Source organism: Euleptes europaea, chromosome 9, assembly GCF_029931775.1.
Source record: "Euleptes europaea isolate rEulEur1 chromosome 9, rEulEur1.hap1, whole genome shotgun sequence".
Classification (NCBI taxonomy): Eukaryota; Metazoa; Chordata; class Lepidosauria; order Squamata; family Sphaerodactylidae; genus Euleptes; species Euleptes europaea.
Window position 1 is genome coordinate 21786388 of NC_079320.1, and position 71639 is coordinate 21858026.

Consider the following 71639-nt stretch of genomic DNA (forward strand, 5'->3'; position numbering starts at 1 on the left):
CCGGCGTCTGTGCCAGTTTGCACTGTGCAAGTGGCATGGACTCTGGCGTTGGGGTTTCGGCCCCCAGGCTCAGGAATGGACTGTAAGATTCTTATGAAATACATTTGACGAGGACATCATAGATGTGTGTGCGTGGGGACTTTTCATATGTTTTAGGATCGTATCAATTATTTCTTCCCATTTATATTTTTATGTTCAAAGCTGCATGGAAAAAGAAACATATTAATAATGTCAGGCCAGTGAGATTTTAAAAGAGAAAGCTTTATTACAAACTGCAAACTATAATGTAAAAAGGTACTAAATTATTTCCCCAGAACCAGGTCAACATTATACCGATTATCCCCCTTTTTTTTTTCCATGCTGGAATTCATGGGGATTTTTTTTTTTTATGCTTCTTCACTGGACCGTATTTTTGTTTCAACACAGAAACTTTTAATCATAAGATACAACTTGAATTTACAGTTGTCTTCTGTTATACACCAAGTAAATGTAAATGTCTCAGACTAGACTTATGAGATAAGGCAATATTGCTGTGAAATCTGATGATGCAGCAGAATCCAGTCATTTCCATAGATTTCCGGTTACACGGAATATAATCTATTGATCAAGGCAGTTCACCTGCCAAAGGTCTCTCTCTTGTATTTTTCCTGACTCCGCATGGACTTCAAAATAGTAGGACAGTGCGAATACTGAAATGGCAGAAAAAGTTTAAAGTTAGGGAGATGAACTCAGTTCTGTTTGTCCAAACATGAACAGCTAATGTTTCTGAAGATTAAGATCGAATGGCAAATTTAAACATTAACAAACAAACAAAAGGACAGACTGGCTAAAGGTTAAGCATGTCCAATTGATTTCAAAGATGTTAGAAGCATACTTCTGCCACTGAAATAAATGGCATCTCAAATTTCTTTAAAAAAAATTATTAGCACTTTCAGTTAATACAACAAAGGTTTCCAGTAAAAAAAAGAAAGACATTTCCAATAAATATTATACAAAACTATATCAAACACATTACAAATTTCTTATGTGCGGTTGGATCATGGCCAAGGTTACGCAAATGTCTTCATTTCATATGCATCACCTTTCAATCTATTTGTGCTCTCGGGATACTTAGGTCTTTTATGCATGGCTGTTTCCTTCAAGGTCACCCCTCCGACTACTTTGGGTCTTTGTTTTGATTATGCATGCCGTTTCCAACCGTCAGAGGTCGCCTCGCTCTCCCTCTGCGTTTCCACACATTTTGCATGCGTTTTTAGGGACCTATTTTATCTTGAATTTGAAAATGTGGCAGGTCTTGAAGCACCTCCTGAAGAGCCCCATGGAGAGCGTCCCCCTCCCCTCTTCAGGGAACCCATTCCACAGAGCCAGAGCCGCGACAGAAAAGGCCCGGGCTCTGGTTGATGATAGAAGGGCCACCCTACGTGGTGGGATAGCCAGCGGAAGGCTGCCTGATGACTGTGGTTGGTGCCGAGGGACATATGGAAGGAGACGGTCCTACTTCTGTTGCTGTTGTTTTTATAGTTTAAAGGATCACCCCAATATTGTTAAAGGCAAAGTAGCTACTACCTCTGGATACAAAGTGGTAAGAAAAGCCACATTTCGATAGTTTTTTTTCCTAATCGTATCTAGAGCAAGAGGGAGGTCATTGGTGTATTTACACAGCCTGCGAAGTTGCCAACATTTTTGCATGTTGCCAGATTGATCAGTGACCCTGGGGACATGTTCTAATCTGTGATGAAAGCATGGATTGAGCAATTCGAAACAGTTCTAACATCTGGAACTGGAAATGCATCCCCCAAAGGCAAAAATACTTTGGGATAAAACTAGAGCAGTGACTTATCAGGGCAGAAAACAGGGGCTGTACCTGGTAAATGGGCTGTTGGAATACATCTTTCTTTGCCCTTTCTACATGATACACTGATGTATATCCAAGAGAAGTATAACTGATATAGCTTCTCCTACCGAATTCTGGGAATTGAGTCTGATGAAGGTGCTGAGAATTCTCCATTAGTATTGTTTAGAGCCCCTGAACTTCAGTTCTTACTATTCCTTGATGAGTGGGAATGACCATTGCACCAGATTTCAGTTTGCAATGTAATTGCAAAACGTCTAGTTCTTTTACCAATCTATTGAGTACATTTTTATCCTGCCCTCTCTCCCAAAAAGCACAAGCTGGATGTCTCATTTTAGCTTCACAACAACAACCCTGTGAGGTAGGTTAGGTTAAGAGTGAGTGATTGGCTCAAGGTCAAAAGGGGAGTCTTACCTCTTTCCTGTTCTGAGCAGTTCAAACCCTTCATTGATTTTATCAAAAGGTAAAGTGTGGGTAATTAACGGATCGAGAGTGAACTTTTTTGCCATGAAATCTGAAACCAGTTTAGGGACAGCCTCTTTGGCCTTCCATCCTGAAGTTAAGGAAGTACATGGTTAGTACATAGTACTGAAATAACAATGCCATAAAATAGTAATCAGTCAAAGCTCTTTTGCATTGCCAGAGATGTATAGCCTGAAGTTGTTTCACAATAAGGTGCAGGGTTACTGGCTGCTATAAAGGATTACAGGTAGCCCTTTTCATACGTCCAGTTTTGATATTCTGGCTGCACATAACAGGATTGCACATATTTTCCATGCATGTACATGTTGGTACATGAGAACAGACCCTAGATTTTTGAGGGAACATATTTCCCCATATCATAGTTGCGTGGCATAGACAATGCATGTTTTCCCATTCAACCAATAACTGTGTGTATCACGAAGAGAGCTTGTTACACAAAACGAACGTTTGGAAAATTCTAGAGTTTAAGGTATCATGCTCTGACTTTTCCTCCCAGACCGAGAATATGCACACATGAAGAGGTAGGCCCAAGATCACCTTCTAAGTTTAGTGGCTATTTGCCCCCAGATCTCCCCGGTCCTAATGCAACACCCCAACCACTGCACCTAGTGCAACACCCCAACCACTAGTTCTCACGTGCTTCACTTTGATATGGAAATTCTGTGTTCTCTCTTCTATGATTTCATGAAATCATCACTGATTTCCCTAAAGCTGTCTAAGCTAGTGGTGTTCATGTAGAGTTTCCAGTTCCCTCTTTGCCACCGGTGGGAGGTTTTTGGGGCAGAGCCTGAGGAGGATGGGGTTTGGGGAGGGACTTCAATGCCATAGAGTCCAAATGCCAAAGTGGCCATTTTCTCCAGGTGAACCGATCTCTATTGGCTGGAGATCAGTTGTAATAGCAGGAGATCTCCAGCTAGTACCTGGAGGTTGGCAACCCTATGGCATTAAATTTTCACACGACTCGTGTTGCATGAAGTATTTTCTTTTTTTCTGTTATGAATGTCCTTTTAATTATTTTCGTTTAGTGACATCAAGTTCTAGCATTAATGAAGTGTTAAAGTACTCAACGCTGCACATCATTTAATAAACTTTTTTATCTCATTCCCTCTTAGTCATCTTTTCTTCATACACTCAAAAACAGCCATGAAAATATGAGCATGAAAAAAGTAAGCGGGGGAAACCCTGCTGTAATATTTCTCCCCTGGAAATGCAGGCACAATGTAATGCTTACCTCCAAACACAGATCCTTTCCAAGTGCGGCCAGTGAAGAGAAGCATTGGGTCGAAGGAGACCTTGGATGATGTCGGAGCCACTCCCACTATCACGCTGGTTCCATAATTCATCTGGCAGGCAGCCAAGGCAGCCGCCTAGGGCAAAAGTCAAAGCCATGCACTTTAATCATTCCAGGAAGGGGGGGGGACCTGCCATTAGCACCATAAAATGATTTGCTCTTAAGTGTCAGATGTTTTTTTCTTACAAGGCATTTTGATAACAAGCAAACAAATATCCATAAGAACGTAAGAAAAGCCATGCTGGATCAGACCAAGGCCCATCAAGTCCAGCAGTCTGTTCACACAGTGGCCAACCAGGTGCCTCTACGAAGCCCACAAGCAAGATGACTGCAGCAGCATTATCCTGCCTGTGTTCCACAGCACCTAATATAATAGGCATGATCCTCTGATATTGTATGCCTCATGACTAGTATTCCTTTTTACTAGTAGCCATGGATAGCCCTATCCTCCATGAACATGTCCTCTCCCCTCTTAAAGCCTTCCAAGTTGGCAGCCATCACCACATCCTGGGGCAGGGAGTTCCACAATTTAACAATTTAATCCTCCAGAAATTAAGCATGAGTCAGCATGGAAGGAGGAATGGACATCAAGAGGGGAAACTGGTTTACATATTGGGATGGATCTGTCCTGCTAATAGGGGAAGGTGCCTTGTGTCGGGGGTTATTTATAGACCAAGTGCCGCTGAAAAAGGCAGCTCCAATCACAACCTGCTTTTCAAAACGAAAAGAAACGTTCAAGAATACCTCCAGGCTCTTTGCTTTATCAGCCAGGGACAATCTGACCCCCATCTACAGAGGCAAATCAATCTTCTCCAGAAATAATCTTTTCTGACCGGCATCACTTCCATATTGTTTTGATTCTGTTTCCAGTAGGATTCTGTTGCAGTTCACACTTCAAACGCCTGGAAGACTGCAGCAGATTATTGGCGCAGAACCTGAGGAATGGGGACTGTCTATAATCCCAAAAAAGTTTGGAGTGGGACCAGAAAGGGCCCCCACTAGAACAAGGTCTGGTGGGTTGATGCCAAGGCTGAAATTGGTTTACTGGTGTAGGATGATGATGTCATCAGCTAGCCTGATTACTCTTTTCATTCTTTTACATCTACCACTACAAGTAGAGCAATTACCGTATATACCCATGTATAAGCCGACCCGCGTATAAGCCGAGGTGCCTAATTTCTCCCCAAAAATGGGGAAAAATTAGGCACCCGCGTATAAGCCGAGGGTCGGCTTATAACCCCTCCGCCCCCGCAGGCTTACCTGACAGGGCTCTCCAGCGGCGAGGGTCCGGCGGCGGCGGGGCCCGGGGGGGCCTGGGCAGCCTTCCTGCGGCTGCAGGAGGCTGCCCAAGGCCCCTCCCGCCCAGGAAAAATGGCGGCGGGGGCGGGGGGGCTTGGGCAGCCATCCTGCGGCTGCAGGAGGCTGCCCAAGGCCCCTCCCGCCCAAAAAAATGGCGGCGGGGGCCGGGGGGCCGGGACAGCCTTCCTGCGGCTGCAGGAGGCTGCCCCAGGCCGCTCCCAGCGGCAGGAAGCGGCACGGGCCCGGCGGCGGTGGCGACGGCGGTAAGTTTCCCCCCTCCCTCCTCCCTCCCTCCCCCCGTATTGACCCGCGTATAAGCCGAGGCTGGCTTTTTCAGCCCATTTTTGGGGCTGAAAAACTCGGCTTATACGCGAGTATATACGGTAATATTGTTTTATGGTGATCGTATGTTGTTTTGATTTGGTCAAACGACTGTAAATTAAAGATTGATTGGTTGATCTACCACTACAATGATACCTTCATGCACGTACCATGGTTTCAGTGTGCCCAATCACTTCAAAGGTATAGTCAGCACCGCCTTTGGTCATTTCAACGAGTACATCCTGAATGGGCTTATCGAAATCCTTTGGGTTGACACAGTCGGTGACGCCCAGCTCTTTGGCTTTGGCAAACTTATCCTTGTTGATGTCGACCCCAATGATTCGGGAAGCTCCTGCAGCCTTGCAGCCCATGACTACAGAGAGACCGACTCCTCCCAAACCAAAAACGGCACAGGTAGAACCAGGCTCCACCTACATCACCATAAAGATAATAAAACATAATTTGAGAATTTCAGTGATGGACTGTTTCTCCAATGCAAAACTGATCTTTCTCTTCCATGGAACTGGTAGATTCCTGTATCACCTTACAGACCAACAAGATTTTTGAGATATAAGCTTTTGAGAGTCAAAGCTCCCTTTGTCAGATACAAGTATCTTATGAAGGAAGCTTGGACTTTCAAAAGCTTATACCCCCAAAATTTTGTCAGTCACTAAGGTGCTACTGGACTCGAATCTGGCTCTTCTGCTACAGACCAGCACGGCCTCCCTCCCGAAACTATCCCATGGAACTATTTGTATGAAGTTCAGTTTTCTTGTTTATTGCAGGAAAGGTGTTTCATTTATTTATTTATTTATTTATTTATTTATTTATTTATTTATTTATTTATTTATTTATTGCCATACACTTTAAAAGTTCCCGTTGTGAAATTAAAATTTAATCAAACAATTATGAGCAAACTGTTGGGAACACATTGTCAGTTTTGATAGGACTCAGAGTTGCTAACACCAGCTTGGGAAATTCCTGCATATTTCAGGGTGCTGCCTGGGGAGAGTGGAGTCTGAGGAGCAGAGGAAGCTCGGTGGGGATACGATGCCATAAAATCTGCCCCCCAGAGCTGCCATTTCCTGCAGGATAACTGATCACCATAGTCTGGAGATCAGTTGTAATTCTAGGAGAACTCCAGGCCCTATCTGGTGGTTGGCACCCATTACACAAACCAATGTTAAAAGTGAGGTGAGATGGAATAATAGATGACGCGGGTATTTAAAAGTAAGAAAATAGTTCTTGCTCACACCTGTCTGGGCAAGGCTAGCTGAAAACAGACTCTAGTGAAGATGGAGCTTCAGGTATTGGCCAAAGATGAAGTTATCTCTGGGCAAGAATAGATGCAAATACTTGAGTTCCTGTTCCATTTCAATCTGTCCAGGGCAGACCTGTTTATGGAGCTAGGCCTGGGGGAGACGGGCCCTGAAGAGACAGTCACATGGAGAGCCAGCTTTCTCCGACAACTGAAGCTCTCCAAAGCTGCCTGTAGGTACCTGTTTGCCTCTCCCAGCTCTACAAACCACTCTGACCCGGACAAGGCTAGAAAATGAAAGTAGGCTCTGCAGGACTTGCTCTGCCCGTGAGTGAGGAAATGCACACAGCTACACAAAAAGAATACGTGGTAACTTTGTTGAAAGTTTTTCAAACTTAATATTAGGCCACATTCATTGCTATTTTTGATTTCATTTACAGTAACTGTATTAATGGTAATGATCAATAACTAAGTGTAATGATTTCAAAGTGTGAATAACTAACAGCCCATCCCTGAGCTTAAAGGACGAAAGTCCTTAGCAGGCCAAGAAGGGGCTGTCCCAACGTTCTAGTCCCCTGTGCTGGCGCCTGTGCTACTTACGCTGCCCAGGGTGGCATGGATGCCAGCAGGGTGGGGTGGGTGGACGCCATCCTTCTGATGCTTCCACAGCAGCGCTGCCCAGGGACAGCCTTGCGCCAGCGTCGGGATGGAGCACTTCCATGCACCATCCTCCCAGGGGTGTTCCCGGGGCTTTCCTGTGCTGGGCCAGGGGAGAAGCTGCCTTTGGGCGGCCTCCTAAGCCCTTTTGGCCCAGGAATGCCCCCTTTCCCTTACCTGGAGTATTCCTGTGCAACCCAATGGAGAGGTTGCAGGGGTTTTCCAGGTCAGGGCAAGGTTTTGGCCTCAGTGGGGAGGGAAAACCTCTTATGGAGGCAACATGGCTGCGCTGCTTCCAGTCATCAGTGCAGCCCTCCCCCTTAGGAATGGGCTGTAAGTCAACTAATTGTTAGTAAATATCTTATTATTTAATTCATTTATACCCTGCCTTTCTCCTTAATGGGGACCCAAAGCAGCTTACACCATTCTCCCACCCATTTTATCCTCACAACAACCCTGAGAGGTAGGTTAGGCTGAGAGAGTGTGACTGGCCCAAGGTCACAAAGCAAGCTTCCATAGCACAAGTGGGGATTTGAACCTGGGTCCCCTGGATACTAGTCTGACACTATTAACCTCTATACCACACTGGGTGCAGCAGCTATAGACCTAAAAATGGCAAGTTGGCCACAGGCTAAATGGAGTTAGACCGAAATCATAGTCAGGGAATGTAGCCTTTCTCTGCCGCACAGCCCCCACGCCCTCCTGACTCCAGGTGTGCCACAGATCACCCACCTACATTCTCAACTCTACCTGTGCAGTTTTGATGGCAGATCCGTAGCCAGTCGAAAATCCACAGCCAATCAGACACACTTTTTCTGGAGGAGCTGCAGCATCGATTTTGGCGACGGCACTCTCATGCACCACAGTGTATTCTGTGAAGGTGCTGGTACTGGCAAAGCGATGCAGCGGCTTCCCTTTGTACGTGAACCTACTGGTGCCTTCAGGCATCATTCCACTAACGTCTGCGAAGCTTAAAGGTACAAAAGAGGGAGGGGGGAATCAGCTTTTTTGCTCTTTTGATCAAGGAAAATAACCAGTTCCTTGGTTACCGATGCAGCAGAAACTCACCTATGACGGGAGCACAGGTTGGCTTTGGGATGTAAGCAGGAGCTGCATTCGCCACACTGGGGGACAAACAGCGGGATGACCTTGTCTCCTGGGAATGGCAAGAAGAATATAATCCACCTCATTCCTAGGATTGCCAACCTCCAGGTAGTAGCTGGAGATCTCCTGCTATTACAACTGATCTCCAGCCAATAGAGACCAGTTCACCTGGAGAAAATGGCCACTTTGGCAATTGGACTCCATGGCATTGAAGTCCCTCCCTTCCCCAAACCCTGCCCTCCTCAGGCTCTGCCCCAAACCCCCCCACCCCGGTTACGAAGAGGGACCTGGCAGCCCTACTCATTCCTGTATAATGCTTCTGCTCAGCAGGAGCAATGGGAAGGAAAGTGAATCAAACCCGGTTGTCCAGATTAGAGTCTGTCGCTCTAGGGAAGCTCATTTCCTGACTCTGATGCTTCTCACACAACAGATGCTGAAATTGTGTTCTGAGTTTAGCAACCTGGATACTTGTTGCTTGTGTGTGTACTAGGGTTGCCAGCTCCAGTTTGGGAAATACCTGATGATTTTTCAGCCAGAGCCTGAGGAGGGTGAAGTTTGGGGAGGGGAGGACTTCAATGCTATAGAGTTCAATCGCCAAAGCGGCCCTTTTCTCCAGGTGAACTGATCTCTATCGGCTGGAGATCAGCTGTAATAGCAGGAGATCTCCAGTACTTGGAGGCTGGCAACCCTAGTGTGTGCACACAGCGCAAACTATGATGCTGACTTTTTGCTCAACAATGTCTTGTTTTACTTAAAACATTTCTAGCAACTAACCGCAAATTCAACGTTTACATAAAAAATTCTGACTGTTGTCCTGAGGTCAAAACCAAACTTATAGAACCTGTTTCCCCCCCGCTGAGTTAGCAGCTCTGTCCTTATGATCATTGTTGCATATTCAAGGATGAAACTATTTGTTTAATATTTTATTTAAAACATCCCTAATAAAATTAGCCATAAAAGAGATTAGATCTCACCCTCCAATGAAATTTCTCTAATGAAAACCAGCCCCCTACACTATTTTTCTATTAAGGAGATTTAAGAAGAAGGAGAAGGAGGAGAAGTTGGTTTTTATATGCCGATTTTCTCTTACCACGTAAGGAAGAATCAAAACGGATTACAATCACCTTCCCTTCCCCTCCCCACAACAGACACCCTGTGAGGTAGGTGAGGCTGAGAGAGAATGACTTGCCCAAGGTCACTCAGCTGGCTTCGTGTGTAGGAGTGGGGAAGCAAATCCAGTTCACCAGATTAGCCTCCGCCACGCATGGGGAGGAGTGGGGCATCAAACCCAGTTCTCCAGATCAGAGTCCACCGCTCCAAACCACCATTCTTAACCACAACACCATGCTGGCTCTCAATTGCAGGGGAGGAGTTAGTTACAGTTGGCAAAACCGTGGGGGTTGAACCACTTCTGCCTGGCCCTGATAGAGCTTAAAGAGTTGCTGGGAATAGCCAGTCATGTTGTTGTTTCGAACCTACATTTCCTTGTCGTACCCATATGTTTTGCTATACCTGGTTTCACGCTGGTAACTCCTTCCCCAACACTCTCCACAACCCCAGCTGCTTCATGACCAAGAATAGTGGGAAAAGGTGTGTAGAGTGAGCCGCTGACAGCGTGATCATCTGTGCGACAGATTCCTGTAGCCAAAATCTGGAGTGAAGATAAAGGAAGTCAATCACATGAAGCTTAGCTGTTTGTTAAGAGTACAGAAGTCTGCTCGAGTAAGGTTAAATCTTCACTGCAGACTTGTGTTGGTTTGGGGCAGCTAAGAGGAAGAGCAAAACCTTTCCACTGCCTACACTCCTTGCCCCTGTCTTGTGATTCCATGTCTAGAACTGGTCAGGATAGCACAGCTTTAAAAAGCAGTTTGGGGGGAAGAAAGTAAGTGTAGGTAAGAGACATTGGCTTGGGTCCAATTAGCTTTTCTATTGGTGAAAAAGGGAGGATGAGGTCTTCTTTACCACTAAAAAAGATATGTTGGAGAGCATCAGACCTGCATGGACAAAAGCCACTCAGGATGGGATTTGTAATAAGGAATAGAACAAATTGAGATTGATGATGAAGAAGTTGGTTTTTATATTCCGATTTTCTCTACCTTTTAAGGACAATCAAACCGGTTTACAATCTCCTTCCCTTCCTCTCCCCACAACAGACACCTTGTGAGGTAGGTGAGGATGAGAGAGTTCTGAAAGAACGGTGACTAGCCCAAGATCGCCCAGTTGGCTTCATGCGTAGGAGTGGGGAAACCAAGCCGCTCTTAACCATTACACCACACTGGATCTTAAAACGCTTGCTGGATCCAACCCAGCATCTTCCTTCTGTCCATCAATACTGTGTTTTAAATTGTTCCTCACCCCTGGGGATTTGGCACGATATGAATTCAGTCATGCCACATCACTTCTAGTTCAGCCTAAGCCCACCAAAATCTAGGGGCCCTAAGCATGCCCAGCTGAACTTGGTGTTAGCTGATTTTCATGCTCTTGAGCTAATAGTTGGACTTAAACAAATATCATATTTGTGTGTTTAAACAGAACAGTCATCTACTGATACTGTTTTTCATTCGAGTATGTTATTTTAGGGGACACGATGTTAGAACACATTATTTGAATGTGGAAGGTCCCAAAGTCAGCCCTTAGTGTATCTGGTTGATAGGATCTTAAGTACCAACAATGAGAAAATGTTTGGCCTGAGATCCTAGAGAGTCGCTGTCAATCAGAAATGAAAATACTGATCTAGATGGACTAGTCGTCTGACTTAGTATAAGGCAGTTTCATATGGTCAGAGTTTATCTTTTGAATTTGGGTCTGAAATTCTTGTAACCCTGCCTTGAGCCTTGAGCTTTCAGAATGTGATGGGATGAAAAAAACACATCAAATATGTAAAATCAAAATGCTTCTTAGCATTTATTTAGTAGCAACAAATTTATCTCTGAATCAGGAGAGCTATGAAAACTATGACTGGTGAGTTTTATGAAAGCCTCAGTGTTCCCAGGAACTATGCTTCCTATAAATGGGTGCATAACATTAAAGACATATATAATATCCTTTAATATTTCATAGATGAAAATAGGAATGGGCTTATAACACCCCTATTTTCATGTCAACGATGATTGCCCAAGCTCCTATTCCAGGAACAGATGAGTAGTTTGGTTAGCAGAGATTTGGTGAGTCTTTGGTTTGTCTTTCTTACCTTAATGCGAACTTCATGTGCCTTTGGTGGTGCCACTTCTATTTCAACAATGCTAAATGGTTTCTTAACCTCCAGGCAAACGGCTGCTTTGCATTTGATGACCTGTGAAGATAACAGAAAGCCTAATAGCATTTCTGCATATAACTAGACCAGCTGTTGACACAGGGCAGGATTCTCTATTTGTTGTATATGCAATCAGTGTTAGATTTGGACTCCAGTCCATAGCTCTGTCAGCCAGTGTTGCAGCCTTATAATAAACCCTGGTTCATCACTCTTTCCATCCAACCTATCCCAAGTCTTACCTTGAGCCCGGCATCTCTACTTTTATTTGTTTTATGAGAGGCAGATCTTAACTGGCAGGCTGGATAGAATCATAGAGTTGAAAGGGACCACCAGGGTCATCTAGTCCAACCCCCTGCACAATGCAGGAAACTCACAACTACCTCCCACACACACCCCAGTGCCCAGAAGATGGCCAAGATGCCCCCCTCCCATGAACTGCCCAAGTTCATAGAATCAGCATTGCTGACAGATGGCCATCTAGCTTCTGCTAAAAAACCTCTTGCTGGGTGACCCAACATCATGAAGTTACCTCCAGTTTTTGCAAGAAGTGACATCACATGCTGCCATGATGCCTGTGAGCCTGCCCCTGCCCCCAAATGCTCCTGGGGGTTCCTGGCTGCAGTCTGGCAAATCTCTTACCTAGGGCAACATCTCTCTAGTATCAGAGGAGCATGCCTAATATCTTAGGTGTTGTGGAACACGGGCAGAACAATGCTGCTGTAGTGGTCATGTTTGTGGGCTTCCAAGAGGCACCTGGTTGGCCACTGTGTGAACAGACTGCTGGACTTGATGGGCTTTGGTCTGATCCAGCATAGCTTTTCTTATGTTCTTATGTTATGTTCTATCAGTGAACAGCCCATTGCTCTACACTAGCATCGGGGGCATTGGCTGGTTGTCCTGGATGTTAAAAAGATGCTTAGTGCCATTCCAGCTGGAAACGGGAAGCCAGGTCTGCAGTCAAACAAGCATTTGTTGTTCTTTGTAGCCCAGACAGTGGATGTTTAGGTCAGGGCACTGCAGTGCCAACTAAGCCTGCAGATAAGGTAATTGTGTGAATAGTTCTGATTATTCATAGCAAATCTCAAATACCGGATAATTTGTAAAGCAGTTTTAATATCACTGTGCCTAGTAAATGTCATGCCTAGTAAATGTCATGATGTGAAGTCACCCCATGGGTCAGGAATGACCCGGTGCCTGCACAGGGGACTACCATTACCTTTTACATCCAGCCTGATGAAGAGAATTTAAAAGCTTGCACACAGTTCTGTGTTATTTTGGTTGGTCCTCATAAAACATATTACTTGGCTTTTCTTTTTGGGTTGTTCTTTGGCTATCTGCAGCCTATGCTTTTAAAGCAGATACTACTTCTGGTGACAAAGGAGCTACATTGCCTTACCACAGTGCTGCTCTAACTACCTATATATGGGACAAAAATGAAAGAGGAAAGTACTTGGCGCTTTGAAGGTAAAGCTGTTGGGGTGGTTCAAGATCAGAGGTCCCCAGCCTTTTTAAGTCGGCAGGCACCTTTGAAATTCTGACACAGTCTGGTGGGTGCAACCACAAAATGGATGCCGCAGGAGGTGGGGCCAACAGCAAAATATTAGGGCGTGAGGTCATGTACAACTTTAATAGTAGCTTTTCACCATATCCAGCAGAAATTCTGTTTAATAGGATGCCTTTTAAAATTGTGCTGTGGTGGCAACTACTGCTGAAGCAGCTTTTTAAAAATCTGCATGGCTATCAGAAGCCCTGCTGGGCAAAAGCCTCACATAGCCCCACCCATTTTCTAAATACCCTTGGAAGGTGCCGGGAAAGGTATCTCTTCGGGTTTGTCACCTTAAAACCCACTGTATCACTGCTTATTTCCCTCTTTACTAGTAGCTTTCCTGTTAAATCTAGTGATTATTTCTACATCCCAGACTTGGTGATTATCAATAAAATGTTTCAACTAGGGTTGCCAATGGGTTGGGAAATTCATGGAGATTTGGGGGGGTAGAGATTGAGGAGGACAGAGTTTGGGGAGCAGAGGGAGCTCAGAAGGGTATAATGCAATAGTGTCGGTTCTCTGAAGATGCCATTTACTCCAGGGGAGATAGGGTTGCCAGGTCCCTCTTCACCACCAGCGGGAGGTTTTTGGGGTAGAGCCTGAGGAGGGTGGGGGTTGGGGAGGGGAGGGACTTCAATGCCATAGAGTCCAATTGCCAAAGTGGCCATTTTCTCCGGGGGAACTGATCTCTTATCAGCTGGAGATCAGTTGTAATAGCAGGAGATCTCCAGCTAGTACCTGGAGGTTGGCAAACCTAAGGGGAGATCAGTTGTAATTCGGGGAGATTTCTAGTCCCCAACTGGAGGTTGTCAACCGTAGTTTCAACTAAACAGGCATCTGTTCTCTTAGGGTAAACAATTTGCTTTCTGAGATCCCTCGGTGTATTCCCTCACGTATTGTTGCTTTAAGAATATATAATCCTTGATTGGAACTGGGTTTAGTGAAGATCTGTAATTCAGACTATCTACAGAGTCCATAAAATATTTCATTTTACAAGCAAGTCCACAATAAGAACATTTATCCACAAAATAAATGATCCTGCAGAATCCCTTTAACCCAGCAAAACTTCCATACTTCTTACTATGGTCAAGTGATTTTACTCTGTACTCACTGCCTTTAAAAAATATTTGTTCTCTTAAATGCTGTACTGTAAAAGCTTTCAAACTAGTTGCAGTCTCTCTCCCCCCCACCACCCTTTATTCTTGCATGAACAGGTACTTGTACAAGCAAGGAATTTCTCAAAAGATGAGTGCTGGAATGCTACCAAGAATGGCAACTGTAAAATGTTGTGTAAAAAGTTGTGAAAGCAGAAAAAGGAAAATCTTTGCCAAAGGTGTGTAAAGCATAAATCAGCAATTATATGATATGTTCACTGTGGCAAGAACATTATTACACCAGAGTAGAATATTTTGTGACAAAATTATAATGGATAGATACCAGCATACTACCATAAATGTTTTTGGAAGGGATAATTGACTGCTTTTCATTGTTAGAGGCCTGTTATCCTTGGCTTTATAACTGGTGTTCTGAAATCTGGGTGGCCATTTTATTTATGTTTTAGTACATTTTTATCCTGACTTTCCTTCAAGGAGCTCAGGCCAGCGTGGTGTAGTGGTTAAGAGCGGTGGTTTGGAGCGGTGGATTCTGATCTGGAGAACCCGGTTTCATTCCCCACTCCTCCACATGAGCGGCGGAGGCTAATCTGGTGAACTGGATTTGTTTCCATGCTCCTACACATGAAGCCAGCTGGGTGACCTTGGGCTAGTCACACTCTCTCAGCCCCACCTATCTCACAGGGTGTCTGTTGGGAGGGGAGGGGAGGGGAAGGGAAGGTGATTGTGAGCTGGTTCGATTCTTTCTTAAGAGGTAGAGAAAGCTGGCATATAATAACGAACTCTTCTTCTTCTACAGGGTGTCTCATGCCCATTTAATCCTCACAACAATCCTGTGCAGCGTTACTGACCTCTAGATGGGGCCTGGAGTTCTCCTGGAATTAGACCTGATCTCCACACTACAGAGATCAGTTCCCTAGGATGAAATGGCACAGACTCTGTGGTATACTATAGAGTATTCAAGAAAAGTGCTAGAGTGAAATCACCACTGAGCTCCCTCCTCTCCCCAAACTCTGACCTTCTCAGGCACCATCCCCAATCTTCAGGGACACCCAAGCCAGAGTTGGCAACCCAATCCTGTGAAAGAGTGACTGTTCCCACTTTGTGAGCTTCAAAAAATGTCCCTCATCCAATGTCCCTCAGTGAGCTTCAAAAAAATGTCCCACTCTAAACCAGATATCACCAACATGGTACCCATGGGCACCATGGCAGCTGCCAACACCTTTCTTGGTGCCAACCAAGCACTTTAAAGAAGTAGATGGGGCTAAGTAGGGCCTTTTGCATTTCTAATGTTTATGGTGTGATGCTAGCAATGAAAACAACAGGGATGGCCAGACAATACTCTCAAACTATTGCGTGTACTATAAATCAACAGTAATGATATGCACTCAAACCTTCAAAATTCTACAAAGAGACGAACAGTTACAGATAAGTAACAAAAATAAATGTTTACAACAAATGGTATGATGACATTTCCAATGATCCTAAATTATTATAAGCAAAAGTCCATTCGTTATGCACTCCAAATAGGCCTTTGTTGTAAACATTTATTTTTGTTACTTACCTGTAATTGTTTGTCTCTTTGTAGAATTTTGAAGGATTGAGTGCATATCATTACTGATCATTTATAGTACACGCAATAGTTTGAGAGTATTGACTGGCCATATATGTTGATTTCCTTGCTAGCATTACGGTTAATATAGTAGTGCAACTTTGTTTGTGTTATAACATATGGTGTAATGCTGGCAGTGGCTGTATGTAAAGTACCTTACCTGTGCTTATAAAGGTAAAAGGTGCAAGCACCGGGTCATTCCTGACCCATGGGGTGACGTCACATCCCGACGTTTACTAGGCAGACTTTGTTTACGGGGTGGTTTGCCAGTGCCTTCCCCAGTCATCTTCCCTTTACCTCCAAGCAAGCTGGGTACTCATTTGACCGACCTCGGAAGGACGGAAGGCTGAGTCAACCTTGAGCCGGCTACCTGAAACCGACTCCCGTCGGGATCGAACTCAGGTCGTGAGCAGAGCTTGGACTGCAGTACTGCAGCTTACCACTCTGCTCCACGGAGATCTTACCTGTACTTATAGCAGAGTGATATTCTAAAAACACAGTGGGTCTTCCTTTTTACTAAACATGATAGGTCAGCATGGCTTAAATTCTTAACATGCCTAATTAGCACTTCTACTAAAGTCATTAGATCTTTCCAATTTGAATAGATTTTTTTCATTCAGGTGGAAGTTGATAAATATATCACTAGATCAAATATTGGTCTCTTTGCACAAATCATTTATGTTTTTATCAAAAGCTCAAATTCTTGCCAGAATCTCTCCGTTAACACCTTCAGGCACTAATTGTTCTTGGCACAAGAAACAGCACAGACTGAAACTGCCTGGGCTCATCTAAATCAGATAAGAAGCCAAGAGAACCTTTTTTTTTTCTTTCCCTTTTGCCAAAAGTGTGGGAGATGCCTGCGAAATGAAGACAGATATTGCCCAATGAGGATTCCTCAGCTAACTTAATAGGTATACTTTTTTTGTATGTACGCAACAAAATATTTTTAACAATATGCTAATTTTAAAGGCATTCCATTAAACAGTGCTTAGCTTGAAATGCTGAGGAGCTACTGTCAAGAGTTATGCACAACCTCTCTCCCTGACACTTTGTGGTTGGCTGCCGCAGTACACATTTCAAATGTGCTCGCAGGCTGAAAAAGGTTGGAGATCCTTGCTCCAAAGAACTGGTTCCCAACCGGGGGTCCGCGGACCCCCAGGGGTCCACGAGAACTAAATTAAGGTCCGCGAAACAAAGTTATAAACCCATAATAAATTAATATTTTCAATTAAAAGTTCTCTATTATAAAAATATATTCAAATATTATTCTAAGTTTATTTTATTTTGAACCATGGGGGCCCTGCACCGAACAAAAAAGTTCTAGTGGTCCCTGGTCAAAAAAAGGTTGGGAACCACTGCAAGTCTAAAGAATACACTAATACACAGGTTCTTTTTTTTGCTTTTTGTTGTTGCCACATTTATATCCTGCCTTTCTGTCAAGCTACCCAAGGTGTTTTACATTTTAAAATAGTAGGCTACAAAGCAAATCCCATAAAAAGTAGGAGTTAGTTCAAGCCCTGGTTGGTTCCGTCAAGGGCAGATGTCATAAGGGCCATTGGCTTCTTGCCCTTTTACCTGTGCACTAAAGCAGTTGCAGCCAACTGCAACCAGATAAAATCCCTGAAAAAGAGAGAACTAAAATTCTCAGAGGGCCAGCACAGACTCGGCTAAACTTATTGCACCTGGTCAAAGCACAGTTCCTTCCTCCCTTCCTTCCAATGTCATGCACCTCTAGGTTCAATAAGCCATGCTGAAAGTGATAATTTACTTACTTTCCCTGCTGTGCTCATAGTGACAGATCTACCACCTCTGTGTTGTTTTCAGCAGGCTTTCAGTATGTCTTCCTTCACTGCTTGATGTCTAAAGGTTCTCCTTGAAAGCTCCTGGTGCAACAATACGCTTTGACCTACCTTTGCATGCCCTTCCCTTAGTTCCACCCTTAGATGTTAACCCATTCCTCTACTATCTTTCAGTACCTGCCATATTTTTATAACTCTGCAGGATTTGTGTTGGTTGAGCAGGTAGTTTCTGTGGGTAGTGCAGTGTGGTTCAGATACCACAGAGGAAATTAAGTAGGTTTTTGACATTCAAAAAACCATTCCTTTTCTGGATTAGCTGCAAATTTTGGAGAGGCAATTAAATCCAAGTATTTGTTATGTCAAATCAAGGGAAGGAGAATTAAATGTGAATGCCTTATGTGAATTAAATGTGAATAACTTTCTCCCTCTCCCATAATACTAGAACGTGAGGTCACCTGTTGAAGCTGGAGGGTGACAGATTCGAAACAGATAAAAGGAAGTATTTTTTCACACAACGCAGTTAAATTGTGGAACTCCCTGCCCCAGGATGTGGTGATGGCTGCCAACTTGGAAGGTTTTAAGAGGGGAGTGGACATATTCATGGAGGAAAGGGGTATTCATGGCTATTACGGTAGTTAAAATGGATACTAGTCATGCTGCATACCTATTCTCTCTAGTATCAGAGGAGCATGCCTTTTATCTTAGGTGCTGTGGAACACAGGCAGGATGGTGCTGCTGCAGTCATCTTGTTTGTGGCTTCCTAGAGGCACCTGGTTGGCCACTGTGTGAACAGACTTCTGGACTTGATGGGCCTTGGTCTGATCCAGCAGGGCCTTTCTTATGTTCTTAAAACCTTTCCCTCCAGTAAGGCAAAAAAACAACTACATGTTGAACGTCTCTCTGATGTTTAGTCAGCTTTAAAAGGATCAGGCAGAGGACTTTCCTTAAAAGATAAATGCTTCTGGTGGACGTTCTCCTGCCAGCACCCATTTTGTCTCCATACCGTCAGGAGAACTGTAGGAACAGAGGTAAAGTTGCAAGATACATTGATGTCACATCTGGCCAAAAATCTGGATGTAATGTCAGCTTGTCAGTGAATGATCTGGAACCTCTATGGTTGTGTCCGTCCTTGCCCCTGCCCCTAATGTTCCCAGGGATTCCAGGTGGCGGCTTGGAATCTCCAGTGGTCAGGTGTTAAGTGACCAGATATGGGTGTTCCTCTCTATAACTCAACAGCAAATAACAGTAGAGAGCAACAAATAATCTGTACAAATCAAACAGCCTTAAAGTCAACCTTTGTGCTACACAGGATCTTTTTACAGTTCTGAGGATGTTACAAAGTTTCTAGGTTTCACACATGTTGACATAATTTTGGAAATGTGAGTGACAAACCTAGACAATTAGCTCTCATCCTGATATGCTCATTTATTAATGTAGCTTGGAAGAAGAAGAGTTGGTTTTTATACCCCGCTTTTCTCTACCATAAGGAGTCTCAAAATGGCTTACAATCACCTTCCCTTCCCCTCCTCACAACAGACACTTTGTGAGGTAGGCGAGGCTGAGAAAGTTCTGAGAGCACTGTGACTGGCCCAAGATCACCCAGTAGGCTGTATGTGGAGGAGTGGAGAATCAAACCCGGTTCTCCAGATTAGAGTTCACCGCTCATGTGGAGGAGTGGGGCTTCATCTCTTCGATCTATGAGTTTTTCCAATGTACCAGTTTCTAGTGTTACACCAAGCCCAGAGGTCTCCTTTATTTGGGGAAATTAGCTGGAGACTAGATAGGGCTATGCAAGAAGCTGGCGAGGGGACCTTTTAACCAATTCGGCCCCTAGGTGAGCTAGCCAGATGGAGAGCAACCCAATAACGAGGAGGCTTTTGTGACTTTTAAGGGTTTTGTTAAAAGTAATCAAATAGGGTGAAAACACACACACACACAAAAACAAACAATTCCCAACACACACAGAGCTAAGAAAGTAAAGGTTTGAGTTTCCCAAGCAAGCTATAGTCACCTTCCTGCAGAATGGGATCCAGAATGGCAGCTGCACAAGGGGTAGTGGAAAAAGGACTGTACTCCAGGTGTACAGCTTATATTTTGTGTAAATGGCGGCCAGCTACTGTGGCAAAAGGAGATATTTTATACCCAAGGAAGGGAGGAGGAGGAGGCATGGTCTCCCTGCAGTTGGCAACGCCTGGTGATGGCTGAGAATGACTGGTCATTGCCACTCGAACAAAGGTTGGGTTGCTTCTCGAGTATTGGAATATTATAGAAAGAAAAGTCAGGAGCTAGGGCAGTTCAAGAAGAATAGAGGCTTGCTGGCAGTTGATATCAGCCATTAATTAGCTGTGAGTAAGTAAGGGGTGGAGAGGACCTACAAGATAGGAATAGCGAGCTGTCAGGCTATCCCAGAAAGGAATTCAGGGTGTGACAGGGAGTGGTCATTGTTCTGGCTCCGGACTTCAGGTAGATCTCTTCAGGTAGATCTTGATGGAGAGGCCGAATTGATGGCTATGCAAAACGTAGCTTTTCCCAGGCTTTCTCCAGTCTCAGTATGTTCTCGCTGGTTTGGTATGATCTTCCTGGAAAGAACTCAGTACAAATGTTTTAGTAAGTTATCTGGATGGCAAAGTGGGCACTTTCAAAAGTCATGCCCACATCAGCGCTACTGTCCTTCCATCAATCCCTTGTAGTTACCATGTTCTCTGCCACTTAGTAATTGCTACTGAGCGAAAGAACAATAACATTTTAAGACTTTAGCCCCAGTAGATACCACTAGATTTAGATAGTAGTCTCTCTGCATTCACAGCTTTACTTTTTGAAAAGGCTCTAGACCTATCTGTGTGGTGATATTTCTGCACAAAAGGGCTAGAGATTTACTGTTTGTAAAAGGGGAATTCAGAGGAGGTAGCAGACTGTGCTAATGGATTTTTACAATGCTATACCTATTTTATTTGCAAAAACCTTTTTATTCCACCTTTCCACCCCATCAGGGTCCAATAGCAGTCACTGATTTTTTAAAATAAGGGCCCTGCAGTGGCACAGCAGGGGAAAATATGGGGGGAATTGCAGCTGATGGAGGAAAGTACACACAAAAAAAATCCCACATGGATGCCCCATTGCCAGTGCAATTGCTAAGGGTGGATATTAAAAAGTTACAGTCAGGAAAAGTAAAGATGAGAGAATAGTATCCTAATTATTTCTTGAATTTTTAATGTACCATTGATGTGCATATAATAAGATGCACTGTCAAGATTAAGATACTAATATTTGTTTAATTTTGAAGGCTTAGATCACCCAGTGGGTAGCCGTGTTAGTCTGTCTGCAGTAGTAGAAAAGGGCAAGAGTCCAGTAGCACCTTAAAGACTAACAAAAATATTTTCTGGTAGGGTATGAGCTTTCGTGAGCCACAGCTCACTTCTTCAGATACCTTCAGATATCTGAAGAAGTGAGCTGTGGCTCACAAAAGCTCATACCCTACCAGAAAATATTTTTGTTAGTCTTTAAGGTGCTACTGGACTCTTGCCCTTTTCTATTAGATCACCCAGAAAGGGCCATTTTTCTTTCTCAGGTATTTTGTTCAGGAACCCTTTCACAGGCATTGAACTGGGAGAGAGTGGGTTAAGAGAGGGTTTGTCTAACATATTTTGCACTGTCATTCTGCTAAAAACCCAAAAGCGCAGTTCTTGTATTTTAGACAAATATTAACCCAACAGTAAGGTGTATTGATTAAACAACAGTAAAGTGTATTGACCTTTGAAGTCCATGATTAAGCCAGACATGCCATTGGCTGGCAGGTATAGTCTGATCTTGTCAGATCTCAGAAGCTAAGTAGGGTCAGGACTTGGAAGGGAGACCACCAAGGAAGGCTCTGCAGAGGAAGGCAATGGCAAACCACCTCTGCTTCTCAATTGCCTTGAAAGCCCCTTGCTGGGGTCGCCATAAGTCGGCTGTGACTTGACAGCACTTTACATATACACAACAGTGAAGTCAGCCAAATCTATGGTTACTAAAATCCAGAGACTGGAGTGGTGATTGGGCAAGGCAGATCTTTCTAGACCTGAAAAGGTCCACCTACTAACCTCCAGGTGGAGGTTGGAGATAACCTGGAATTACAACTAATCTCCAGATGACAGATCAGTTCCCCTGGGCCATTTTTGCATGGCAATTAGCAGCGCATTCCAGGCTGAATTTCCCCACATATTTCTTTGAATTTTTCATGCTGAACCGTCATTCCGGAAGTGACTGCAAAGCCAGTGCATACCTGCTTCACATTACTTAAGAGCCCTTATAACACAACGTTTTGTGTTTGCTCCACCACAGAAGAATCCCCTGAAGGAACCATGCAAAGCAATAGCAGCATGTTAGCTATGCACAAGCTAATAACTATGCAAACAGGAACAAAGGAGCAGGCAAGTGGGAGGTGGAATTTCTCCTTTTGCGTTGGGGCCATGAATAGGCATTTTTAAAGTCGCATTTTAAAAAAGAGCTGTGTGTGAGATCAAAACTGACCACACATAAATGGCCCTGGAAAAAATGGCTGCTTTGGAGGATGGACTCTAAGGCATTATACCCTGCTGAGATTGCCTCCCTTCTCAAACCTTGCTTCACCCTCAAATCTCCAGGAATTTCTCAGCCTGGAGCTGGCAACCCTAGGAAGCAGGAAAAACTGACAGTTTGTTGGGGCTTTCAGGAAAGGGAAAGAGGAAATAGTGGGGGAGAGCTAAGTGAGATCCCCCCTCCCAAGTCCTTGAGGGTTCCTTACTATGCAAGTGAGCCTGGTCCAATGGTGAGCACCACATAACTTTGACCAGCTATCAGAGATAGAAAGAAATCCGTGGGGACGCTGGTCATTTAGGAGGTGCGGTGCACCCAATTGTCATTTCTAAGTATAAAAGTATTCCAATTCACAACTGAAGAAGCATCCGCAAAACGAACACCGAATCCGGAAGTGTTTTGTTCCTTCTTTCCACCTTGGCTGTTCCCCTGAATTATTTTCGGCACGGATGGTGGAGTAACCGTCTCACGTTTTGGACGTTTTTTGCTTATTTACCAAGAACAATATATGGTGAAATAACCAACCTTCTTTGGACAATTCTATACCTGTGTATATATGTGTATATATTATTTGGTCTTTATTTTGTCTGCATTCTGTGAAATGCATGGTGAAATAACCGACCCATGATTTAACACCTTGGATTGATTGAAGTTTCTGCATTGTGTGTATGAATTGTGAATATATATATATATTTGAGCTTGGGTGCTGTTGATTCTTTATAACCACCTGGAGGCTGGCAACCCTAATCATTGGTCTGATCCAGGAGGGTTCTTTTGTTTAGGGTTGCCAACCTCCAGGTACTAGCTGGAGATCTCCTGCTATTACAACTGATCTCCAGCCGATAGAGTTCCCCTGGAGAAAATGGCTGCTTTGGCAATTGGACTCTATGGCATTGAAGTCCTTCTCCTCCCCAAACCCCACCCTCCTCAGGCTCTGCCCCAAAAACCTCCCACCGGTGGAGAAGAGGGACCTGGCAATCCCACTTATGTTGCTGTTTTCATTGTGAAGTAGGAATTTAGACTCTAAGCAACCAACGCTGGTTGCATAAGTCCCCACTAGTCCCAAGCAGAGTCACACCCTTCTACATCTATTGAATTAAGTGGGAATTAACTAGTCACATGCTATACAATTCTTTTCATCTTGAGGCCATGCAGAACAGCCAACTGATTTTCAAAGTCAGTAAACATTTCATGTTTCGTCTTGTACGATAATGTGTAACACAAGTAGGAGTTATGAAATGCAACAGCTTCAGCCATGTGTTCGTCTCACAAAGGCTTCCAGTGATTGATGGGAGCCAGCTGAGACTCTGGCCTTAGGGGGAAAACCACTCCCTGCTCAGAGAAAGTTAGCATGCCAGGGAGAAGAGCAGAGTTCCTCCCCAACATTCCCTTTAGCCTGTTATAATGTTTTACTTTCAGCTCTTTTGATAGGCAGATATTCATGTGCTCCCTTTTATCAGCATGTCTGTCCTTGTCATTCTAATGCAGTTGAAACAGCTCAACATGTGCTATTGCAATGTTAGTTTACAAGGATATTGATTTCTTATGCATCACCCCAATTCTAGCCAATTTTCCAGGCAGATCCAATATATTTTATATGTTCCTTCTCCTTTCAGATCATTCCAATGAAACCACTCTTAAGGTAGCTAAATTTTGTGCTTTGGCTTCTTTAATAAAGAACCACCTGGTTAAATCTTTTCTTTAATCACACATGTATCATGGAAATTAGTTTAATGAGGCTATGAATTTTTACTGTATGTAAATGTTTCCTTTTATTTGGGGTTGACTGTGTTGATTATGTTATTGCTGGCTGATCTCAGATCGTAACAAAATTAAGTCAAACATCTATATATATCTATACAAAATTAAGTCAAACATCTATATCTATATAAATAAAAATGTAAATGTTTGTTTGTTCAAAATCTTAAATCTCCGACAGTTCTTCACCGATTGCTTTGAAATTTCGCCACAACGTTGCATTTGAATACGCGCATGTTTTTACACACCTTATACCTACTATTATATAGATGTCACACCTGTCACAGGTAAAAACATGCTTTTTTGAAAAACAGCGCCATTTGTTGGACGTCAAAGCAACACACTAAATACTGTGTGTGTGTAAACTGCCATCAAGTCGCAGCCGACTTATGGCGACCCCTTTTGGGGGGTTTTCATGGCAAGAGACTAGCAGAGGTTGTTTGCCAGTGCCTTCCTCCACACAGCAACCCTGGCATTCCTTGGTGGTCTCCCATCCAAATACTAACCAGGGCTGACCCTGCTTAGCTTCTGAGATCTGACGAGATCAGGCTAGCCTGGGCCATCCAGGTCAGGGCTCACTAAATACTAGAAAGCAAAGATTATTTTTAAAAGTAAAAAATATGTCAGATGCTTGCCAATTTTTTGGAAGAGATTCTTCTGCCCTGTTTGAAATCAGATCAACTATGTAGAAAACCACTGTTCTCCCTCTCTGTTTTACACACACACATACACACACACACAAACATAGACAAAGAGAGAATAGTGTCCCCATTCCTCCTTTTCCAACTGGCTGCAATTCCATTAGTTAGCAATATGTTCAAGAATGTTAACAGCAATGCGCCCAGTTTGTGACTTCCTATAATCCCTTGATGCAACAGTATACTACACCCCTGGAAGTAGAGTCCTGTACAGAGGAAGGTCCCTTTTAGTGTGGCACCCTACAGTGACTTGAAAAAGTTTCCCTTTTTATAAGTGTCCGTTTCCTGCACAAAAGGTTTCTTCAGCTCAGGCATGGACTCCCTTCGTGCGAAGAACACCCTCTGGCTGGCTGTAACAGAATGTGGCTTAAACAATAAAAACACCTCTTTCTTCTGCACAGTGCCACAGTGACACAGATATAACTTTTCTTATTCCATATATCTTCCATTGGATTCTAGATATCTTTTACGTTACATGTTTGCAGAATTTTTGAATTCACTTGATCTGCCAGGGATGCCACCGCACGTACTGCAATTGAAAATCGGCGTGCCAATTATCATGTTGCGAAATATCAACCAGCCAAAGCTTTGCAACGGCACGTGGCTTGCAGTAAAAAAATTAATGAGCAACGTCGTAGAAACAACAATCTTGACAGGACCTTTCAGAGGTGAAGATGTCCTAATTCCTCGCATTCCTATGATTCCAACAGATATGCCATTTCAATTTAAGAGATTGCAATTCCCAATTCGATTGGCATTTGCAATCACCATCAACAAAGCTCAGGGCCAATCTTTAGAATTGTGCAGTTTAGATCTAGACACCGATTGCTTCTCACATGGACAATTATATGTTGCGTGTTCTAGAGTCGGCAAACCAGACAATCTCTATATCTGCACAGACAATGGAACAACCAAAAATATTGTATACCCACAAGCATTGTGAAATTAAACATATTACAAACGTGCGCTTTCTCTTTTCTTTCTTTTCCATTTAACCAGACTGAGCCACAGCAACGCGTGGCTGCGTACCGCTAGTAAGTCATAAATAACATCATTAAGCTAAACCAGATCTAAAAGTGCTCATCAAATTAAAACATCTCACCCTTCAGATACAACTTTGGCCCATATTTTCTAGGCTGCCAGGCAAACAATGACACTTTATTTGAAATGAGCAAGTCAGTATCCAAGAGAAAAAAAATCACACAATCAATTTCCAGCTCCAATCCTACTCCCGGGTTTAAAATGATTAAAAGGGACCATGTCAGAGTATCCTATCTGTCCAACATTACTCTTCATAACCTCAGAATAGCTTTAACAGTTGTTTGGTTCCAGACCATGCCAACTGCTTTGCTTGAGGGCTGCTACTCCCCAAAACTGTTTGCTTCACACTTATGTAGTTATGGAGCTTCAGTTCCCGAGAATTTGCCTCATTATATTCTGTCCTGCCCTTTTTACACAGACCCTAGAACCAAATTTCTTGCAGCACTCTTGGATGGCTTAAACTCAGAATCAGAGAAGCAGTCGTAAGTGAGTTTAGGGAACTAATGTTTCCAAGAGCCCCAGAGCCCAAATTGGCTCAGGAGTGGGATGTGGAGGGGAGGGGCTTCAACATTTCCTCCAGCATCACTTTTCTGAGCTGAGGTATGGTAGCCTCAGATTAGTCTTTTTAGCCTCTAGGGACAGTTCAGGCTTGACTTGATCTAGAACCACTGATTAGTCTTTTTGTCTTTTTTGGCAGTCTACAATATCTGTAAAGCTCTCCTCCAACACCACATTTCAAAGGAATCTACTTTCTTCCTTTCAGCTTTCTTCACTGTCCAAGTTTCACACCCATACATAGTAATAGGGAATACTATGGCATGAATTAACTTGATCTTGGTTGCCAGAGACATATCCTTACACTTGAGAATCTTTTCTAGCTCCTTCATGGCTGCCCTTGCAATTCTCAATCTCCTTCTGATTTCTTGGTTGCAGTCTCCCTTTTGATTGATGATGGATCCAAGGAATAGAAAGTCTTGAACAATTTCAGTTTCCTCAGTGTCAACCTTAAAATTGAGTAATTCCCCAGTAGTCATTACTTTTGGCTTCTTGATGTTCTTGCATTTGTACTTTCTGCTGGTAGCTAGCTGAACAAAAGTGTTGCTTCATATGGCTTCAGGACTCATAAAAGTGGACTGTCAGGTAAGATGGAGTTTAAAGAGTGGATTCTGCCCAAAGTAGGGAAGACTTAATTTTTGAATGGGACAGCTGCAAGAACAGAAAACACTTGAATGAAAAAAAAAAATCCAGGGATGGCCATGAAAGACAAAGGTATGAATATGGCCTGAAACAAACATCTAGTAATTTTAACGTTATTCGGCCTATCTCTAAAACCAACATAGATGGGAGGTGGAAGCTTAAGACTTAGGAAGAAAGTATTTTGTTTATTATTTTCTATTCACTTTGCAGTCCTCAGACAACTTTTTATTCAACTGTATGATTTTCCATTTAGGAACCAATAACTACAAAGATAAGTATTTATTTTTCTTGCATAAATTTTGTGTTACGGTGGTCTGTCTGCATTGACACAAAGCCTAACTTATTCTATGCTTGCTAAGGTACATTTCTCTAATGAACAAGATTCCCAAGGATTCCCTGATGTCTAGAATAATTTGGAGGATGTAGCAAAGAAAGGCTTTGGGTTCTTAATCTGAAGAAAAGTCTTTTAGAGAGAATAGCCATCAAATAGAGATTCCAGAAAGAAGAGTAGGCAGACATATTTGTGGGGGTGTGTGAAATAAAACTGGAGAGTTGAACTTCTCATTGAGGTCTGGTGGCTTGGAATCTGGAATAACTGGGTAAATTCTACATTCCCTGTGGTAGAATCAAACTGCATTCCACTGAATCAGACCATTGGTCCATCAAAGTATTATCAGACTGGCAGTGGCTCTCCCAGGCCTCAGGCAGAGGTCTTTCACATCACCTCCTGCGGGCCAGATCCTTTTAGCTGGAGATGCTGGGAATTGAACCTGTGACCTTCTGCATACCAATCAGATAATCTACCACTGAGCCACGGCCCCTCCCCAATGAAGTACCTGTGAGGCCCATTCTGTTGCAAAGGGCACTGCTGGAAAAAAAACCTGTCTTTGGATAAAAGGGATCTGGCTGATTATTGTCTAGTTTCCAAACTTTTTGGTAAGGTTCATTTTGATGAATAGCTTATAACGTCTGGGTGGCGGTTCAGGTACTGCACAAAAAGAGATTCTGGCTGCTGTCATAAACATTGGATAATACACTCTCAATGCACTGTAGCAATCATTCACAACTGAATTTTCCTGTTTTACACACGAGAATATTTTCAGCCTGTGGTTTATTGCATTTCAGTGTCTTTATCTTTGATTTTAAAATTGCTATGAAATTGAGATAAGGTAGGATGTAAATTTACAGTAGTTTTTTTTTCTTTTATCATTTTTACAGTAACTGTTTCCTACTGGATCCTTAGAAATGTTAAGGCAGATCTCAGAATAAATTGCAATCTCCAAACAATTTGTATGCCTAACTAATTCAGGGGCAGGTGAAATAATGTACTTTGTTTCTAGCTCTGAGCTGAACAGAAAACTAATAAAGACAACAGTTGCCTCAATCCAGAAGCACACATGGGGCTTTAAAGGGCTTGACTGATGGCAGTCCCCTTTAGGGTTGCCATCCTCCAGGTGGTTATACCAATAACTCACTCTACTGTAAATAGTATTGATGAAAATAAAACAGTAGTAGGCAGAGATAAATAAGGCAATAGGCAATGGATAGCAAGCAGCAAAACAGCCGAAGCTGTAACTATATTACAACGAAAATAATTATACAAACGAAGCTAAGCAACAGAGGTTACAAAGCGAAAGAGTAACAATGTCGAGAAGAAAAAGAATCAACTAGAAATTGCTGATAATGGGTGCAAAAAAGTTCATATGAGACATAGAGTCATATTCTAGTCAATTTCAGTGTATCTTCAGGCAACGGAGATGCAGATGGTAACGCGGCTCCGGACGTATTCCAGCGTTTTCGCTACAAAAGTAGGTTCATCAGCCAAAAAGGCTTAATATTACTATTCCTAGGATTAATATGGAGCTCCCTGACGGGCTGCTATCTTGATAAATCATGCATGATCTCCAGGTGGTAGCTGGAGATCTCTTGGGATTACAACTGATCTCCAGGCGACAGACATCAGTTCATATGGAGAAAATGACTGCTTTGGAAGGTGGACTTTATGGCATTATACCCCACTGAAGTCCCTCCCCTCCCCAAACGCTGCCTCCTCAGGATCCACCCCCAAAATCTACAGGTATTTCCCAACCCAGAGCTGGCAACCCTAGTCCCCTTTCATATAAATGGATAAGTCTGGTTTTCATGTGAACACACACACATCTTCTTGCAGAGAGAGGGCTCATCCACTAAAATTAATGGGAAACTCCCGCAGACGGAGGAATTCCTTGCATGCATCATAAGCAATCTCTACATCAATATGGTGGTTCGTACAGAATTTTAACCCATATACAAAACAGATAAGCAATGCAATCCCAAGAAGAGATGCAACCCATTGACTTCAATGGATTTAGAAGGGGGTAACTGCACATGATTCTACTGGAACTCTTATTGTTGTCTCACATAATGTAAGTCATTGTCTGGGATAAGAATAGACATGAACAATGGCTGTAAAAAAAGTCAAAACATCTGAGAATTGCAGTTTATTCATTTGAAAGCCAAAGGAGAACATAATGTAGAAATATTTTAAAATAGCAGGAAGTTGAGAGATGACAACTGCAACCACCTGTATTAAATAACCTTTCAACTCTGTATATATATTTATACTCTGCAGTCAGAGAGTACTTTTTACTTAATGACCAGTTCAAAGAGACAGCAGCATTTTTCTGTGGCATCAAAACCCAAAAAGGAGTCTTGCAGCCTTTAAAAGGAACATATTTGTGGTAGCATAGGCTTTCAGATTTATAATGTGTGTTCTGTTGACTAACAGATGAGCACAGAGAGAACAAATGATAAACAGTGGGTCAAAAGGCATGAAACGCAAGAAGTGTGCTCTATGATGTGCCCTATGACATTTCGATGTAAGTATACCATTTAAGCAAACTGACCCTACATAACAGCAAGCAATAATTCCTGGTGGTAACATAAGAAGTAGGTCTATTAAGAAGAAAGTGCCATTTTACTTAGTGTGTTGTAGCCATAGTACCTTAATTTTGCTAATCTAATTTAACACATTTTACATTAGAAAAGCTTCATCTTGATTGAAACTTCCTGATAAAATCCTGAAGTTAAATCCTTCCTGATAAAATCCTGCAACTAAGCCACCCTGGCATTCAGAATCCATTTGACTCACTAAACAAACATTAGTGCTAGAACACAAGAAACCAAAACCCCAGCACATATGGTTCAGTAGAAATGGTGTGGAGAAGAAGCGTTGTCTGTTGTCATTCTGGTCTTCAACTTCTTAAAATGTCAAGACAGTGCGGATGCTGAAACAGAGTAACAGATGCATGAATTTGGCAAGACATATTTCTCATTCTAAGAGGGTTGCTAGCATTTCACTGTGCCCCATCCTTAGCTAATTTGTTCCTGGGTGGTAGGGGCAGGGAACATTATGAATTCATATAGCTATACATCTCCTGGTCCCATGATCATGACGCCCATGTGATCATCTTTGGTCTATATGGGACGACTTCTGGCCTTGTATGTGAACACCAGCATCATCACATGAGCGCTAGATAGGGGGTTGCTGAGATTCACGTGATGGCATAGAATCATACCACTTGTGTGCAGGTATCTGTTCCTGCACACAGTGGTCGGTTATGCATGGGTACTTTCACTCATGTTGACCCCTGGTCTGTCTCGGTTGTTCCTTGGAGTTATGAATGAGTTTTCCGTCCATTAGAGATGACCTCGCTGCCAGCCCTCACAAATTCTGGGACTTCCCATTCCTCTATTAACACAATTCTTCCATCTCCCCTGAGCTCAACCCAGGGGAAATCCCATGCATAAGGCAAATCGCGGGGCACACAAGTTTGATTTCTCTCACATAAAGAACTACAGTCAATTACAAAGCAGCATGTCAAGAGGTGGGGATTCAAATGTTTCCTGGGAGTTCCTTCTGGTCAGAAGAAAGGTATTTAGAAATGGAGGCTTGGGTTTCTCTCCCCACCCCCGCCATTCCTTTTAGGGAGCTCAATTTTGGTTTTTAAAATGCTTTTTTGACTTGGCACTTGGATTTCTGCAGTGGGGGGGGCTTCTCTCTCAATGAAAGAACTACAACCAATTACAAAGCAGCATTTCAAGAGGTGGGGACTCTTGTTTTGAGCTTGGAGACTGCTGGTGCATAGCTTTGCAAGAAGAAAGTGTGGGTCCAGCGAGCAACAAACCTCTGGTAAAACTCCCATGCATAAGCAACCAGTGTCTCTGGCTGTTACCCCACTTGTATTCCCAGCGATGTATTAAGAGTTTGAAAATGTTATAAAAAATACTGTTCACACTTTCTGTGTATTCCCACAGATGTATTAAGAGTTTGAAAACATTATAAAAAATACTGTTCACACTTTGTTTGGCCCCTTTAGCTGTGAAGACGTTTTCCAACCATTTATAAGCCGTGGTATCCAAAAACCATTTTAAAGTGATGTTTTTTATAACATTTTCAAACTCTTAATACATCGCTGGGAATACAAAGTGTGGTAACCCCCTTAGTTTTGCCTGACTGCAACCTTACTGGTAACCCTACAAACTTTGTCAAACAGGAAACTTGGAATCATTAGGAAGTTTGGCAAACAAAAGAAAATGAGCGTCACCTCTTTCCAGACCGGAGCAGTTCAAACCCTTCGTTGATTTTCTCGAATGGTAAAGTCTGCGTAATTAATGGATTCAGAACAAACTTCTTCCCCATGAAATCAGAAACCAACTTAGGGAAAGAGTCTTTGCACTTCCAGCCTGAAAACCAGCAAACAAAGAGAGATTCATCAGAATATATTAGTGAAACAAGAACAATCTGAAATGTAGGGAGGAGTTTGATTTTCCTGAAGATTTAAATTAGACTATTCTAAGCCACTTTGGATTTCAAGTCAAGTCCACACGGTTACTGTTTTCCTCAGGACATGACCTTGGAACAGTTAGTGCAACCCATACTGTATCTCGTTAGGGATCTGAGTTTGTGCTTATCATATTCAGAGATGGCTTCACAAATGCATTCTCCTCTTCCTTTCTCACCATTTTGATGTGAATTCATCCCATCCTTTATCTTATTTGCTTTAATGGTTTACCATTACACCTCCATCCATGCCTACCAAATGTAATGCTATAGTTTCCATCATTACCAGAATGTGATGCTAAAGTCTGAAACCCACTTTCAAACCCTAGATCAGTGGTTCCCAAAGTGGGCCGTACCACCCCCTGGGGGGCGGTAGGATTACCTGGGGGGGCACTAAGAAGCAAGGGGGCAGCAGGGGGCGCTAGAGGTGGGCCCCTTCAACTGTATTGTTGGATAGGGTAGGGAGGGCTGGGGTTGAGTTTGTGGAACCAAGGGGGCGGTGGCCCGAAACGTTTGGGAACCACTGCCCTAGTTGATAGGGGACCTTGATTAGTGTTTACATGGTCAGCACCAATGCAGATGTAACAGCAAGCCATGGTTCAGAGAAGTCAGGGAGAATTTGAAATAGAGAATGAAGGGGGAGAGAAAGTATTCATTCCCAAGGCTGGCTTCTTCTACACAGAACATTTATCCATAAAACAGTCAATGCGGTGAGGTCCTTATATAGATCTCTTCTGTAGCCAGGTTTGGAATACTGTGTAAAGTTCTGGTCACTATATATCAAAAAGAATATTGCATTGATGGAAAAGGTGTGTCTTCTCTATGAGGAAAAGGTGTGTCTTCTCTATGAGGAAAGACATTTTAATTTAAAGAAAACCAATAGGAAATACAATAGAGGTTTAGAAAATGATGCATGAGGTAGAGAAAATTAAGAGGGATATTTCCCCCCTGCATTCCTAATACTGGGAGTCACAAGCACTCATTGAAGTGGATGGGGAGTCAATTCAAGACAGACAAAACAGCAGGGGGAAGACGCTGATCCTTGAACTAGCCCTGGATCTCCACACTTGACTGGGCGCTCCGCGGCTCAGGCAGAAAGGAAAGAATGTGGCTTGCATATTTGGGTTGCATTTTCAATCTCCAGATTTGAGTTTTAGGAAGATGATTCCGACTGAGGCAGAAGGAAAAGGGGCTTCGGATTACACTGGGCTCTATCACACCCTGCTTGCGCTGGCTTTGCTTGGTGCATCTGTTGTGCTTCAGTGAGCCAAGGGTTAAAAAGGAGGTGCTTCGGAGTGTGGCTTCCTAATTTCATGCACAGCTGCAGCATGCAGCCAGCGGCTCTGGAGCAGTCTCTTATCTAGGAAAGTGCGGATAGGGTAAAACGTTCCCTGGAAAACAGCGGCGAAAGAGGCAACATGCGGACAGAAATTTTGACTGCACAGCCAGACCTCGCAGATAGACCACGAGGATAATATGCTGTCAGTGAATGGTGTGGAAACGGCCATAGAATTACTACAACTACCTATAATTTTATATTGCAGGCAATGAGTTATGGTGCTTTTTGTCAAGTTCATGACTGTACCTCCTAACACAGATCCTTTCCAGGTACGGCCAGTGAAAAGAAGCATTGGGTCAAAGCAGATCTTAGATGCTGAAGGAGGCACACCCATAATTACGCTGGTTCCAAAGTTCTCATGGCAGGAAGCCAAGGCAGCAATCTGAGATAAAGCAAGGATGTAACTTTGATTTAGTGACAATATTTACACACATTTCACTACGCTCCCAAAGCAATTTGCTCAGGGAACGTGGACAAGACTAAAATAGCTAAACTCTTCTGCTATCTTCCTAATACATGACATTCCTTGGATCTTGAAGGCCTACTGAGTAAATGGTATCCTAACAGTGCAATCCTAAGGAGAGTTACTCCAGTCTACGCTCATTAATTTCAATGGGCTTAGACTGGAGTAACTCTGTCTAGGTGTGACACTCCTCCAATTCCCCTGGTAACTCTTGCTGTGCCGCTGTGCTGTCCAGCCTTTTAACAAGGGTTTTCTGGGCCTCAGAATGGGCTAAGGAGGGGGTTGCACCACCTGGTTTTCTGTTGCCCCAGCTAGACCAGACTTCCTTGCCTCCAGCCTGTTAGCCATGCTTCCTCCCTGGCATGTTCATGGATCCATTATTTTAAAGCTCCTTTCTGTACCACCTTCCTCCCCTTGCTCCAATCACCATCCCTTTCCATCCCTCTGCCACTCCCGTCTCCCATCCCTGTGCCTTTCCGTCTCCTGTGATGTGCTCCCTCCAGTGGTTAGTTGCCTGTCAAGGTAAGTAGTCCAAGATGCCACACCCCTCCATTGCCCCCATCCTCCTGACAGCCAGGCCCAGATGCTTTCCTTCCCAGCTGCCAGCTGGTGGTTCCCCTTTCCCCAAGCCTCGCTCAGCCTTTGTGAGTCTGTGCACCTGCTCTTCTCTATCCTCAAGATGGGTAGAGGCCAGGCACAGGCTAAGGTTGCCAGCTCCGGGTTGGGAAATACCTGGAGATTTTGGGGGTGTAGCCTAAGGAGGAAGGGGTTTAGGGAGGGGAGGGACTTCAATGGGGTATAGTGCCATAGAGTCCACCGTCCAAAGCAGCCTTTTTCTCCAGGTGGACGGATCTCTGTTGCCTGGAGATCAGTTGTAATAGCAGGAGATCTCCAGTCATTATCTGGAATTTGGCAACCCTAGCACAGGCCGATGATGTCACAGGGCTCATCGATGGGCGGGCCCATTGACTCTAGACACTAGGATTGCACATTTTCTTTGCCATGGTTGTTGTGAAAGCTCTTGAAACATGTTACCAAGCTCTAGGGCTGGTTAATACAAGGTAATATTTTAATGGTAGAAATGAATGGCTATCTAATAATTGCCCCCGTATGGGAATAGAACAAATGGAGTAAAGCTGTTCGTGATGAAAAATCTCAGCATTGAACGTTTGTCAGATCACATTCACTATCCAAAACTGATTGGTAAATATTACAGTTTCTGAAGTAACTTACCATGGTATCTGTGCGTCCAATCGCTTCAAATGAATAATCTACACCTTCACCATCAGTCATATCAAACAATACTTCATTGATGGGCTTCTTGTAATCCAGTGGGTTGACACATTCGGTGGCTCCCAGCTCTTTAGCTTTGGCAAATTTACTTTTGTTAATGTCAACTCCAATAATCCGGGAAGCTCCTGCAGCCTTGCATCCCATGACAGCCGAGAGACCAACCCCTCCTAAGCCAAAGACGGCACAGGTAGAGCCATGTTCCACCTAGAAAACCATGATATCATGTTAGGTTGTATGGTTTGGTGCTGCCAGTATGGTTTTTAAAGCTCCTTTTCAATATATGTGGTTAAAAAAAAGGTAGAGCCAGTGTGCATTTATAAAATTTATTTATAAAATTATGGTATGGAGAAAGTGGATAGAGAACTTTTTCTTTTCTCATAATACTAAAAGTTGGGATCTCACAAGACAATTGATTCAGGATAAAAAAGAATGAATTAACTTCTTCACAGAATTCATTTATGGAATTCACTGGCATAAGATGTAGTGGCTTAGATGAGTGGTCTTCTTCAGCCTTTCTAGACCTCAGATGCTAAGCTGCAAGCACACAACAAGAATCCACCTGACAGCACAGTGACATGTCACAGCAAGAGAGGAAGTCAGAGTAATGAACTCAATGGTATCAAGGCCAAGACCATGGGCAGAAGACCAAAGCAGTGGGGGAAAGAGACACAGATAGTCAGAACGGGAGCTAAGCCATGTGGGATATTCTTGAAACACATGCTCTAGAACTCACCTGGGCTGTTTGAAGAGCTGCTCCATAACCAGTGGAAAATCCACAGCCAATCAGACACACTTTCTCCAGAGGGGCAGCAGCATCAATTTTGACCACTGCATTCTCATGCACCACTGTGTATTCCGTGAAGGTACTGGTACTAACGAAATGGTGAAGGGCCTTTCCTTTGCAGGTAAACCTGCTGGTGCCATCGGGCATTAATCCACGAACACGAGTAATGCTTTGTGGGAGTAAAGGCGGACAGAGATGGAAAGAATTAGATATTTAAAAACAAGAAGTTGCTGGGGGCCACTGCAGTGTAATAGAGTGCAGGACTTGAACGAGAAAGATTTGAGTTCACATCTCTACTCTGCCATGGAGCTCATTGGGCAGCCATGAGAAAGTCACTGTCTCTTATTATCTTGGGAGAAGAGGTCAGTGGAAGAATGTAGGCTGTACATGCAGAAAGCCTCAGGTTCCTGGCCTGCCATTTATAGTCAAAGGATCACAGACTGCAGGTATTAGTGTTGTGCCTAGAAAACGTTATCCCAGGTAGATCTGATCAAGGATAACGCACTGGAGATCAGGAATTAATTTTTACAGCTTATGCTATTTAATGGTACCAGTTTAAACATCCAAGCTGGGATCAAGTCTCTCCAGTCGAAAGCAGGAGAGAGAATCACATTGTCATTTAGCATTGCTCAACCTTTATACACTTCTACCAAATAAGGATACATTTCTATTTTTCCCATGGCATCATTCTTGGCTACTGAAATCAACAACTCAGCAACTTTGGCAGTGAGCGATTCTCTAATTGCGCATGCGTTAGGTCCAAACAGAGAGTCCTTTGCAGGGAACATCAGGGTCCTTTAACTAGATAACAAGCTAGATGCCGGCAACTGTTATTTGTTGCAGTTAGAAGAATGTTAGTGTATGTGGGTGCTTTTATGCAGACTAAGTGAATAGAAAGGAAGATGAAAAGAGAGGAAGGGGCGGTGGTTCTTGACACACATTTATCTACATGGGTGTCATGTCTAAAAGGAGGATTCCTGCACCTGTTTATGTACACAGGGGCAGTTTATAGTGCCACAGGTAAAAGACCTTTATTCGGGGCACTTCATTAGGAAAGAACTGTGCCAGAGATCCTGGAGCACCACTGCTATGCACAACAGAGAGTGCCCAGTTGCATGGGTAGGCCCCCATTTTCTCCCCAATCCTGTATCTGCACCAGAAACTAGAAAGTCTGGGGGTGCACACACACACAAAAGCACTTCTATGAAATATTTTCTTTTTTAGAATGAGTAAAATGGTTCTTAAGGCAAGGTTTTTCACACTCATGAACACATGAAGTTGCCTTATACTGAATCAGACCTTTGGTCCATCAAAGTCAGTATTATCTACTCAAGACTGGCAGCAGCTCTCCAGGGTCTCAGGCAGAGGTCTTTCACATCACCTACTTGCCTAGTCCCTTTAACTGGAGATGCCGAGGGATTGAACCTGGGATCTTCTGCATGCCAAGCAAAGGCTCTACCACTGAGCCACAGCCCCTCCCTCAAAATTAAAGAGTTGGTTTTCATATGCCGCCTTTCTCTACCACTTAAGGGAGAATCAAACTGGCTTACAATCACCTTCCCTTCCCCTCCCCACAACAGACGCCCTGTGAAGTAGGTGGGGCTGAGAGAGTTTGGAGACGACTGTGACTAGCCCAAGGTCACCCAGCTGGCTTCATGTGCAGGAGTGGGGAAACCAATCTGGTTCACCAGATTAGCATCCGCCGTTCATGTGGAAGAGTGGGGAATCAAACCCAGTCCTCCAGATCAGAGTCCACCCCTCTTAACCACTACACTACGCTGGCTCTAAATGTACTCAAAATGTACACCATGAAAAAATGTGAGGACGACTTCAATTTTTGCCAGTGGAAAATTTTGGGGAGTACTAAAAAAAATACCTATGAAACTTTATATTTTTGAGTGAGAAAAATCATGTCTTACAAAGCATTCCACTCATTCCAAAGTCTAGAGTCCAGGCAAAACTTGCTATGAAACAAGACAAGCTCAAAGAAAATGACAATGGAACACCTCTGGTGGTCACGAACAGCTCACAACTCAAGCCAGTCCAATGAATTATTAACAACCTACAACCAATGCTGGATTGTGACATTTCCCTTGCTAAGGCACTGGGTGGCCGTCCCTTTCTTGCTTACAGACAGCCTACTTACCTAAAACAACTTCTCACCCGCAATGATAAACAATTTAACAGTAGCATGGACTCCAGTACCAAGGCCTGCAACAAACCAAGATGCCAAGTTTGCTCTCATATAGATCCTAGCAACGCCATCACTGGGCCCTGCAACGTCAGCTATACTATCTCAGGTTCATACTCCTGTTCCTCTTTAACGTGATTTATGCATTCACATGCCAGCAATGCCCTTCCACCTTCTACATTGGACAAACAGTCCAGTCCCTGCGACAAAGATTAAATGGACATAACTCTGACATCAGAAACCACAATGTTCAGAAACCAGTAGGGGAACATTTTAACCTTCCAGGACATTCAGTTGCTGATTTAAGGGTAGTAATTCTCTTATAAAGGGATTTCAAAGGGCAATTAGAAGGAGAGACTGCTGAATTACAACTTATGTTGTGCCTAGAACATTACCCCAGGTAGATCTGATCAAGGATAATGCACTGGAGATCAGGAATTACTTTTACAGCTATGCTATTTAATGGTATACCAATTAAACAGTACAAAGCTGGGATCAAGTTTCTCCAGCCGAAACCAAAAGAAAGAATCACACTGCAGAAAGAATCACACTGCCGTTCAGCATTGATCAACCTTTATACACTTCTAACAATTGTCTTCAATAAAGATACATTTCTAATTTTCCCATGGTGTCATTCTTGGCTATTGAAATCAACAACTCAGCAACTTTGGAAGCGAGCGATTCTCTAATTGTGCATGCGTTAGGTCCAAACAGAGAGTCCCTTGCAGGGAACATCAGAGTCCCTTTAACTTGATAACAAACTAGCAAAGCAGAGGAAGCTGGCAGTGTTTGGGATGTTGCAGCCTGAGGAGTGTTAGTGTATGTGTGTGCTTTATGTAACTAAGTGAATAGAAAGGAAAAGAGAGGAGGGGGCAGTTCTTGACACGAGTTTATCTACATGGGTGTCACATCTAAAAGGAGGATTCCTGCACCTGTTTATGTACACAGGGGCAGTTTATAGTGCCACAGGTAAAAGACCTTTATTGGGGGCTCTTCATCCCTCCTTTTCATGTTAATTAACATTCCTGTCAATTCCAGGGTGATTCCGGGAGATTCCGGGAGATTCCCTAAATCTGCTTTATTTAAGAGTCCAAGAGGTGGACAAACTCAGGAGGGACAGTTTGAAGAAGTATAGTCTTAGCAGGAGCCCCAGTAGGGTTTTGGTGAGCCAGCAATGCAATTAAACGAGAAGTATTAATGGAAGAGCGAGTTGTGCTGCCAAGTGGAGTTCCCTGTAAAAAGAGGAACCAGCTGCTGGCCCCCCTTTTCTATTGCAGGGCGGGGGAGACAAACCCACGGTCTCAGGCGGGGGGCATGAGACCCTCCAAACAACTCCCAGTAAGGCAAACAATGTTAACATATAATAGACTGTAGGTACAGTCATTTGCTGAACATGAATTCATCTGGCGTCAGGAAAAAATAGCGTGCGCTGAAATCTGGAGCCAGGCTGTAAGAGATAAAAATATAAAAAGCACACACAGAGTTCCAGAGGCATATGAGTCCATGGTGATCTGGAAAAGATGGAGTGCACTAATGTCTGCAGAGTGTAGCTGATTAGGAGAAAGGCAATGTGCACAGCAAGAGTTCTAGAGCCACACAAAAGTTCTGTCCAAAGTCAAAAAGGTGGCTGAAATTAAAACCTGAAAATCTCACAAGTCAATGAACTCAGACCAGTGGGTGGGAACCAGGCACTGTCAGGTGGTGGAACAGGTTTAATCTGAGAGTAATGCCCCCTCTCCTGGGCCTTTTGGTAAACAGATGAGAGAACCTAGGCCAGTTTGTGCATGTAAAGAGCAAGATTTTCCCCCTGTTGACATAGAGGGGCTTCCCCCCCTATTTTTTTTTTTTTACACACACGTCTAAAAGGAGGGTTCCTGCACCTGTTTATGTACACAGGGGCAATTTATAGTGCCACAGGTAAAAGACCTTTATTGGGGGCACTTCACTAATAATGAAGCTCAAGACTATTGATCTTTCACCCCACTGTCTCCATACCTTTCAGAGACTACGAGGGTGAGCTCGAAGCCATTAATATGTCAAGTAGATGTTTACTGCAGGCTATGGTTGAGGGTATAGAAAACCTAACATATAAATGCACAGACACAGAAAACGGGTTAGATTTATTTGCAATTCAGGCCCCTCTCCTCTGGATTTACTGCCATGTCCTCCATCTCATGAAATTATTGTACTTGCGAAACTAGATTAGAGGGAGACCACAGATCTGCCAAAATCATTTACATGCATGTAAATTTCAGGTCTATACAGCCCCAGTTTGGACAACAGCAATGTGGGCCAAGGCTAGAGTTTCCAACCTCGAGGTAATAGCTGGAGATCTCCTGCTATTACAACTGATCTCCTGCTGATAGAGATCAGTTCCCCTGAAGAAAAGGGGCATTTTGGCAATTGGACTCTGTGGCATTGAAGTTAGGGTTGCCAGCTTCCAGGTAGTAGCTGGAGATCTCCTGCTATTACAACTGCAGCCGATAGAGATCAGTTCCCCTGGAGAAGATGGCCACTTTGGCAATTGGACTCCATGGCATTGAAGTCCCTCCTCTCCCCAAACCCTGCCCTCCTCAGGCTCCACTCCCAAAATCTCCCGCTGGTGGCAAAGGGCGACCTGGCAACCCTAATTGAAGTCGCTCCCCCCTCCAAACCCCGTCCTCCTCAGGCTCCGCCCAAAAAACCTCCCACCAGTAGCGAAGAGGGACCTGGCAACCCTAGCCAAGGCAAAAGAGGTTTAATTTCCTGAGTGGTTTGTCCTGTCAAAATTGTCCTTCCCAGGCTGCTGTTAGCTATTGTCAGGTACCTCTTTATTTTCATTTGAGGCTAATAACAGCATGAGGGGGGTGTTAGATTTCACTGGCCAAACCACATAAGGGAGAAAGAATTAAACTTCCTCTTGCCCCTCGATATGGGTCTAATCACAGTCTGGCTCCTACTACTGTATTTAAAACTTTGGGTGTTTCCAATCATGGAAGTTCCAGTTTCTCATCTATTTTGACTCTTAAATACTGAGCTCGTTAATTAAAAAAAAAAAAAAGACACTCACTCATTTTGAGTACAAAGGTTGCCTCTGGAATTTTGGCAGGGGCTGCAGTTTCCACATTGTGGGACGGCAAGAGGGATAACATGGTCTCCTGGGAATAAAAAGAAATGTGATATATCATTATAATTTTTATAATAACACACACATGTATGGGACTAGGATTGCCAGGTGCCTCTTTGCCATTGGCAGGAGGTTTTGGGGGTGGAGCCTGAGGAGGGCAGGGTTTGGGGAGGGGAGGGACTTCAATGCCATAGAGTCCAATTGCCAAAGTGGCCATTTTCTCCAGGGGAACTGATCTCTATCAGCTGAAGATCAGTTGTCATAGCAGGAGTCTACAATTTAAAAAAGATATAGACAAGCTGGAACGTCTCCAGAGAAGGGCAACAAAGATGGTGAGGGTCTGGAGACCAAGTCCTATGAGGAAAGGTTGAAGGAACTGGGTATGTTTAGCCTGAAGAGGAGAAGACTGAGAGGGGATATGATAACCATCTTCAAGTACTTGAAGGGCTGTCATATGGAGGATGGTGCCGACTTGTTTTCTGTTGCCCCAGAAGGTCAGACCAGAACCAACGGGTTGAAATTAAATCAAAAGAGTTTCCATCTAGACATTAGGAAGAATTTTCTAACAGTTAGAGCAGTTCCTCAGTGGAACAGGCTTCCTCGGGAGGTGATAAGCTCTCCTTCCCTGGAGGCTTTTAAGAAGAGGTTAGATGGCCATCTGTCAGCAGTGCTGATTCTGTGACCTCAGGCAGATGATGAGAGGGAGGGCATCTTGGCCATCTTCTGGTCACTAGGTGTGGGGGGGAGGTAGTTGTCAATTTCCTGCATTGTGCAGGGGGTTGGACTTGATGGCCCTGGTGGTCTCTTCCAACTCTATGATTCTATGAGATCTCCAGCTAATAACTGGAGGTTGGCAACCCTACATGGGACACAAACACACATTTACTGAAAAGCTACAAAACAATACTGCGTTTGGTTTGGCTTTCAAGACTTAGCAGGATACAGCCAATCACAAAACTGTGTCAGTTACTTTTTACCAGAACAAATGTTAACGTAAAATTCGTCAGGCTTTGTTCTGTCCTGGCCAGCAGCATAGGCCTCAGGTAGAAGGAAGGGCTGGGTTTTTTTTTAATCACTCATATTTTTTCCTTGTGAGTGGTTTCCCTTCTGCTTGTGGTGAAATTGTAGTTTCCTCTTCACACAGTGCACAGAGGTTGTGCTGGGGTGGACCCCCCCAGGCCCAGCTTGCATTGGCCTTTCAACGTTTACATGCAACTCCCAATGCTCTGCATGCTTCCTTCCCCACCCTTGAATCAACACAAGGTTCTCGGCTCTTCCATCCGTGGAAGCTTGTTAGGGTTGCCAACCTCCAGGTGGTGGCTGGAGATCTCCTGCTATTACAACTGATCTCCAGGCAACAGAGATCAGTTCCCCTGGAGAAAATGGCCGCTTTAGCAATTGGACTCAGTGGCATTGAAGTCCCTCCCCTCTCCAAACCCCGCTCTTCTCAGGATGCACCACCAGAATCTCCAGGTATTTCCCAACCCGGAGCTGGCAACCCTAAAGCTCATCCCTGCTGCCCAGAAAACCAGACTGACATTCCTCCCCACCACTGCACCACCGCTGAAATTCCTCTTTTACTGTACCATTTAATCATTGATATAGGATACTAGTTACAAGTGTGTACTCTTGATGGCTATGGCTATGTAGTTCCATCACCACGAGGGCTCCACCAACACACTGTTGTGCTTTAGAAGTCATTTGCAAGGGGATTTGCTTGCCCATCCAGAATAATCCATTTGCAGATTGCTATAGCACCAAAAATAGTGCATTGGATTCGCCACTTTGGGGATCATTCGTTGAGTGGAAAGGGGACACAAAAATGTTGTAAATAAATAAATAATCTGTGGATGCAGCTCTGGCTGATGGTGAAGAATAATGAGAACTTATTTATTTATTGCACTTTTACCCCGCCCTCCCCAGCCCGAAGGCTGGGCTCAGGGCGGCTACACAATGTGTGTTTGTTCAGAAGTGCTAGAACTAAGTGCTAGTTAAGTATACTAAGGTTGCAATCCTTATAGCAATAAATTGGTGTTGGTCAAATCAGTATGTTATGCACTAGCAAATGCAATAACTCAGGACCTTGTAGGATGCACACCTCAAGATGGAAGTCATGCATTCAGCAACTGGAACAACTGAGACCAACTTTAAAGGGAAGTCCCATAGTTAGAGAGGGCCCTTTAAGAGTCCATTGCTTCACTGACAAGCTTATGAAACCCAATGAACCTCAATTAACTCCCTTCCTTTGGGGAATGAAGACGCAGATGAGTCAATTTAAAATGCAGTTTCTCTTGTTTCAGAACTTTCCAAATTATTTAGTTCAGATTGCTAGCTACTGGGCATAGCGATTTCCAAATTATCAAAAGTCGCTGTTTTTCCTTTAGAACTATGTTAAGGCTGTTTCAGAGCCCTTCACACATAAGGATAGAAGGCAGGCTTGTTCTAGCATCAGAGAGAAGTGCGTGGCCACCAAAGAACTAAATTAACTTTTTTTAAAGAAGGAAAGGTTTGTCACCATTTGGGTTATGGTGTCCTAAGGTGTAACTAGGCCTAAATATGGAGATTGTCATGTGTGAAGTATGTTTTGAAATGCTATTTAGTCATTACTGTCTCCTTTGGGAGGCCAATAAGAACATGTAAAACAACTCTGCCCTTTTCTTCGCAGGGTTGTATGAGCTCTGAAATATGAATGGTGTGCTGCCCCCAGGCAGAATTAGTAGCTTTCTAGTATTTGTAGGTTTGCAGTTCATGTTGTATTAACATGCTAGGAAATAGTACTTGCCCTTTTAGAAAAGTGCATGTTAGTTATTGTAGTTTTAGGAAACCCCAGGAGTCACATGGCTTTGTATTACTTTACTGATTGGTCAGGCATAAGGCTCCAACTTGCCCGGGGAAAAGTGCCTTTTTTATTGTTAATGGCTGTTACCGCACTAGATATTTCCCAGCGATGTATTAAGAGTTTGGAAATGTTATAAAAAATACTGTTCGCACTTTCTATGTATTCCCACCAATGTATTAAGAGTTTGAAACTGTTATAAAAAATACTGTTCACACTTTGTTTGGCCCCTTTAGCTGTGAAGACGTCTTCCAACCATTTTTTAGCCGTGGCATCCAAAAACCCTTTTAAAGCGATGTTTGTTTTTTATAACATTTCCAAACTCTTGATACATCGTTGGGAATACCTAGTGCGGTAACAGCCAATGAGACCAGAGGAAGAGAGAGATGCGTGAATTCATTATATTTTCACGGATAGCTGCAACTGGGCTCTCATCAAGAAAAGGACTGCAGATCTCTTCTATTCAGGTTGTGAGTAACCCTGAACTGTTTTGGATGTGCAAAATAAAGAATGATCGAAACCAAGTAGCTTCCAGTTGAAATTGAAATTGTTCAAGACTTTCTATTCCTTGGCTCCACCATCAACCAAAAGGGAGACTGCAGCCAAGAAATCAGAAGGAGATTAAGACTGGGAAGGGCAGCCATGAAGGAGCTAGAAAAGATTTTGAAGTGTAAGGATGTGTCACTGGCCACCAAGACTAGATTAATTCATGCCATCGTATTCCCTATTACTATGTATGGGTGTGAAAGCTGGATAGTGAAGAAAGCTGATAGGGAGAAAATAGATTCCTTTGAAATGTGGTGTTGGAGGAGAGTGTTGCGGATTCCGTGGACTGCCAAAAAAACAAATCAGTGGGTTATAGATCAAATCAAGCCTGAACTGACCCTAGAAGCTAAAATGACTAAACTGAGGCTGTCATATTTTGGTCACGTCATGAGACGACAAGAGTCACTGGAAAAGACAGTCATGCTAGGAAAAGTTGAGGGCAGCAGGAAAAGAGGAAGACCCAACAAGAGAGGATTGACTCAATAAAGGAAGCCACAGCCTTCAATTTGCAGGATCTGAGCAGGGCTGTCAAAGATAGGACATTTTGGAGGACTTTCATTCATAGGGTCGCCATGAGTCGGAAGCGACTTGACAGCACTTAACACACACACACACAGCTTCCAGTTGAACACTTATCTCGCAAAGGGTGTTAACCAACAGCTCCCTGGCCGGGAATAATGAAAATATAGAATCACATGTGCTTTCCCTTTCCCCATCGTGATTGAGAAGCTGGGAATAAATGGTGTGCCTTATAATCATGTATTTATTTACTTCATTTATACCCTACCTTTCTCCCTAGTAGAGACCCAAAGCACCTTATATCATTCTAGGGTTGCCAGGTTGCCCCTGGCCACCAGTGTGTGTGTGTGTGGGGGGGGGAGGTAGAGTTGCCAGTTCCTGGTTGGGGAACTCCTGGAGATTTGGAGGTGGAGCCTGGAGAGGACAGGGACTTCAGGGGGTTCAGTGCCATAGAGTCCACCCTCCAAAGCGTCCATTGCATCCAGGGGAACTGATCTCTGTAGTCTGGAGATCAGCTGTAATTCCAGGGGATCCCCAGGTCTCACCTGGAGGCTGGCATCCCTACATCATGCTCCTGTCCTCCATTTTAGCCTCGCAAGACTCCTGTGAGGTAGGTTAAAATGAGAGTGTGACGGGCAAAAGGTAACACAGCAATCATCTTTCCTTATACCTGGTTTCACGCAAGTTACTCCTTCTCCAACACTCTCCACAACTCCAGCTGCTTCGTGTCCCAAAATCATCGGAAGAGGCACAGCAAATGTACCGCTGAGCACGTGGTTATCTGTGCCACAGATTCCTGTGGCCAAAATCTATAGAGATTAAAAAATAATAATACTTCAAGATTGAAGGCGAAAACTTTGTCCTTTTTATTTTACCTATTTCATGTAACACAGCATGTGTGCTACCACTATGGCTTGGTTCATCCAGATTATCAAATCATGGTTTGGGACCATGGACATTAGCCCTAACTTTGTGAGCTCCCTTCTCTCTCCCATTTAGGATTGCCGACCTCTGGGTGGGGCCTGGAGATCTCCCAGAATTACAACTGATCTCCAGACTACATCATATCCCCACAGAACTTCCTCCTCGCTCTACAATCCACCCTCCACAGGCTCCACCCCCAAATATTCAAGAACATCCTAACACAGAATTGGTAACCCTACTTTCCCTGTTCCTCTTGCATGTTTAAAGTTAATTACAATGCAATCTGTTGCAAAGATGGGGGCAATTGTGCATAAGATTGCATTGCTAATGATTTCTGATTTATCTGGAAGGAGTTCATAAGAACAGAGATCAGTCTCATGAGGCCAAAGCACCAGGCATGAACACAACCATTATAAAGTCCATTACTTCTGGGGTCTTGTGGCATCCAGTGGCAGATCTGCATGAACAGACACCCTGCGAGGTAGGTGGGGCTGAGAGAACTCTAAGAGAGCCGTGACTAGCCCAAGGTCACCCAGCTGGCTTTATGTGTAGGAGTGGGGAAACCACCCTGGTTCCCCAGATTAGCACCTGCCGCTCACGTGGAGGAGTGGGAAATCAAACTTGGGCTAGATTCGAGTCCAGAACACCTTAGTGACCAACAAGATTTTTGGGATATAAGCTTTTGCGAGTCAAAGCTCCCTTCGTCAGATACCAGATCTGACAAAGGGAGCTCTGATTCTTGAAAGCTTATACCCTGAAAATCTTGTTGGTCACTAAGGGGCTACTGTGCTCAAATCCAGCAGTTAACAAGTGAATCTTCAGAGATGTTTGGCTTTTGAGGTACATATCTTTAGAGTACATGTAGGGGCTATGCCATATGCCTAAAGGTATGGACTATTGTGGAATATTTTCTAGCCCCCCCCCCAAACAAAAATATTCAGTAAGGCATTTAAGAAATTCAAGCACTATCCTACAATAGACTTACTGCTATAGTTTGTAAAACATATTATTAGACACTTTAGACTTGCTGAATTATGCTAAAACTGTTTTTCCTGTACAACTACATGGCCCTTTCTTCTTTTTGTTTGTAGATGCAATATTAAGGCCTATTATGCACCAGTTGTTTCCATGATGACTCCCCCCCCCCTCCCCGCAACTACTTCAGGGCTTTGTTTTCATTGTACATGTCTTTTCCGACCTTCAGAAGTCACCTCTCTCTCTCTGCGTTTTCCCCACGCTTTCTGGATGCTGTTTGTATAGCATTTGTATAGCATCAACATCATTTTCATTCACCTTAATACGGACTTCATGATCCTTTGGGGGAGCTACTTCAATTTGCTCAATGACCAGGGGTTTCTGAATTTCCCAAGCAACAGCTGCTTTGCATTTAATGACCTGGAAAAATAACAGAAATTGCCTTTGGTGTGCAAGTCTCACGGTGGCATGCTTAGAGGTCTTATTCATTAGCTAAGCTGGAATATCTGTTCCAATGTAAGCAAATTTTGTTTAACTAACATGTAGAAAAGCCCAGTTGGCAAATACATCTGTAACAGAAAAGTAACCTCTATTGTTGAATATATAGGTTGGAGTGTACCAAGTTTCCTTTCCTTCTCACCCAATTCTCCTCCTCATAGCAAATCCTGCCCCACATGTCCTTTTTCTGCATGGGTCACACAATTTCTGAGGCAGAATTGGATCCAGACAGCTTTTTTGCCCAATCTTGGCAAATTACACTGTTTATTACAGTCCCCATCCCACATGGCTTTTGTCCATGGAGGTCCCATGATCACCAGCATAGCCCTTTCGGTAGTGAAAGGGAACCCGTCCCTCTCTTTTTCACCAGTGGAAAAGTTGGGTGCATTCAACTTCTAGTCTTTTTGTGGTTCAAAGGGGGCTTTCTTCTGCCAACAGAAAAACTGGCAGGATCCAAATCTATGTTTACTTATGTTTTCTCTGGCAAGTTCGGACCCTGTTGAAATCTGTGGTTTTTCTAAAGCACTGGCATAAAGGTAGTTGAAATCAGTCTTTATTTTGGGAATTCAGAACCAAGGAAAATGCAACCACCCCATGAGGCTTATGTATAAGTGTCTTTATAAGGTCAGCAAGCACACAATGTGCTCCTGTGTACATTTCCCAATTATTGTGAGACCTCTTCTTCACAATAAGTGGCACTTCCTAGTAAAGGACTCACAACAACCTGTGCCTGGCCCTTGGAAACTTAATGGATTTTTAATCAGCATGTCACTTAGCGGTAATGTTACACTGTATATTTCCAGTTATGCAAACAGGCTTTCTTCTACTGGCTATTTGTTGATCTCTTGCTCTGAATTTTGACATAGTTTGGCTCTAATTATAAAATGCCCCTGAGTTCAATGCAATTTTAAAAAAAAATGTAATGGTTTTCTTGCTTTACGGCTCCTGGGTTTGACAAGTAATGCACTATTCGTTTTATCCTATGAACACCAGTGAAGAACCAGTTTGAAATTGTTTACTTACTTTGCCTGCTGTGCTCATGGTGCTTCTGATTCTTGACTGCTCTTTCTTGCTTCAGGAATTCAGGAGCCCTTTAGTGGGTCTTGCACAGATTGCTGACCAGTTCCCTGCAGGCTGCAATTGCATGAACTTGGCTTGGGGCCTTATAAGTAAACTCAGTGGCTCCTCAGTCCCACCCCTAAACCCAGAAATCAAAAGTACTAAACCCCTCCTCTACTGGATATCAAATCCATGTTGCAGTTTAACAGCATTAAAGGAGTAAAATTATTGTACAGATCCTGGCATCTTGTCAATTCTCCTTGTTACCATGGCCCCTGTGGCTCATGACATTTGTCCAAGCTGGACCCATGATTCCCCAACTTAGAAATTGTAGATTTCTCCTTTGTTCACTGACAGAACAGAAATCCACCAGGCTGGAGCCAGGGCCAAGAAAGCCCTGGGTCTAGTTAAGGACAGCCGAATAGTCTTAGGGCCAGTGGAATCATATGTGGGCTTCCTAGAGGCACCTGGTTGGCCACTGTGTGAACAGACTGCTGGACTTGATGGACCTTAGTCTGATCCAGCAGGGCCTTTCTTAAGTTCTTATGTTCTATTGTGCTTTCCTGGACACATTGAGTCTGTGAACCAAGTGAACTTGGATCTTTTTTTGTTTTTTGCTGTCAAGTCACAGCTGACTTATGGTGACCCCGTAGGGTTTTCAAGGCAAGAGACATTGCCATTTTAATTTGAAGAACCATCTGGAAGAAAATCTAGTTTAGGCCTCCCCAGGCTCTGCCCAGTGTCCCCAAAACCTCCCACCAGTGGCAAAGAGGGACCTGGCAACCCTAACCTGCCCCCTCATCTGATAAGCTTGGCCTTCCCCAAAGAGTCTGATTTTACACCTTGAGAAAGGGGGGACACAAGAAAGGAGGGCCTGTTCACGTGCGTTTTGTCGCTTCTGACTTATGAATCAATGATCTCCAAAATGTCCTCTTGTTAACAGCCTTGCTCAGGTCATGCAAACTGAGGGCCATGACTTCCTTTATTGAGTCAATCCATCCATCTCATGGTGGGTCTTCCTCTTTTCCTACTGTCTTTAATGTTTTCTAGCATTATAGTCTTTTCCAGTGACTAAAGTACAGTAGTTTAGTAATTTTAGCTTCTAACAGCATAATTACCAGATAAAACTTTTCTTGGGCTGTACTTTATCTGGCTGCGAAGGAGCGTGAGGTGTGTTTGGTGTTTCCCATGTCAAAGTTATGTGTGCTGTATTTTAAAAAATGCCAGGGAAAAGACTAGGCTGAAAAATATTCTCCTTGGATTGTGTTTTTATGTGTGCAGAGGGGTTGAGGGAATATTTAAACATTATAGATAGATAAAATCATGTAAAAGTGTAATTATTCATTAGCAGTTCATAGAGGTCAACATAATTTATTCTATCATTTAAAAGTTGTTGATTATATAAGTATGTATAAAGAAAAATATGTATATAATATATGGGGGGGCATCATTTTGTACTTTTGCCCATTTTTGTACATTTCAAATGGCATTTTGACTACTACCCCATGCCACCTTTCAAACTGTCCTCCCTTCTAAATTATGCCCCCTTAGCCATGCTACTGTATGCTTCCAGATTGGATTCCTACAAGGTGTTCTATGATGGGGCTCAACCATAAGGTATCTGGGAAGTTTTGGTTGATACAGACTGCAGCCTCATGCATTTTGGACATGCATGTTGAACAATGAACATATGTTAAGCCAACTGTAAACTAGCTTTTCTGGCTTCCAATTTGCTCCTGGGCTCAATTTAAACTGGTGTTTCTTACCCATAAAGCCCTTCATGACCTGGGATCCACCTGAATAATTTTCTTTCTGCTATATAAGTCCATATGCAAACAAAGATCAGCTCAACAGAACTTCTGGTTGTGCCCTCTGCTTGCCAGGCAAGGGAACATGCCTTCTTGCTCTAAATCTATGGAACTGGATGTCAGAGGACTTTTCTTGCTGGTATTCTAAAAGGGCGGTAGAACTGTTCATATTAGAGGACTCCCTCCAACTTTTTGGGATTGCTGTTTTTTTTATTAGGCACGTGGGCTTTTTGCCTTGCTGTCAGATGACTTGCACTTCAGTGTCTTCACATTCGATGGTAAACTGCTTTGAAATCCAAATAAGGTATGCTATCCATCATTTTTATTTCTCTTGGATGCCTAGAAATCTTAGCCAGATTGCACAATAAACTGCAGTCTTCAAATGATTTATGTTCTTTGTGTCTATCTCTAAACTGATCAGAGGAACTAACTAATACAGACAACACAACCCAGAGGCACACATGGGGATCTGAAGTGCTTGACATCTGGTAGTCTGGAAGAGCCTGGTTTGCATACAGTCTTCTTCCCTTCCTCTCCCCCCAACAGACACTTTGTGAGGTAGGTGAGGCTGAGAGAGTTCAACGAGAACTGTGACTAGCCCAAGGTCACCCATCTGGCTTCATGTGTAGGAGTGGGAAACCAACCCGGTTCACCAGTTTAGAGTCCGCCGCTCAAGTGGAGGAGTGAGGAATCAAACCCAGTTCACCAGATTAGAGTCGCTGCTCATGTGGAGGAGTAGGGAATCAAACCTGGTTCTCCAAATTAGAGTCCAACGCTCTTAACCACTACACCACCCTGGCTCATCTGCTAGAATGAATGGGGAAGCTTTTGCAGGTGGGGAAAATTCTGTGCACGTATCTAAGGTCCCCACCTATAAATAATCTCTAGATCAGGATCATCATTTGTATAGCATTTTAATCTAGATACAAAATATATTGAAAGGCTGCTTTCACACACATGGAATAATTCACTTTCAATACAATTTTCAATGCATTTCAGTGAAAGAAGAAAATCCATTAGCAAATGATTACTAAAGTACATTTGAAAGTGCTTTGAAAGCACATTATTCAACGTGTTTGAAAGTAGCCAATGTCTTGTCTTTGTGTCAAGTATAATATGTAGTTCTCTGGAATAAGAGCAGAAACAAACAACTATAGTCAAAGTCAAAAAAAAGTTGAGATTTATTTATTTGGAAACAAAGGGAGATCATTATGAAGAAACATTTTACAAGGACAAGAAGGCATTTCTGTATTCAAGAGATTACTTCTGCCATCTCCTGGACAACTAACTTCTCAACTATATATTTTTTTACTCTGCAGTCACAGAACATTTTTTAGCTTCATAACAAATTCCAACGGGATAGTGGCATTACATAGTGGCATCACAAAACAAAAAGGAATCTTGTTAATTTTCAGACTAATATGTGCATGTTGGCATAAGCTTTCATGGACCGGAGCCCACTTGAGCACATCCATGAATATCTGTGTTGGCAGATATATGGCAAACATATGAGCAGAGACAAAACAAATTGTAAACAAAGAGGTCATGAAATGCAAGTGGTATGGTCTGGGACACTTTTATATAAAACTCCAATGTATCCAAGATAAGCACAGTGACCGTTTGGCAAAGCAATAGTCGGTGATGACATAGTCTCCCTAGCTCTGTTAATCTAATCCATTACAGGTTAGCAAAGCTAATATAATCAAATTTCCTGATGAATTCCACAATTTCATCCTAGTATTCGGCATTCATTTGGTCCATTATGCAAACATAGGTGTTAGAACAGAAGAAACCAAAAGCCCAGCGCATATGGTTCATTAGAAAAGCCTTGGAGAACGATCTTCAGCTATTGTCAGTCCAATCTTATTCAGGTTCTTAAAATGTCAAAACAGTGCGGATGCTGAAACAAAATGACAGACACTTGAACTTGGTAAGCCATATTCCACATTCCATGATAACTGCTAGCATTTCATTATAAAAGTAAAGGTAAAGATACCTTTATTACTGACCCATAGGATCATTACAGACCCTTGGGGTGATGTCACATCTTGACGTTGACTAGACAGACTATGTTTACAGGGTGGTTTGCCATTGCCTTCCCCAGTCATTTACACTTTACCCTCAGCAAGCTGGGTACTCGTTTTACTGATCTTGGAAGGATGAAAGGCTGAGTCAACCTTGAGCTGGCTACCTGAAACTGACTTACGTCAGATCGAACTCAAGTTGTGAGCGGAGCTTGGACTGCAGTACTGCAGTTTACCACTCTGCACCATGAGGCATTTCACTGTAACGGTTAACCCATGATTATTCAATTTGTTCGGGGGCAGTGGAGACAGGGAACAATATGTGATCTATATTTCTTCAGATCATATGATGGTGGTCCCCCTGGACTTCTTCTTCTTTTAGCCATCAAAGCACAGATGACTTAAGGCAATCTCATAGGGTTTTCAAGGCAAGAGACGTTCAGAGGTGGTTTGCCATTGCCTGCCTCTACGTCATGACCCTGGTATTTCTTGGTGGTCTCCTATCCAAATACTAGGCAGGGCCAACTCTGCTTAGCTTCTGAGATCTGAAAAAAATCAGGCTAGCCTGGGGCTATCCAGGTCAGGGCCCCTGGGCTTCTATGGGGAAACAATCTGTGCAAACTACCAGTACTTAGTGGTAACCCTACAAACTGTGTCACACAGGAAACTGAGAATTATTTAAAAGCATAGTTGCCAAAGGAAAAATGAACATTACCTCTTTCCAGACCGGAGCAGTTCAAACCCTTCATTGATTTTTTCTAAAGGTAATGTGTGAGTAATTAATGGATCCAAAACAAATTTCTTCCCCATGAAATCAGAAACCAGTTTAGGGACAGAATCCTTGCTCTTCCAACCTGAAAACCACCAAAGAAAGAGAGAAAACTCAGAATATATTATTAAACCAAGGACAAGAACAATATATTATTAAGGAGTTTGATATTCCTGAAGATCTAAATTACACCTTTATAAACCACCTTGGGAATCATTGACGCTGTCCTACTCGCCCTAGGTAGCTGATTCCACTGTTGAACAACTCGTACTGTAAAAATGATTTTCCTAATGTCCAGCCGGTACCTTTCTGGGTATAATTTATAATCATTATTGTGAGTCCTATCCTCTGCTGCCAACAAGAACATCTCCCTGCCCTCCTCTAGGTGACAGCCCTTCAAATACTTAAAGAGAGCAATCATGTTCCCCCTCGACATCTTCTTCTCTAGACTAAACATTCCCAACTCCCTCAGCCTTTCCTCATAGGGCTCGGTCTCCAGTATGCTGGTATCTGGCTGCTCTTTTTTATCATGTCCTGTATCATTCCTTTTCAGGACATACAAGTACTAGAAACCGTCTGAATGTTACATTTCAAGCAATGAATTGTCATGCTTTTCATCAAGCTCATGATTGTACCTCCAAACACAGATCCTTTCCAGGTACGGCCAGTGAAAAGAAGCATTGGATCAAAGGAGATCTCAGATGCAGAAGGAGGCACACCCACAATTACGCTGGTTCCATAGTTCTGGTGGCAGGAAGCCAAGGCAGCAGTCTGAGACAAAACAAGGACATAACTTTGATTTAGTCGCCCGCATTATTTTAACACTACCTTTGACAAAGTTCCCAAAGCAATTTCCTAACTGAACCTGGACACAAACTAAAATAGCTAAAGTCTAAAAGTAAGGTTGCCAACCTCCAGATGGTAGCTGGAGAACTCCTGCTATTACAACTGATCTCCAGCTGATAGAGATCAGATCACCTGGAGAAAATGGCCACTTTGGCAATCGGACTCTATGGCATTGAAGTCCCTCCCCTCTCCAAACCCTGCCCTCCTCAGGCTCCGCCCCCAAAATATCCAGATATTTTCCAACCCAGAGCTGGCAACCCTATCTAAAGGTCTCCACTGCATTTCATCTTCTACTCTCTTCCTAATACATGGTATTCCTTGCAGGCCTTACTGAGCAATTGGTAACATGATTTGTGGCAGTGACTGTTAAGGATGCTCTTGAATTATCTTATGTTCTTATGCTGTGGTGACTAAATGGAACCTCCACATCCAGAAGTAGTAAACCTCTGCATACCAGTGGCAGGAGGCAACCTCAGGGGAAGGCCTCAAACTCTATGCCCTGTTGGCCACTCTGTGAGACAGGATGCTGGACTAGATGGACCACTGGTCTGATCCAGCAGGGCTCTTCTGATGTTCTTAGGCATGTTACCACTCACCAAATCTGGCTAACTTAATGGTAGACAGGAAGCTGCTCCTGATGAAAGTAATGTTTAATTTCTGGTAGATCATATTCACTATCAAAAAGAACCATAACTAACAGATATGTAGAACAATTTTTGAAGTCACTTACCATGGTATCTGTGCGTCCAATCACTTCAAATGAATAATCTACACCTTCACCATCAGTCAAATCAAACAATACTTCATTGATGGGCTTCTTGTAATCCAGTGGGTTGACACATTCGGTGGCTCCCAGCTCTTTAGCTTTGGCAAATTTACTTTTGTTGATGTCAACTCCAATAATCCGGGAAGCTCCTGCAGCCTTGCATCCCATGACGGCCGAGAGACCAACCCCTCCCAAACCAAAGACGGCACAGGTAGAACCACGTTCCACCTAGAAAACCACAAGATCAACTTATGTCGTATGGTTCATTGCTCCTAGTATGATTTTAAAAGCCCCTTTTTAACAGGTATAGTCAGAGCACATTTTATTGTTGACTGTTTTCATCATAATGGCCACAGGTACTTAAAACCCAACTGAAGAGAGATGCTGTATTTCTTGAGGGGCTGAAGATATTTCTCATCATTTTGCTAGAAGTCCAATTTATGAGTATGTTTGTGAAGACTTATTCCAGGAATTATTGTTTTGCACTGATAAATAGACAATACACTTTAAATGTGTTTATGTCTTGGACACCAAACATCTTTCCCATTATACCTTAATGGCTTTGGCTGCTGCTAAAGGGAGGGTTAGGGACCAGAAAAAATATGACTAAAAGATTTATAAAATTATGGCTTTGGGTGAAAAGAGAGATCCCCCCTTTCTATAGCTTAATATCTCACGATGGAACTGATTTAGGGCAAACAACACAAAGAGGTGTAGAGAGACATTTGCCCCAATCCAGTAAGACTTTTCTTATGCCCTTATCAGAAATGGTACACAAATACACATCATATTGTAAGAGAGTGGATTTTGTTTAAACATTGTGTTATCATTTTTTAAAAATGAGTTCTTTCTGAATTCTTAATTGGTGTTACGGTTCGTTGGTTTTATGTTGTCTTCGATTAATGTTTTGTGATTTGTTATCACTTACTAGTTTAAAAATGTGGATACTATTTATATATATCTCTTATTATAAAGGACAGATTCTTGAAACATGTTCTCTAGAACTCACCTTGGCTGTTTGAACAGCTGCTCCATAACCAGTGGAAAACCCGCAGCCAATCAGACACACTTTTTCCATAGGGGCAGCAGCATCAATTTTCACCACTGCATTCTCATGCACCACCGTGTATTCCGTGAAGGTGCTGGTACTAATGAAATGGTAAAGCTTCTTCCCTTTGCAAGTAAACCTGCTGGTGCCATCGGGCATTAAACCACGACCTTCACTAAGGCTTTGGGGGGGAAAGACAGCCAGAGATGGAAAGAATTAGATATTTAAAAGGGGTATGTTGCACAAGCCCCCGAGGTATAATAGAACACATGACTTGAATGAGAAAGATCTGAGTTCATATCTTTACCAGGGTGCCAGAGCTGGAGGGGCACCAACCAACCCTGTAGCTGCCCTGCTTGCCCATGGCATCAGGGTGTGTCCCAGGAAGCTTAAGTGGGTGGATGCAGGGAGCCAGCTTCTACACACACCCCCATCCATTGTCAGAAGGGCTGTGGAAGGTGGCTTCCCACATTGGTGCAGTGCTGGGGAGGTGAGGTGGGGGGCAGCCGTCACAGTGCAGAGGAGTGAGGAAAGGGGGCCACTGCCTCCTGCCTTGCCACAGTATGGGAGGCAAGTAGGGTGGGGGGCAGCTTCCTGCTGCCTCCCCACTGTGCAAGAGAGGAAGAGGGTAGAGGATGGCTTCTCTTCAACTTGGGAGAGGGTGGCGAAGTCATTTGCTACCTATGGTGCCAAAAAATCTTTAGGCTAGCCCTGTTTATCGTCATAGGATCACAGATATTAAGTACTGGAAAAGACTTCCCTCTGCCTGAGATCCTAAAGAACCAGGATCAGCAGAGATCACCAAGCTAGACTGACCAATAGTGTGCCCCCATACTGTGGCAGCAGCAGAAATTAGAAAAGCAGTGTAAGTTCCTTTCCACCAAACCAATTCTTCCTTCCCATCTGTTCTTCAAATGCTCTGAAGACCAGTAGGCAGGGCTTGAAGCCACTCACATATGTTTACTGCAGGCTACAGTTGAGGGTATAGAAAACCCAGTACATAAAAGCCCAAATACAGGAAAAACTGGTTAGATTTAATTTTAATTCTAGTCCCTCTCCTTTTGATTTATGGCCACCTACCTCACCTCATGAAATGATACTAAGGGCCAAACTAGGTGAGACAGTGACCAAATCTTTTACCTGTAAATTTCCGACATACCTATACATTCCTAGTTTGTGTCATGGGCTGAGGAGAAAGAGGCAGTTTAACCTTCCAAGTGGTTTCTTCTATCAAACTGGCCATAGAATGGAAAATACAGGCTCCTTTTTATTTAATTTTGGGGGCTAATAGCACTGAATTGGGGGTGAGGGGGTATTAATTTTGAATGACAAAACAGCACAAGAGCTAGAATTAAACTTCCCTTCACCCCTCAAGATGGCGGTGATTCAAACCAAGGCCTTATATGGCTTCTATTATAAAATTTACAGTCTACCCAATCATGGATTTTCATTGTCTCCTCTGTTTCACCCTCAAATATGGTGCTAGTAAACAAAAAACAATGTCACTTACTCATGTTGAGAACAAAGGTTGCCTTTTGTACTCCGGCAAGAACTGCAGTTTCCACATTGTGGGACAAAGAGAGGGATAACATGGTCTCCTAGGAACAAAAGGAATCAACTGAGAGTTACAACTTTTACAATTACACAAACATCTAGAGATCAAATTTATGGATCCAGCAACTGGAACAGTTTAGCCATAATTTAAAGGGAAATTCCATAATTAGACAAGGCCTTTTAAGAGTAGGAGAGTGTGCACCCAATGAAGAACTAAATAAATTTGCACACACACACCCCAAAAAAACAAGACCTATGAGTGTTACCACGAGACGTGTGTTACTGAGGCATAAGGTCTGCATAGGACAAAACGTATACATTGTCACATGTGAAGTATATTTTGAAAATTTTTGGTGTGGTCATCACAGCCTTGGGCACGCTTCCTGTGGCAGCACATGAAAAACAGCTCCACCCAGGGTTATATGAGTACTAAATTCCAAACTGTCTTATAACCATCTTTGTTCATACCTGGTTTCACACAAGTTACTCCCTCTCCCACACTTTCCACAACTCCAGCTGCTTCATGGCCCAAAACCATTGGGAGAGGCATAGCAAATGCACCACTGAGCACATGGTCATCTGAGCGACAGATCCCTGTGGCCAAAATCTGTACAGAGTTAAGATGGAAGGAAGAAACACTGTCCATTTTTTTTGCTTATATCATGTAACAAGTCATGACATTCAACATCTAAAACAAAATGGTGATCTATAGATGCATGTGGGCCACCACCATACCATAAAGTCTTGGTTCACCCTGACTAGGAAATTATTGTTTGGTATCATGGGCATGAGCCCTACTTTTGCAAGTTTCTGCACCTTCTCCTGCCTCCCTTGGATGCTTAGAATTTAATTACAATGCAATCCTATGCAAAGTAATTTGAATCCATTGAAATTAATGGATTTAGACTGAAGTAACTCTGCATAGGATCACATTGTTAGTGACTTGACTTGAGCCATGATATCTGAAACAGCAAAGTGGGATTCACTACTCCAGAAAACCAGAACTACAAATCTGATTGGAAAGGGAAAGGCAAACCATAGTAGCAGTAGAAAAGAGCAAGAGTCCAGTAACACCTTAAAGAATGACAAAAATTTCTGGTAGGGTGTGAGCTTCTGTGAGTCACAGCTCACTTCTTCAGATACCTCATTCCCTTCCCAGAGATTTTGTTAGTTTTTAAGGTGCTACTGGACTCTTGCTCTTTTCTACTGCTACAGACAGACTGACATGGCTACCTATCATGATCTATCTCCATAGTTAATATGGAATCCTTGGAATTTGACTGTTCTGCTCAATTTGATGTGTTTTACATTTTTCCTTTGTAATATTTGAGTTTTTAACATATTTAACTTTTTCAATACAATAAAAAATACCACAGCAAGAATTTACCTTACATTTGTGTAGCATTAATTTCCAGGTCATTTACCTTAATACGAACTTCATGAGCCTTTGGGGGAGCTACTTCGATTTGCTCAATGACCAGGGGTTTTTTAATCTCCCAAGCGACAGCTGCTTTGCATTTAATGACCTGTAAAACCAACACAAGTCACTTATCCATTACCTAAGCAGAACACTCCACTCCCTTCCCTGAGCCATGTTAAAACATATGGAGAAGTCTTATCATGTGTACCTTGCCCTTTATGTTCCTAGCTGTCACTGAACACAATCACTCTGCAAGCACAGAAGGGAGGGGAATTCTCACAACCCATCAGACATCCTTATCCATCCTTTGCAGTAGAAAGCTTACCACAGGCATGAGGCAAAGTTCATCCCCTAATTTCAAGAAAGAAAAATTAAAGCATCCCATTTTCAGACTTTCCTAATAACCAGGGTGTGCTGATCAAAATTACTTCAAATTTCAGTTGTTACAGAAGTTGCCACTGAATCACTGCAGGACGAGGATGGGGGCGGGGGGTGGGGGACGGACGTCAAAGCACAGTTAGGAGAGGGGTATTGATACCCACCACCATTTGTACTTCTGTTCCCATCTGCTTTTTTAAAAAGTTGCTCCCCCTCCAAGTTCTGCTTCAGTGGACTTGGAAGGGTGTATCTATGCTCTGTATGACACTGCCAATCTGTCAGCCCTGGACTTAGAGGGATTTAGTACAACTCTCGTGGGTTTATGCTGTTTCTTGTCTAGGTTGAGCCTATCTCAGACATGCAAGTCACCACTGGTGATCAAGCTGTTTCTTTTCTACCCCTATTAGGCAACAAATGAAATGCATCGGTATGTGAGGACACAGTGGACTAGTACAATGTTCTGAGGCCTCCTTGACAGAGTGTGTTGTTGGGGTGTGCATCCAGATGTTTCTGATCCAAAACAGTGCCTAAAATTCCCTGTTTCGTTTTGGATTGGAAATACCCAAGATGAAAGAAGATAACTCTTGAAATTTCAGGATTCCCGAACTCAAACTCCTAAAATTTTGGGATAGTTTTGGTTTGTTTCAGCTTGGGTGGTAGACCTTGTTTGGCTCTGTTGATTCCAATGGGTGGCAGAACTATTGTCCGAGTCTGCATGCAAGGTACATGACCCATTGGAAACAATGGAAATAGACTCAGATGGCAGGTCTACAGCCCACTGGAATCAGTGGGAGAAGCCCTGATCTCTGAATGCTGGGTCTACCATCCTTTGAAAAGAGTGGAAATAAGCTTGGCCTCTGACGGATGGTAGACCTGACATCCTGATTCCAATGGATGGTAGGTAGACCAAGAATCCAAGTCCAGAGGCCAGGTCTATTTCCACTGTTTTCAGTGGGTGGTAGATAGGGTTTCAGGTCCCTCTTTGCCACCGGCAAGAGGCTTTTGGGTCAGAACCTGAGGAGGGCGTGGTTTGGGGAGGGGAGGGACTTCAATGCCATAGAGTCCAATTGCCAAAGTGGCCATTTTCTCCAGGTGAACTGATCTCTATTGGATGGAAATCAGTTGTAATGGCAGGAGATCTCCAGCTCGTACCTGGAGGTTGGCAACCCTAGTGGTAGGGTTGCCCTACCACCCATTGGAATCAGTGGGGTAGATGGGGCCTCCAAGACACCAAGATTACCACCCATTGGAATCAATCCATTTCCCAGCCTTGAATGACCCCACTTTGTCGATTCTTATGCACATGGGGGCCATCCATGGGTGTTATATATAATTTATAAAAACTATAAATATATCAGAAACTCTTATCTGTTACAGCATCCAAAAATGTCTGAAGGAAATTGCTATGTTAATTAAAAGAAAACCGATAAAAAGTGATAAGACTTGCAGTTTCCCTAAATCACAGTAGAATATCTGGGATCGATGTTTTGGCAGCTTTCTAGTCCATTATGAGTCACCTGGAGTTGTGGTGAGTGAAGTAACATAATTTGTTTTAATAAAAACATGAAGCTAAGAATACCGTTCCTGGTGATACTAAGAACTACTTTTAATCTGAGAGTGGAATATAACATTTTTAATGTGTCAACATCAGAAAACAGAAACTATACATTTTCAAATTATATGGGCATTCTAACAGAAATGGGTTACAGCTTAGAAACTGTACCTAGTAAAAAATAATGTGCAGTTTGTAAAAGCTGACTAAATATCTGATCTGAGACCTAATATTCTTTGGCGAATGTGCAGAAAAGCTAAGCTTGGTAGAACATTTATGTAACAGAAGCAATCATGCTTTTTGTTAAATATGTTACATACGGTATGTTTTTTCTGGCAAGACCGGACCCTGATGAAATCTGCTTTTTTAGTGTTGACCCTGAGCCAAATAAAATGTTAACCACACCATAATGATTATGTGCAAGTGTCTTCTTGTGGTGAAAAGGTCAGCTTGTCTTTCCTGAGATAAATTTCTTTTGGTGTGCTCTCAACACTGGAAGATAATCAAGATTTTCTTATAGCAGGCAATACCATACTTTTACTTCTATATTAATTGTTAGCTTAATTTCATATGATCAAGCTGAAATCTTGGCAGCTTTCTGGTTTGTCAAATACATTGTGTTAATTTAGGCTGCTTTCACAAGGAGATTTATTTTAAATGTAGCCTTCACTACCACTGTGAATGGAGAATCATACACATTGGCAATGGAGCATTCACATGGCAGTTTAATGCGTGCTTCAGCCATTCCCACACACACACCACCAGAGGGCTTTTTCAGGCTGTTTTTTAAAGGCAGATTGCTGTAGTGCAATAATGTTATAATGGTCTGTTGCCACAATGTGCTAGTTTCCTGCTTTCGTTTTTTTTTAAAAAGTGAGTCTCTAACCCTTTTCATTGCAGAATTACAAGGACATTTCCCCTTATAATTCTGCAATAAAAAGGCTAGTAACTCCCCCACCCCCAGTGAAAACTGGGAACTAGTAGATTGTGGCAACAGATCATTATAATGTCATTGCATTATAGCAATCAAGCATTGCTAGTTTTTTTAAAAGCCCTTTGGTGGGGGGAAGGGTGGATGCAGTGGATCTGGGGCAGAGCAAATTGTGCCAGTGTGGGCAGGTCCTGCAAAAAATGCACATTTCCCCAACCAAAGGGCATCCGAAGACACTTGGACTGCGGTCGTCCAAAAAATAACATACCAAAGCAAATTTGGGAATGATCATAGAAAAGCACTACAAAATACAGAAATAGGATGAATGGAGGATGACATCATGAAAAGGTGAGGCAAAATATCTGAGTGGAAGTATCATTAATCTAATTAAAATGCTGTCATTTTTTTCCTGTGCATTTATGCATCTGCATGAAAAACAAAAAGAGGAGACCAAAAACTGTGAGTTTACTCCGTGGTCCTATATGATCATTCAGAACAACAGGTATATTGTACAACCCCCCCCCCCCATAAAACACAAATTGCGGGCATAATCCAGCTAAAGTTTAGTGTTGTTGATTCCAGTGGGGAAGTGTTAAACTTGAGTTTACCTTGCTGGCTGGAATCAGTGGGATAATGTTGGCTGCTGTATAATGCCCTATCCTTCTTTAACCATGCAAAATGATTTTGAAGGCTCTACTACTTACGCTTCAAGATTCCTCTGCATCAAGTGAGTTTTTAACACTGTATCCTTCTGCAATATTAAAAACTCAGTCATTATGTTCGGAATACCATAATTCCCCTGTTACACCTTGTGGCATCTTTCTGGTTTGTGCAACGTAACCACAAATGCTGTTTCTCCAGTGAATGGGTTTTGTATTTTAGAAGCCTTTGTGAGAAATCCTGGCTCACCTGGAGTTTGATATCAAAAAGCTTACTTCGAATGATATCTTTATTAATTCAGTGTATAAAGCAATGTACAATCACATTTTAATGTAATAACAAAAAAGGCACAACAGAACTTTAAACAGAACTTGCTTTATGACTCCTGGGCTTAATGCCACTATCCATTTTATCCTATGAACACCAGTGAAGGACCAGCTTGAAAGTGTTTACTTACTTTGCCTGCGGTGCTCATGGTGCTTCTGATTCTTGACTGCTCTTTCGTGCTTCAGGAGCCTGAACAATCTCCTTGCTCTTTAGTGGGTCTTGCACAGATTGCTGACCGGTTCCCTTCAAGCCGCAATTGCATGAGCTTTGCTTGGGGCCTTATAAAGCAAACTCAGTGGCTCCTCAGTCCCACCCCTAAACCCAGAAAGGAAGAATACTAAACCCCTCCTCTACTGAATATCAAATCCATGTTGCAGTCTAACAGCAGTAAAGGAGAATAAGGAGTGTAATTTTCTTGCTATGTTCACATATAAGAATTTTTGCTAGTGGGTAATCATATGTGCTCCCTGGGACACATGTAATCTATAAACCAAGTGACCTTGGATCTATGTAGTCAACAGCAATCCCTGTGTTTGTTGTGGTTCTTTCTCTAGTTCATAGTAATTACTGCAGTTGGTTCTGCACACTTGTGCAAAAATGCATTATGTGACTTGTCCTAAAAACAGAAGTACGCTTGGTGAACGGTTTGTGGAAAAGGTGACATTCTGTGGATCACAGAGTCTGGATTCACGCATATTTTATTCCCTCAACAATCCTCTTGATGCATTACAGAGTACTAAGATTGCCAGCCTCCAGATGGTGCTGAATATGTAAAGATAATAAAATGAAATGAAATACTGACAATGAAATGTTTTCTTTGTATTATTTTCATACAAATCGCTTTTCAAACAATATGAAGATGTGGTAAATGTAATAATTCTTACACTGAGTCCATAAAGCAATAAATCAACATCTTGTTAAAAATCTATAGTACAACATACAACGATTGCTATGGTAAGTATGAACAAGAACACAAGGGGTGGGACAAGTCTCTGGTAAAAGATCTTGTTTCTTCCTTCTTCAGCCACCCGTGTCCAGTCCTGTGTCCTCTTCTTATGTTGCATTAAATTGTAGTAATTTTACAATTTCATTTCAAAGCTTAAGCTTTACGTAACGTCGTTGTAACAAGAGCCTAAGCTTCTTGTAAGATGATTGTTTGCTAAAAATAAAGACAATGCTTGCGAAGTCATTTTATATAAGTTTAAACAAAACTCAAACATTCTTTGATGTAGTATTTTGTCCCAGAGGATCCCACGGGACAAAATACTACATCAAAGAATCTTATCTCAACTATAGGAAGTTTATGCTCGTGAGTACAAATTAAAAAATATTTTTGAATGTTTGAGTTTTGTTTAAACGTATATAAAATGACTTAGCAAGCATTGTTGTTGTTGTTGTTTTAGCAAACAATCATCTTACAAGAAGCTTAGGCTCTTGTTACAATGACGTTATGTAAAGCTTAAGCTTTGAAATGAAATTGTAAAATTACTATAATTTAATGCAACATAAGAGGACACAGGACTGGACACGGGTGGTTGAAGAAGGAAGAAACAAGATCTTTTACTGGAGACTTGTCCCACCCCTTGTGTTCTTGTTCATACTTACCATAGCAATCGTTGTATGTTGTGCTTTAGATTTGTAACAAGTTATTGATTTATTACTTTATGGACTCAGTGTAAGTTATTACATTGACCACATCTTTATATTGTTTGAAAAGCTATTTGTATGAAAATAATACAAATAAAACATTTCATTGTCAGTATTTCATTTCATTTTATTATCTTTACATATTCAGCGTTTATTTCTTAAACTACTTGGTTTAAGAAATATCTGTATACACAAAGTGATATTATTCTTTAGTTTGAGCCATAGTAGTTGCTAGTTCTAAATAAGCCTTTCCCTAAGGCAACTCAGTTTATATATTTTTGCATAGCCTCCAGGTGGTAGCTGGAGATCTCCCACTATTACAACTGATCTCCAGGCGACAGAGATCAGTTTCCCTGGGCAAAATGGCTGCTTTGGCAATTGGGCTCTATGGCATTGAGCCCCGCCCTCCGCAGGCTCCACCCCAAAAACCTCCAAGTATTTCTCAACCCAGAGCTGGCAACTCTACAGAGTACAGAAGTCCCCACCAGCGTAACAGTTAGGCATGCATTGCAGGTTCTCCTCAATTCCCATGTGAGTAGTGCTCGATTTCAATCATGACTATAGTGCATGTGGAGAAGGGGCTTCAGGATCTGTCCCCCTGCCCTGTCAATTTCCTGACCCCAAACAGTCCTGAGTTTCTGCATCTACCCTTCACAGTTCTGGTGCCTGTAGATGACAGCACAAGGATTTATATGATTCTACATACTATGAGAGGGATGTGAATCCTAGTTTTGTCCTTCTGTTGCTCTGGCGAATTAAAAAAGCGTATCGGACTCATCTCTTTCTTTCCAACCTTCTTTTTTCCATCCTCAAATCAACATGGCTGCAGCAGCAAAGCATGGAATACCACTTGAAACATCAAACAGTACAACCCTGTATATTCATTTGGTTTGAAATTAAATTTGCTGTGTTATTTGACAGTCCTTGAAGCCAAATCTTGGAACATACCAGAGAGGGGCCTAGTAAAAGCTCTTCCAAGAAAGAGCTGCCTCAGGCTGGGAGAAACTGCTGGAATTTGGAAGAGCCCCAAGAGACAGCTGTATGAAGCCAATTAATGCCTGATAAATTACCTCAGAAATGTCTGTGCCCACAAGTCTGCTTTCTATCACTAGCCTCGAACATTGCCAATGTGACTTGATATTAATTCTTGCAGAGGAGGGTTGTTTTCTAAACATGTGACAAACTAACCTGATGGGTGTGCTGTTTTGACAGTTTTATTTCATTTCACCTTAGGCTTAACACATGCCTTGACGGCGCTTCTGCATGGTATGAAGGGGGAGAAGAGTAGAAGCTGTGTTGTCACATTTGAGAAATTTGTGTGCTTTCATCAAGAATAGTCATTTTGATGCCAGCGAAGTAGTTGACTGTGTCCTGGTAGAGTAGGCCTTTGGAAGTGGCCTTTATAATATTACCACCTGTGTGTAGCCAGCAGAACAGTTCTGTAAGTGGTGTTACTGCACCTTTAAGGCATACTTTCTGTGTCTCTGCTCTGTGCTATAGGGCTGGTTATCTGAAAGTAGTTGTTCTCTAGATATAACTCATAACACCTTAGTTTTGGTCTCCAATAAAGGTAGTTGAGACCTCATATTATCATTGTGTGACGCTAACAACCTGGAATAAAGGTGCCCTGAACCTGAGTCTTCTGTGTTCTAGCACCATGTTCAGAATTAGATTCATATGTTGTTCATTCTTGCGTTGACAAATGGGAACAGTAGTTCAGTCTGTGCACTATGAATCTTCTAGTGTTGGACTTCAAGTGTGGAAAACATATCACAGGGATGCTGTTTTTGGCAGTATCACTGCCACAATAGTAATGTATGAGTAGGGTTCCCAGATGCCTGCTAATGGTGGGCAATCACCTGCTGATTCGTTCTGTGGTCTGCCAACACTCAGCTGGTTGGCAGGAGGAAGCAGGCTGGAGAAAGGGGGTGAGCTATCTGAGTCCTCTGCATGATGATGTCACTTCCGCCTTGACGTCATTTATGTCTTGGTGCGAAAGTTCCAGCATTGTGCCAGGGGGACGCTCTAGCACTCTCCCCAAAAACTCTGTGGAAACCAGAGTTTAGCAAATGCTAGAGCAGCCCCCAGCACGATGCTGGAGCTTCCACATCAAGGCAGAAATGATGTCATCATGCAGGGGACACAGATCGCTGCCCATGAAACCACCTCCCTAAAGCTCCCACCGGTTGTCAGGAGAGACCTGGCAACCATATATATAAGGAGCAATGAATTGTATAGCTTTGCTATCTTCCACTTACTTACCAACTGGGCACCCTATTGTTTCATCATCTGCATAGTGAAATAGCATTGGGTTACCTGGCTTAGTATCTTTGGCACATATTAACTTAATATGTTTGATTAAAGGGTATCAAATTGCAACACAAATTCATTAATGTATTACTAAATCAGTGATTAAGCTAGAAGTACTTTTCCCTTCATGGGACAGGCTACCTGTGTATGCATCTGAGTCATACCAGCAATGTAGCTTCAATATGACCAGGGGTTTTTAAATTACATATTTTAGTTGTTTCCAAAACGTTAACCTAAACACAAGCCATTGGGAGTGGAGCATAAAAGGAGCTCTAATGAGTCATTCCCATTAGGACTGTCTGTTCCAGCACTGTGTTTCTAACAGTGGCTATGAAGGCCTTTCCCCACTGATGCTGCCCCTCCAGCCTCCTCTGAACCTACATATGTCTACTCTTTAGCCATTATAGCTAATCACTGGTGGTGGTAGAACGTGCCATCACATTGCAGCCTACTTATGGTGACCCCACAAGGGATTTTCAAGGCAACTGATGAGCATGGGTGGTTTGCCATTGTCTTCCTCTGCACAGCAACCCTAGTCTTCCTTGGTGGTCTCCCGTCCAAGGGTTAACCCTGCTTAGCTTCTGAGACCTGATGCAATCAGGCTAGCCTGAGCCATCCAGGTTAGGGAGTCCATATGCCTACTCTCCATTAAGTTTTCTTATCCCTTTTTCAAGGTATCTCAGCCCTTGGCCATCACCACATCCTGTGGAAGCAAATTCTACAAACTATGTTAGCTCTGGTCCCACATACCTTTTCATGGGAGAACTCTGTTTATTCCCCTGCATTTTGAGCTCTGATGGGTTGAATGTATGCCCTGCATGGTGTCCCCATCAGAACCCCTGCGAGCCACATTCTAGACCAGTTGCAATTTCCAGAGCAACTTCAAAGGCAGCCCTGCATAGAGCGAGTTACAGTAACCCAATCTAGACGTGACCGTTGCATGGATCACTGTGGCCAGGACTTTTTAAAAAACCTGGTCAGAATTGAAGACATTATTTTGAATGGGGATAATAATTTGTGGGGAAGGGTTAAGCATCCTTCCTTCTCCTGATCCTTCTCCTACTGTTGTTCATTTAAAAAGAGATTGGGGTCTGCTACATATATTTGTAAAATTAGCTAGCAATTATTCTTGCTCATCAACAAGCAACAAAGATTATATAGTTGTATGGAACAAATCAACTTACTATTATCAACATATGCCGTTGTGGTATTCTGTGCTGAGTTGCAGGCTCACCAGCTCTTTCCCAACCAGTGAAAGATAAAAGTCTTTATCTGGATTGGCTCTTAGCCATCATTTTTATTTATTTTCTCCTTGTGGACATAGTGATAACCAATAGTGCAACATGCAGTGAACCATTGACATAACGGCTTAAATGCTTGCATAATGCTTGCTGAGCGTAAATTATATATTTTTAAAGCAAAGATGACTATCCTATTGACATTTCTAACCATGTAGATTATTCTCCTTTAGGCTACAGTATCCTATTAGACATTCTCTCTTTCTGCCTGTTTATGAACATTTTGCTTGTGTTATCTCTGCCTTCTGGGAGTCAGGGATGTAGTATGTCAGTTCACCTGGAGAAAATGGCCACTTTGGAAGGTGGACTCTATGGCATTATCCCACATTGAAGTCCCTCCCCTCCCCAAACCTCGTCCTCAGGTTCCACCCCCCAAATCTCCAGGTATTTTCCAACCCAGCGCTGGCAACCCTATGCATTGTGCAGACATAATGGTGGCAGAGAAGTAAGCTCACTTCATCATCATAGAGTAGGCATGACCATGTACTTTCTCCTGTGATTGGTCACATTTGCTTTGAGTTTTCTTCCACATGTACTCTGACTGTGTGTCTTTTCTCTTAAATAATCATTCTCCCAACATAATAGAGAAAGTGGCAAAATACTTCCAGAGTGCCATAAAAGTACGACATGACAGGGATGAATATTGTTTATGTTTGTATTATTCGAGCCATGTGTAATATTCTATTGTATAACTTAAGGTTTCTTTTTTATGCCATTAAAGGTATTGGTATTGGTACTCTAACCGTATGCCCAACTTCATCAACCCAAGCTCTTCAGAAATCCACAGGGCATTTCTGACTCCACAGAAGGGATTGTTATAGTATTTCTTGCATTATTTTACGATTCTATAATCCACCATGAGTCTCAGCCAGAAAGGCAGATTATAAATGAAATAAGTGAGTAAATGCTGGAGGGGTGAGGTGATAGTCCACCCATGGGGTTACATTTGTGTATTTCTACAGTACAATGTACACACTAACCCAAATCACATTGACGTGACGTATGCTTGTGGCGAACCTGAAATATCCATAATACCTCCCTCACAACCAGTCTGTTCTATCCATTTCAGCCTGCAGAATGCTTCATGTGTGCAATGGACAACTTTAATATACTTTAATATATAATATTTAATAGGAATAGGAATATATGCCTTTCTGGGGCACGAGGCAGGAAGGAAAGAGAAACAGCCATTGTTTCCAGAGACCCAGCACTGCTAAGAAATAAGACTGTTGGGTAGGAAGATCAATATTGTGTGCTTGGATTTCATATTGGAGTTTCTTCAGCTCCAGCCTTGTCGAGATTTGTTAGGACATCTGTGTAATAACATGTCTCTAAAATAAACTATCCTATCCAGTTGCTCCACAAGTATAACACCTTAGCATGGAGAAAACTGGACTACTTGTACTAGTCCAATAATTTACTACTACTGGAATCCTCATTTCCATGTGCTACACTTTTTTTTTAATTGATAAAAGGGGTACAGAAGAGGGGAAAAGGGAAAGGGAAAAAACAGTGGTCCAGTATACATTTGAAAGAAAGAAAAAACACAAATTAAGAAACAGATCGAGCAGACTACATCACTCTGCTTTTCAACACCGTTTTTCCATCAGTTAATTGCCCAAATTATAGAATAAAAAAGAAAAAAAAATTTGGGCGAGTTAAGCATATAGTATAGCTGGAAAATGACCATCTGTTATATCTATCAAACATATTTAATAACTCTGCCATCAAGAGAATTATCTAGACCTAAAATTAAAATATCATTACTATTGATTACTGTCTACCTTTTTACCTTGTTTTTGTTAACCTTCAGCATATTCATAAAACAATTTCCATTTCTTGTAAAACTGCTCATAGCTCATTTCATTGCTTCTGTTTATCGTGTTGGTCATTTTTGCCATAATAGCATATTCCATTAGTCTACACTTTTTGAAGAAACCTTAAAGGCAACTGCTTACCTCGATCATTTCACATCCATCACTGATCCAAATGAATTCTTTCCATTGTTTTACCACAGGTGGACCCTGACCTGGATGGCCCAGGCTAGCCTGATCTCAGAAGCTAAGCAGGATTGGTCCTGGCTAGTACTTGGATGGTAGACCACTGAGGAATGCCAGAGTCACTATGAAGAGGAAGGCAATGGCAAACTGCCTCTGTTAGTCTCTTGCCTTGAAAACCCAACTGGGTTGCCATAACACGCAAACACACACTGCAAGTTTGTTCACTTGCCTGTTGTCAGGCTTACAACCCTGTGGCACCAGGTTCCCTGGTCTTTCCTGGCTCTCTGCAATTCATAAGCATTAGAAACAAGGCAGACAGGAGGTAATGGGCAATCCTTAGCAGCCACTGCAGCAGAAATGTTCGTAAGAGCAACCACACTATGGGAACTTCATGTTGCATATAGACCTGTGGCATTTTAGGATCACTTGTTTTTGGGAAACACAGCTGCTGGGGCTGCTATTTGAACTGGAAGACCAACATGTAGGTAGAACAAGTCAGTGTGGTATGGTGGTTAAGAGTCTTGGACTAGGATCTGGAAGACCCAGGGTCGAATCCCTACTTTGCCATGGAAGCTCACTGGAGACCTTGGGCCAGGCACACTCTCTCAGCTTAGCCTACCACACAGGGTTGTTGTGAGGATCAAATTGAGGACAGGAAAATGATGGGGGCCCATTGGGGAGAAAGGCAGGGTATTAAGGAAGTAAATAAATAAATACATAAATGAAGTTCTCATTCACCATTTTCCCCACCCAAAACAGCCCCCCACAGGCTGGGGAAAAGATGAAGCCCTTCCTCCCCATGCCAGTCTTGTGGCATCATTACCTGCATTTTATAAGAGGGTTTTTTAAAAAAAGAAGAACCCTGGAACTACAGATAGGGTTGGATTTACCGCATCATTTATGCTGACAGAGCAGGATTTGGGGGGCTATGACGGGAGGGCAGTGGGTGAGAAAATCATGCTCCAGAAATCCTGTCTGTGGCAGTGCTCTGGTCAACTGAAGCAATTGCATGTAGGTGACTTGCACACGGCGAGGAGTCCCTGAAGTTTCCTCAAACCAGTTGGATAACATTTTAATCTTCCAGGACATTCCATTGCTGACCTACAAGTGGCAGTCCTCAAACAGAGAAGCTTCAAAGGGAGATTACAACCTGAGATTGGTGAACTTGGTGAACTTGAGGTCATTCACAAATTCAGAACAATAGACCACCTCCCCTGGGGAAAACAGGATTCTTAGCTCACCATAGATGCTACTTTTCTGTCCCTGAAGCATTACTCCCCTGCTCTAATCAAGCTGATTACATTTTGCATTGTACCTCTACATCCTTCCTTGCAACACCCCTCCCACTTTCGGACGGGAATATAAGGGCTCAGGGATGTCCATCTGAGGAAGGGAGCTTTGGCTCTTGAAAGCTCATACCCTGGAAATTTTGTTGGTCTTTAAAGTCTTGGTCTTCTACTGCAGACCAACATGGCTATCCATGTTGCTGATGTTGCTGCTGATTTGCCCCCGCACCAGTGTAGGTGCCACCTTATTCTGTGATAAGTAGGGTTGCCAGAACCCTGTTCGCCACCGGCGGGAGGTTTTTGAGGTGAAGCCTGAGGAGGGTGGGGTTTGGGGAGGGGAAGGACTTCAATGCCATAGAGTCCAATTGCCAAAGCGGCCATTTTCTCCAGGTGAACTGATCTCTTTCAGCTGGAGATCAGTTGTAATAGCAGGAGATCTCCAGCTAGTACCTGGAGGTTGGCAACCCTAGTGATAAGGTGGCACCTACACCAGCATGGGGTCACACTGGCTTCTAAGGAGCTTTCCCCCCCTTCAGGAATGGGCTCTTAATTCCTAAAAAGGGGGAAATAAACAGATCGCTAAATTTCAGGGAGAAATAGGGTAAAGAGAAATTAAAGGGATTTCTCTTAACATGCTATTTAGGAACCCATCCAGGATATCCCATTGCAGAGTAAATTAAAACAACACACAACAGGCAGAGAAGAAACCCAGACTTCCTTGGGTTTCCACGAGAACAAGAGGAAATCTTATGGCACCTATATAGCACTCATAGATTTGAATTTATTTCTGCTGAATGAAGTTTCACTTCATGCATCTCATGGGCT

General features: G+C 42.9%; 3 protein-coding genes across 3 annotated transcripts; all 3 read right to left on the reverse strand.

Annotated features, from left to right (window-relative positions):
- Window positions 1-559: 559 nt before the first annotated feature.
- LOC130482451 (alcohol dehydrogenase 1-like) lies at window positions 560-17603 on the reverse strand. Its single transcript, XM_056855164.1, has 9 exons — window positions 17561-17603; window positions 11456-11557; window positions 9778-9916; window positions 8230-8317; window positions 7912-8131; window positions 5417-5677; window positions 3567-3702; window positions 2267-2405; window positions 560-689 (listed from the first exon to the last, which is right to left on the reverse strand). Exons 1-9 carry the CDS (start codon window positions 17576-17578, stop codon window positions 665-667), a joined length of 1128 nt encoding a protein of 375 aa, XP_056711142.1. The 5' UTR covers window positions 17579-17603; the 3' UTR covers window positions 560-664.
- Window positions 17604-30076: 12473 nt separating this feature from the next.
- LOC130482449 (alcohol dehydrogenase 1A-like) lies at window positions 30077-48222 on the reverse strand. The gene is made up of 9 exons (XM_056855162.1): window positions 48155-48222; window positions 46952-47053; window positions 45405-45543; window positions 40777-40864; window positions 35486-35705; window positions 34693-34956; window positions 33243-33378; window positions 31422-31560; window positions 30077-30101 (listed from the first exon to the last, which is right to left on the reverse strand). Exons 1-9 carry the CDS (start codon window positions 48170-48172, stop codon window positions 30077-30079), a joined length of 1131 nt encoding a protein of 376 aa, XP_056711140.1. The 5' UTR covers window positions 48173-48222.
- A 3438-nt stretch (window positions 48223-51660) lies between these two features.
- LOC130482445 (alcohol dehydrogenase 1A) lies at window positions 51661-62454 on the reverse strand. The gene is made up of 9 exons (XM_056855159.1): window positions 62404-62454; window positions 58430-58531; window positions 57474-57612; window positions 56962-57049; window positions 55413-55632; window positions 54368-54631; window positions 53427-53562; window positions 52738-52876; window positions 51661-51898 (listed from the first exon to the last, which is right to left on the reverse strand). Exons 1-9 carry the CDS (start codon window positions 62419-62421, stop codon window positions 51874-51876), a joined length of 1131 nt encoding a protein of 376 aa, XP_056711137.1. The 5' UTR covers window positions 62422-62454; the 3' UTR covers window positions 51661-51873.
- Between the last annotated feature and the right edge of the window lie 9185 nt (window positions 62455-71639).

Coding starts and splice junctions, on each gene's coding strand:
- LOC130482451 (XM_056855164.1), bottom strand. Junction 9,917..11,455: donor CACATGAAGTTCGCATTAAG/GTAAGAAAGACA, acceptor TCTTCACTCCAG/ATTTTGGCTACAGGAATCTG. Junction 8,318..9,777: donor AGTTACCAGCGTGAAACCAG/GTATAGCAAAAC, acceptor TGCCATTCCCAG/GAGACAAGGTCATCCCGCTG.
- LOC130482449 (XM_056855162.1), bottom strand. Junction 35,706..40,776: donor AACCTTTGTACTCAAAATGA/GTGAGTGTCTTT, acceptor ACTCCCACAAAG/CATTACTCGTGTTCGTGGAT. Junction 31,561..33,242: donor GAAAGGATCTGTGTTAGGAG/GTACAGTCATGA, acceptor GCTGGTTTTCAG/GCTGGAAGTGCAAAGACTCT.
- LOC130482445 (XM_056855159.1), bottom strand. Junction 57,613..58,429: donor CTCATGAAGTTCGTATTAAG/GTAAATGACCTG, acceptor AACTCTGTACAG/ATTTTGGCCACAGGGATCTG. Junction 52,877..53,426: donor GAAAGGATCTGTGTTTGGAG/GTACAATCATGA, acceptor GGTGGTTTTCAG/GTTGGAAGAGCAAGGATTCT.